Raw genomic sequence first — 72,089 nt, 5'->3', positions numbered from 1 at the left:
TGTGTTCTTCAAGCCCAATTTAACCAGGATCACAGTCAGCGATTGGACTGAAGCAAACACTCAAAAAAAACAGTTGACAAATTCTTTTTCTTTTTTTTTGTATTTATAAGCTAATCAGAAATAGTGTGATTGGTTTTAATGGTCAACACTGCAAAATAGAAAATAAATCTGATGAAACTTGAGCTTATCTCATGCTTCCATTGACACCTTTCACATTTTACTTTAAAACATCTTTAATTTAGTTTATTTGTGCAGGAGCATTTTTTGCCCTTTTATATTAAATGTGATTTTTTTCCCATGCCTATTTTTGCCCCAAGCCCCCATTAATTTCTGACCCTGACTTCAAGTGAAAAGTGCAAAGGTCACAAGTATTAGGACACGCCCCTGGAGCGGATTCACTGGAAAACATTCAACTTCTCATCTGGTTTAACATCACTGTTGTGTTTATTCACACATCACATTTCAAACATTGTTGTAACTTGTTAAAGGAAGAAAATTAAGGCTGACAACCCTCATGACACTGATTAAACACAACAGAATGTATGGCCATCAATTCAGCACCGAAATGTTGCCAAGACCGTGCACAGGCAGTTGTGAATTCATCACTGCTAATTATTCATAGCTACTGCTCGGAGAAGAAAGACAAAAGCTGTTCCTTGACCAGTGATCGGACACTTAACATTAGCAAAAGGGAAGAACTTTAATCTGAGCATCCAGTTGAATGGTCTAGAAACCTGAACCGATGATTAAATGTGCATGTTTTACCAAGAACTTATTGGACCTGAATGTTAAATACTCTGCATGTCCAACTGAGTGTAGACATTCCATTCAGATTAATAAGTTTAATTATTTCAGTCATATCTGTGAGGACAAATCTCAGTGCTTCACCATACAGTCTATAGAAACACGCGCTTCAGAGTTTGTAGAAGGTCGTTTTCTTGTTGTTGTTTTTTCATCATCACAGCTCTGCAACAGATCTCAACGTCTGACAAACATTTCTCAAGAATGTAACTGTATCATGAAGCACTGAGACTTGTCTTACTAAACATTAACAGAACAGATAAAACCCACATAATTTGGCAATATAAATGTATGTGACAGCCCAATTACAGCTGTATATCGCCTAAGCAAAAGACAAGAAGAAATCGCTCTTTCAGACTTACACAGTCATGACAAGAATGACAAAGACAGAACTGCACAGCTCTGTCTAAACTTTAAAAAGCTGCAGGTTACAGGTAACTGTGTGTGTGGGGAGGTACTGCAGTTGCTGAAGTCTAATGGGTTCCAGATGAAAACGTGGCTCTACCGGTCGGGTCTCTGCAGGCAGAACACTTTGGCTTTATGGTCTCCTCCAGCGGTGACGGCGACTGACGCGTCTCTGTGAACACAGACACAGGGAGTATAAAGCTGTTAATGTATCGAACATTAACCTACAGAACTCTCGGTTTAACAGACTAACCTGTTCAGCACAAAGTCGAGGATCTCAGCCGAGTGTCCGCGGTACTCTGACATCATGACTCCTGATCTGGCGTCCCACAGAGTGACCACACCAGCCAGATTACAGGTGGAGATGACCGCTGACGCCTCCTCCCACTGCAGGTGCACTACACCCACCTGAAACACACACACACACACACACGTCAAGCCCTTCAACAACACACAGATGATATGAGAGAAGACGTGGTGCTGTATTTATGGACTCTCAGTTTTTACCTCATGTTTACACCGATGTCTGAGGCTCTGTGAAATAACATCATAAATGGCCAGGGTGCCGTCCAAATATGCAACAGCAACTAGGGGTAACCTGAAAGTCAAATCACCTTGATTTATATAGCACTTTATACAATACGAATACATATATTTATATATTTAAATGTCTGAGCAGCATTGGCGGTGACTGTGTGTCATCAGTTAGGTTAGTGAAAGAAATCTGACCAGCAGCTTATCAAAATGCTCCTTACTAATGCCTTGATGAAAATTATTTGTTTTGATAGATTGTTTATATATATCTATATATATATATATATATATATATATATATATATATATCTATATATATATCTATATATATATATGAAACATTAATAGACTATTTACTTTACTTACACATTACAAAATCCCACAGATTCAACAGAGTTGGAATCCTGCTCCTGCATAGAGTCCTTTGCTTCATTGTTTTCATTGGAAAATGAGCATAACAACTAAAGAACAAAAAAATAAAAATCACATTTCAATCATCCCAAATGAAGCTTTATGGTGGTGTGTGAGTGATGATCTACATCAAATCACATTGACGTCCAGTGCTTAATTAACACTAAACTGTAACTGGACACTTGTCACAGTTCTGCTGGAAACATCCAGATCTCAATCATAATAAATAAAATATACACATCTGACAAGTCATCGTGTGAACATTTAACTCTTTAATTGCTAATGTGTTGGGTGGAAATGTAACAAAGCATTTCAAGTATAGCATAAAATGTATTAACTACATTAAGAAAAGTGGAGAACACTCATCCTAGTGTTTTTATTACACAGCGGTCAGAGAAACTTTCTGCTGAAACACTTCTGCGTCCAACAGTCTCACGCTTCCCTGATCTATTAAATAACACACAGAAATAGCATCACAGGTAAAAACACTGATAGTGGCACAGACATAACTCTCCTCACCTTTCCTGTGGATGTGTTGAAGAGTTTAGCCTGACCATCCACTGACCCGGTCAGAGCCAGCGATCCCTCTTTATTACACGCTATAGAGGTCAGCGCTCCCTGATGACCATCATGACCTGAGAAAACACAGACACAATCTCTTCTGTAGCACTGAACCTTTCTGATGACAACCCAAATAAGTTTTTTTTCTCTCCCTGTGTGATTGTGTCCATTATCTCACATACTGTGCTTTCATATAGAGGTCAAACACTCAACCCAACCAAACACAGCTTTGAGTAAAGAGCAGCACGAGCAGCTTTCTGCAAACCACAAAAACCTGCGAGTCCCACGTTAATATCATTGTCATTAGGACTGGACGATAAATCACATGGCATCACCGCGAAACGTTTCTCATTAGCCTCTGAATATGAATCGCCCACGAGCAAACGTCATGATTCAGTTCATCATAACGCACATTTCAATGCACTCCTAAACTTTGAATATTCAGTGTTGATTACTACCGAAGCTTCGAAGCTCAAATAATGGTATTCGGACCAGCCCCTACCGCATTAACTACACAGAGCCATCATTCACTGCAGAAACATCCGTAAAATACGATCGTGGTTTTGTGCAGCTTGACAGTGAACAACGGCTCTGTGTAGTAAATGCTGCTCTATGTGAAAGCACACACGTGATGGAGCTTTACCGCTGACTACAGATCCGGATTTACTGACAAAATGCACATTAAATATCGCATGCAGTTTATCATGCAGCCCTAGACTGGACAATATGTCAAAAATCATATGATTGACAATAATTTGCATCTCCACTTTTTGAGACTATAAAAAAACTAAAACATAATCAACTGCATTTACATGAACGCTAACCAAGAAGAGCATTTTGACCAACAGACTTTTTAAGAGATTTTAACCATTTTGCATTGTCATATCCTCATCAAAAACATACCTGGAGTTGTGTTTTATTTTGTGATAGTAATCCTTTGTCGAACTCTTCTGCAATCAAAACACTGACCCATACTCTAGCATATTTCAGAAGGAGATTTCAAATAATGTTTTCACCATGGCAGTCCTCAGGGTTTCTAAAGTAGTTTAACATCCCGAACAAAGCTTATTAAGGAATCTTTCAGAACCTATTTTCACTAAGAATAAGAATAAAACAGAATAAATTTGCAGTACATTGCATTTTTTTTCCTGTAAACACACAACTTATAACGTTACCTGGGAAACAGCTTTATAGCTTATGCTGTGAAATTATAAACAATCCTTCGAATAAAGTGCCAATGGCATGAAACCTGAATGGAACTCACATTTTAAAGTAAAATCCATCAGAAAAAAAGTATTGAAAAAATATAAAAAAAGAATTGGACACACAAAAAACACGCTGTGTGAAAAAGAGCAGTGAATACTTAAAAAAAAAAAAAAAAAAAAAAAAGTGTATTTTAAAATACATTTAAACATTTACATATCTCATTCAGTCATTATTAGGCTGTAAGACTGAATTATGAACTGGTAAAACGACAAAATGATCACAGAACATGTTTGTAAAGCTTTAAATGTTAACTGTTAAAAAGCAATGTTATCAGCTTTTACGATTAAACATCTAATCATTTGCAAACAACATCGTACTGGAGAATCTGAACATATAAAAGTCAGTTTAGTAGTGCAAAGTTTACAGGTTACTTTTTTTTTTTGAAGGCTCAAAGTACTCCCACATTTTAGATTACTTCATTCAATTAGTTTTATCTTCCGTTTTTTTCTTTTTCTTTCTCGAGCTTACTCCACTGCCGTCCGTCTCCATCCCGCTGAATACTGCAGAGAGCTGTTCGGGAAACACGTGACATAAAACGAGGCCAGCTATTGGCTACTCGCTACTTCTCCTGCTGTACTGGCTGAGTACAACCTCTGGTGGCTCATTACTGCCACACTTTTGTCATCGCAGAGTTAAAATATGCACGAAATGAGCCAATTACGGCAAATAAAAGTTATTTAGGAACTAATCTATGACTAAATTAGTTGACAACTATTTAAATAATCAATTTTAATTGATTAAATCGATGAGTTGTTTCAGCTCTACTTTATTTGAGTTCGCTTTAGTGTGTGCGATTAGACGGAGCACCAATCTGAGATCTTTTTCACTGTTTATTGTGCTTGAATGGAAAATTATTGCAAATGATAAACTTTTGTGATGGTACAGCATTACAACATCACGTGAGCGTAACCACAATAGAAATTATCTTTTAAAATTTTACCAGTCAACTAATTTCTACCAGTTAATCACATCTACTTGTATAATCAAGTTAATTTATATAGAGCTTTATACAATAGAGATTGTGTGAAAGCAGCTCCATTCATAACTGTGACTACTGTGGTCAAAACATCTCAAACAGCTGGACACCTTACTGACAGTAAGAGCCTATATAACACAAAAAGAGATTATTTTAAAGACTGCTTTTGTCCACAGGATAGAAAACTACATTGGACTCCAGTGTCTTAAAGCAAACACTAAGGGAGAAAACAACAAAACAACCTTAACCCTTTGTGCTGCACAGGTTTGAGACAACATTAATGTGAGTAAATAACGGCATAACTTTCATTTTCATGTGAACTACCCGCCTGTAACGGCACCAGTGACCCTCGGAGGACAGTGTGTGAAGGATGAATTACCTTTGATGACATAAACGGCATTGCCTTGTTTTAAGTCCCACAGACGTAAACTTCCGTCCTCGTAGCCCACAATTGCTCTCTTTCCTGTAAGACAGACAGACACTTAGAAGACAGAACAACAGTCAGTTAGTAACTCAGAGTCTTTGGACAGCCTCAGCTCTCACCGTCAGGAAGGATCTTCCCACTAGTCGCCTGGCAGTTGGGCCCTTGAAATGTCTTGCACTCTCCGCTCGGGATCTTCCACATCCAGACGTTCCCATCAGCTGTTCCGGCCAGCAGCACCGGAGCACAGGGATGCCACTCCAACCACTGCAGCGCAACACACACGCTTCAAATACTCTCCACAAACACCAGCAACGCAAGCAGAGCACCGGCGATGTGCTTCTAACTTACTTCCAGGTCTCCAACCTCAAAAGACCAGATCTCCTCCTTGTTCTCCACGTTCCAGACCTTAATGAGACCGCTCATATCACCAGACACCACCAGCTTGGAGTCGGAGCTGAACGCAGCACATGTGACCGAATCCTTGTGACCTGCCGTGAATCAGACAGAACCAGGTTTGTGCTGATGGACACAGAGCATATAAACGATGAAAGTCTTCTCCAGACCTGTGCATTCAAACAGCACGTCTCCATCAGACACGCTCCACACGAAGGCCCTGTCGTCCTCTCCGCCGGTGACAGCCAGACTGTTGCTCACGGGGTCCAAACTGACACAAAAGACAGAACCTGCGAATCAAAAACAGCATCCAGTAAGATCTCATGACGGAGGAGCGTTTCTCAGACGCTGAGGTGTGTGTGGAGAGTCACCCGTGTGTTTGGAGAAGGTCAGTTCACTGTCGTCCTGCTCAGACTCCATCTCATCCTCCGTCTCCCATCCGTCATCATCCACATTCCCAGCCTCCGCCAGATCTACATCCTCCAGCTCCTCCGCCAGATCCTCTGAACAAACACGTGCACGGCTTTACTATCTTTCTATTTTTATTGTCCATCTCATCCACCAAATGACCACATTTTTTTTTTTACATGTAAAATAGAATATTTATTATTTTTATTCTTCGTAAAGAAATGTAGTCTTAACAGTGTTTCTCTCTCGCTCACAAGCTACGCAATATCACGTTCATTATCCCAGATGAATCGCCTTTGATCATGAATGTGATACTGTGTAGCTTGTCAGTGATCTACGGCTCTGTCTATTAAATTCAAAATAAGCAAGTGATGGAGATTTAGTGGTAATCACTGAACCAGATTTACTGACTGGATGCGCATGATCATATCGTTAAATATATCGCCCAGCCCTACTCCATAATGATGTTCTATTTGAGGGCATTTGCAGTGTTTGTATAGGGCCCAAACATAAACTCAAGTTTCACTGAGGATGTTCCACCAACTCTGAGTTTAAACTTGAACTCTGACTTGACTTACCCTGAGATGGGAAACTCTGAGTTTTTGGTTACAGAACAGCTGAAATGAGTTGGTTTAATCAACTCTAAATTGACTGACTCCGAGTTAAGCGAGTGCACCACAACTATAAAAAGCCATTATCAATGGACTGCCGATATTACGATTCACCATGGCAACAGCTCCCGCCAAAAAGCCATCTGCATACTTCAGACTCAATACAAATGTAATTCTTCTCAGTGTTATAATATCACAGGTGAAAACTGGCAGAACGTTAGATCAATGAACTTATAGCTAATCATTTTATGGTATCTCATGGGCAAAAAATATATATAAAATAATAATATTAATAGTAATATTTTAAGTGCATTTTTCTTATTTTACAAATGATCTGCCAATAGAGTAAGAAAAATACGGCAGTGGCATTTACACTAAGTATAATTAACATACTTTCTTAGCGATATATCCTATTTACAGCTAAGTGAAAGTAGCTCTAGATGCTATTTAAAGAAAAAATGTGCAGTGAAAATCGTGATATATTCTATGTACCATGTAAAAGTAGGAGTTCTTTGCAGCAGGCTAAGTGTGAATAATAATTAGATGCTAGTTATACTTTATACTGGCAGAAACATTTGCACCTCAGTATTGTTACATTAATAGGATGCAATAATAACAGATTGTAAAAGATGATATTTATTACAATTATAAATAGTTGCATCCTTATTAAACACTCGTTAGGCACTTTACTTCCACTTTTAGAACATTTTGTTCATTTTTATTGAAAATAAATTCTAATGTGACATGTGATGGGAAAAGTGAGAAGAGCAAGCTCAGCAAAATCCAGACTCTAACAATCAATCGTGTTACAAGCTAGTTTTCCGAGCACTAAACATTACTGTCTACACCACTGAAGCTGTTACTCACATGTGTCATATCTAACCTGATGTGTCGATGGAGGGCGGAGCTACAGTAGATTTGCTCTTAGTAATAGACACTCAGAATAATCTTGTTTTTCATTTGCATTAAGATTATTTTTATGACCACACTGGCATATAATTTTACTTAAAGGGTTAATTCACCCAAAAATGAAAATTGTGTCATTAATAACTCACCCTTATGCTGTTCCAAACATGTAAGACCTCCTTTTATCTTCAGGACACAGTTTAAGATATTTTAGATTTAGTCCGAGAGCTCTCAGTCCCTCCATTGAAGCTGTGTGTACGGTCTACTGTCCATGTCCAGAAAGGTAAGAAAAACATCATCAAAGTAGTCCACGTGACATCAGAGGGTCAGATAGAATATTCTGAAGCATTGAAAATACATTTTGGTCCAAAAATAGTAAAAACGATGACTTTATTCAGCATTGTCTTCTCTTCCGTGTCTGTTGTGAGAGAGACTTCAAATCGAAGCAGCTGGAAGCAGTTCAGTCAGTGTACTGTTTGAGTAAATGAATTACTCCGGGATATTGGTTTGTTTGAACTCAGAGGGAGTGTCAGCCACATTAAACAAGTTAACAGCTTAATTCATTTGTGGATTAATGCGTATTAGAGATGCGAACCGTTTAAAACGATTCAGTTCGATTTGGTGAACTGAATGATTCGTTCGTGAACCGGATATCACAAACTGCTTTGATTTGAACTCTCTCTCACACAGACACGGAAGAGAAGACAATGCTGAATAAAGTTGTAGTTTTTGCTATTTTTGGACCAAAATGTATTTTCAATGCTTCAAAATATTCTAACGGACCCTCTGATGTCACATGGACTACTTTGATGATGTTTTTCTTACCTTTCTGGACATGGACAGTAGACCATACACACAGCTTCAATGGAGGGACTGAGAGCTCTCTGACTAAATCTAAAATATCTTAAACTGTGTCCTGAAGATAAAAGGAGGCCTTAGATGTTTGGAACAGCATAAGGGTGAGTTATTAATGACACAATTTTCATTTTTGGGCGAATTAACCCTTTAAGTAAAATGCACTTAATTTAGATCCCCCCAGGAAACAAGACTAAGTATCTTATATAATTTTCTTATATAGAAAATCAATATTTATTTTATATTTGTACTTGGGGAAAAAGATGATGATGAAAATAAAAACACTTAGTAAGAAGAGCATTTTTCAAGTGTGCATCAATGAAGTGTTTAAAAAGGGGGAGGAGACCGAAAGAAACTCTAGGTTTACCGAAGAAAAGCTGCTCCTGACCAGGTTAGGTTCAGAGAGTAAGTTACCATGGTAACTGACTCGGAGTATAAGTTAGCTCTCTTTCAGAAACGGGCTTGACTTACCCTGCTTTCTTGGGTTTGACAAACCTCCCATTCTGAAACAGAAAACCTAGAGTTTCCCTCATCTCAGGGTTAACATACTCAGAGTTTTCACTAAACCTCCTTTGTGAAACAGGCCCCGGGTGCCCCCGGCCCCCTAAATCCTGCCCTGTACAAACACACACACACACACACTCACTCACTCACTCACTCACTCACTCTATCTCTCTCTCTCTCTCTCTCTCTCTCTCACACACACACACACACACACACACACACACACACACACACACACACACACACACACCAAATCTGAGGCACCAGGTAAACATTCAGTGATAAACACACACCTGCGGTCTGTTCTGTGTCACTGAGATCAATAACCTCGATGATTTCTTCATCTTCGTGCAGGTTCAGTGAATCTTCTTCAGGATTATCCATCATCAATATATTTATGAAGTTTTACCACGAGCTCTTTCCGCTAGACCGCTGCTGAATGGCGCTTCTGGTCCTTTATTCGCGATACAGTTTTGAACGAAGTCACTGCTCTATGACAAAGTTTCGTCAGATTCACTGTTTGCTGGATAATAACGTTACTCTAACGCGCTTTAATATGTTCGTATATTTCACGTGCTCGCCCAGGCAGCGCGTGTTGACGTATGACGTGGAGAACACGTGACGGACAGCGCGTCAGCCAATCGCGCCCATTGCTTTTTCTCCACTGAAAACTGTTCAAAGGCGGGACTTCCGGCCACAACCTCTCTGTAATTTTACAGCACGTGGCAGTAGATGGCGGTATTTATGCAAACACAAATCACACATTCGACCTGAAATGCGAGTTTATTATATTTGCCTATACATGTTGGAAAATTATTGTGAATTTTTAAAATATAAGGTTAAATCGACTGTATTTACTATCATTATAAACACAAATTCTATTTTAAATTATCCTTTTTTTTCTTATATTCTTTTTTAAGATTTAAAAATAATTATATTTTGACCTGTGAAGTTTTTACAATGCGGTCAGCTCTCATATGCTACTCAGTTTTTGAGAATCAGTGTCCAGCATTCAGATGACTTCATTAGGTTTCAGTACATTTCACGGCACATAAAACATGCACATAATTCTGTTCGTTTGATCTGGAATTAAGGTAAGGTTAGCATAATTCATCTCTGAACAAAACAAATTCCTAACAGGTATATTTTATGTCAGTGGCTTTCTGGCCCTCCATTTAGAGCATAAACAGAGAAAGTCAGCAAAACTGTTTTATATTTAAAAATACATAACTCAGACATTTTGATCAGTTTTATGAAACATGAAATGTGAACAAAAGGTGTTAAATTAGACTTCTAGATGTGTTATATAACTTCTGCTCAAAGTCAAGTCAAGTCACCTTTATTTATATAGCGCTTTTAACAAAAAAGATTGTGGCAAAGCAACTGAACAGCATTAGATAGGAAAATAGTGTCACTAATCCAAAAAGGCAGTTCATCAATTAATTGAATGATGTCATCATTCATCTGAGTTCAGTTTAAATAGTACCTTTGCAATCATTTGCAATCAAGTCAATGATATTGCTGTAAATGAAGTGACCCCAACTAAGCAAGCCAGAGGCGACAGCGGCAAGGAACCGAAACTCCATCGGTGACAGAATGGAGAATAAAACTTTGAGAGAAACCAGGCTCAGTTGGGGTCAGTTCTCCTCTGACCAGATGAAACCACACCCGTATTGTGCCCAATTCTGACCCCCTGCCAAATTGGTAGGGTTTAGGAGTAGGTTTTGGGGGAGGGGTTAGGATTAGGGGTGGGGTTAGGATTAGGCAATCAGGTAGTGATATGAACGAGGGGGGTAATAATTTGGCAGGGGGTCAAAATTGGGCACAACAACGGTCCCTGGCATCCCTATTTAGCGTATCCCTGTAAATCCCACAACCTTTTCATGATTTTAACATATTTTTGCTTTCTCACAACACTGCTTCTTCTCGTTCGATTTGCTGTATGTTTACATTCGCGTGGCCATCAACATAGCCGCCACGTCCCAGAATGCAACGCGGCGCCCAAGCCCTATTAAGCACTGGAGGAGACAGAGCATATTACAGTGTCCGACATCATACTTGCAAGTTCACACACCTCTTAAATATTATTTTTAGTGATCTCCGACTGATGAAGTCAAACATCATTTGCGCCAGCATGAAAAACAATCTTACTGTATTAACATTTAGTATTAGACAGCACTTTTAAATTTGCCAAGATGTCAGGCGCTCTGGCTGACCACTCAGTGGTTCTCACAACTGAGTGGAGAGAACCTGTTTAATGTTTTGATCGGAACAGCAGAAGAGCAGTGTTTTGACCCACGGATATGCTGCCTCACTGTCACAGTTATATCCCTTCTTAGAGAAAAATGGTATTTGTGAGGATTTCCAGTCAGGATTTAGACCGTATCATAGTACTGAGACTGCTCTCCTTAGAGTTACAAATGATCTGCTCTTATCATCTGATCGTGGGTGTATCTCCCTATTAGTTTTATTGGAGCTTAGTGCTGCGTTTGACACAATTGACCACAGCATTCTTTTGCAATTGCACAGACTTGAACACTTTGTTGGCATTAATGGAAGTGCATTAGAATGGGTTAAATCATACTTATTTGACCGCCATCAGTTCGTAGCAGTGAATGAAGAGGTATCATAGCGATCACAAGTGCAGTATGGAGTACCTCAAGGCTCAGTACTAGGACCGCTACTCTTCACGGTTTATATGTTACCCTTGGGAGATATCATCAGGAAACATGGTGTTAGCTTTCACTGTTATGCTGATGATACGCAGCTCTATATTTCCTCGCAGCCCGGTGAAACACACCAATTTGAAAAACTAATGGAATGCATAGTCAATATAAAAAACTGGATGACGAGTCATTTCTTACTGCTAAATTCAGAAAAAACAGAGGTGTTAATTGTAGGACCTAAACACTCTGCGTGTAATAACCTAGAACACTGTCTAAGACTTGATGGCTGCTCTGTCAATTCTTCGTCATCAGTTAGGAACCTAGGTGTGCTACTTGATCGCAATCTTTCCTTAGAAAGCCACGTTTCTAGCATTTGTAAAACTGCATTTTTCCATCTCAAAAATATATCTAAATTACGGCCTATGCTCTCAATGTCAAATGCAGAAATGTTAATCCATGCATTTATGACCTCAAGGTTAGATTATTGTAATGCTTTATTGGGTGGTTGTTCTGCACGCTTAGTAAACAAACTACAGCTAGTCCAAAATGCAGCAGCAAGAGTTCTTACTAGAACCAGGAAGTATGACCATATTAGCCCGGTCCTGTCCACACTGCACTGGCTCCCTATCAAACATCGTATAGATTTTAAAATATTGCTTATTACTTATAAAGCCCTGAACGGTTTAGCACCTCAGTATTTGAATGAGCTCCTTTTACATTATACTCCTCTGCATCAGCTACGTTCTCAAAACTCAGGCAATTTGATAATACCTAGAATATCAAAATCAACTGCGGGCGGCAGATCCTTTTCTTAGTACCCTAATATTAGTATTTCTCTTATTCCGAGGTCTGTATCCAGTCCAGAGGGAGGATCAGCACCTAGAAAGGACCTCTGGCCCTACTGCCTTTAACTGTCATTTTGCATTATTGACTGTTTTCTTAATGAATGTTGTTCAGTTGCTTTGACGCAATGTATTTTGTTTAAAGCGCTATATAAAGGTGACTTGACTTGACTGTCACCCAGTTGCCCTGCTGCAGGGGCTCTGTTGCCAGAACCTTCTGAAATCTTCTCTGTCAGCCTAACTTTTCCCCTGCATTTATCACTTGAATCCCTTGTCACCGACAGAGAGAGATAAACTATACATGTGGCAACCGGTGCAAACAGCAATAGCAGGAGAAGAAACCATTACTTACCGTGATTAAAGAATGATTCTGACTTATCACGGTTGTTTGATGAACTCATGAAAAACGGTGAGAGTCGGATTCATAGATTTTACATCTGAAAAGAGACTCATACATGCATTTTCTGTACATACATGCATTTCATGAATCACCCATACGCATATTTAAGAGATGATCGTAAGATCAGTGTTAGGATGGTTTTTGTGCAACATTTTTAAATGAGGTCCCAGGTGAGAGAATGAGTCCTCGACACACTGGAGACCAGACAGGATGGTTTGGGAAGCGTGAGCTGATCTAGTGAGGAGGCCAGGGACAGCTCGAAGCAGTGTTTCACATCCCTGAAATGAGATGTAAAGTTTGTGATCCTAAATTCATTGGAATGGATGATTAGGCTGTGAGTCTAAATTTTCCAACATTCCTGGTGTGAGGTTCACCCAACTGGCCCAACCAAGATGTCCAATGGTGGCTGAAGGTTTCCTGCAAAGTAATTTGTTAAACTCTAATCTGACTCCATTTTATTATCTTGAATTTAGGTTAAAATGCCAATTATAGCTAATCATTTATAGGATAAATTCTCTAAACATTTGGTTATCCTCTTTAACTCTTCAGTTAAACAATCTCTACAGTAAGCAAATTATCTCTAAACTCTTAGGATCTGTTTTACCTTTCAGTTTACTTCTTGTAACATTGAGGCCATTATAGAGTTGCCCAGAGACAATTCAAATGATACTAAACTTGACTGTGAATATCACTTGCATTCATGTAGAACCCTAACCTAACTCTATATAATTCTATTGACCCTTCTGAGAGAAGGAAGATGGGTGAGAGGAAGGGGATGGAAAGGATTGGTGAGCAGGGACTCTTCTTACATCTCTCAGTGAGATGTTGAAACAAATGTCTTTATTTTAAAACACTGTTCATATCTCAGAATATTAAAGTATCTGTGGTTCTTCGAGTCTTACACTGTTGCCTGTCAAACCTTTATTTTAATGGCACAGGTTTAGTCTGTGAAATTACAGCCTCAACCAGACTAATGAGGTCATGCACAGAATAGATTGAGTAAATTGGGATACCGAAATTGTACCCGATCTTAGAATTCAGCCCTGGACGTCAGATCCCGTCACAAAATATCAGTTTGTTCAGTAACAGACCAACTACTGAGCACAGAGGTTTATAACCAAAACGAGTGTTTAACAGTCTTCTGTCAGTCAAGAAGTTGGCAGAGAAAATCCAGAGAAGAGCAGAAGCAGGAGAAGAAGTGATGAACATAAAAAGAGTTTATTGAACAATCTTATTTGCGTGTCTCAATGTTCAAACTTTGTCTGACCAGCACAAATTCAACACGTACTGTTATACCAAAACTGCTTCACAGTAACATCCCAAAACCTTGGGTTTCCATAAACATTCCCTCTTATCTGTCTCTATACAGAAACAACAGTTCATGAAACCCCACAAGAATGAGACTGAACAACAATGAAAATGCATAAGCTAGGGAAAATTATACAGAAATAATAAATGAATACACAATAAAAAAATATATATAATTATAATAATAAATGAAATCATATGAATGACTAATTATTATAAAAAGATTATGTGAATAAATTATTATAAATAAGAAAAAAAAACATACAAATAAAAAAAACAACACACAACTTGCACGTGAGGATCCTTCATTACCTCTTCTTAATCATATTTGACAAAATCAAGTGATTATTGCACAAACAAACTTTCATAAGTTTTATCAAAACACATCTTTAAAAAAGTTAGGATGGCCAGTCCCTGTTCCCTTCTACATGTTCTCAGAAGAACAGGATTTCTGTCCTGCACCGCACCAGTGTCGTCTGGGGAGTGTTTAAACACCGGTGTCTGATAAATCAACACTCGTATATCAACACAAACAAGAGCAAGGATCTAAGAATCCTTCAAAATGAAGAAACCTGAGCTCATGAATCAGACTGCATTTCAGTCAGTAAATCAAAGACCTCTAAATAAGCACAGTACAAAATAAATAAATGAAGTCAATAGACAAATAAATAATTATGTTATATTATAATTAAATATACATAAAATTACAAATCAATTTTATACAAAATCAGCTAAAGCAACCCAATTTGTGAACATTGTCCCAGCTGTTTTTCATTTGAATTTGTAAATGAAGGTTAACATCTGTTTGTGTTGCAGGTGATGAACCATGAATCCCTTTGTTTCTCAATCTACAACTTTATTCAAAACTGACAAAGTTTTAGTATTTAGTGAAGTGTGTGGATAAATTATCATGCGAACCATGCGTACTAAAGATCTGTTTGTTTGTTTGTTTTATGCACAGAGAAACATCTTGAAAATGCTTTAAAATGCTTTGGAGTAATGTTCATTTTTTTTTATTTTTATCACTGTCATAGACATACGGTTTCTCTCTAATATCAGCATGTAGCACGTTCTCCAAAAACATTTTATAAAACTGAACATCACTGAGCATCAATCAAGTGTGTTTAGCAGGTTAATTCCTGACAGAACTGATAGTTATATACTCCTAAACTGTCACAAAAAAATGAGGTTTCCTTTCATACACAAATCTAATATGAACAAAACATGGAAGTACACAATCAGTCATCATGATTGAATGGTTGAAAACCCAAGAACATCATCAAGCACTCGTTTAAAGTACAAGGTACCAAATGTAACGCAAATAATGGAACTCAAACCATTAGCACAGTTAATAATAGAAATAAGCAGCCAAGCGAAACGTGCAAATATCTGGAATTTCAGCTCAAGGAATGAAGTAAAACTGAACAAAACAGGAATGGACTAGTTAATTACTAAAACCTCAAAAATAATCAGGAACAACTAAAGTCTGAGCATTTTAACAGTTGTCAAGAGTTGCCAAGTAAGAAACTAACTCTTCTTTTAGAGGTGAAGCTGTTGTGTTGGGAGATGAGGCTCTAGGTTCGTTAGCGAAGGAAAATAAAATGAAGATTTCACATGCATATTGGTATTGATCTTATAGGTACTGATCCCACTTCATGCTTAGGGGTCTCCAACATTTGCAAGTTGTAACTTCCTTTTTACAAAGTTAGGCTTAAGAAGAACCCGAGCTGATTTGGTTCACTGTCGTCTCTTGTCTGGTTCTGTTCCCCACCCAAAGGCCAACCCGTTCACATCCGCCGTGGTCTTGTAATTAGTGTCAAACGCTGTGGTTAGAGGAAGGTACAACACAAGATGCAAACTCATGCTTTGGTCATACCTTCTGGTCTCTGGTTCAGTCCGGGTGTAGTTTTGTCCTGTAAAGCACATGCCAGTCAATAACCCACTCTGTATCCGAGTCCTGCCTTCAGCTGCTGTGATGTGGAGCCACTGTTACGCTTCACTGGAGCTGCAGACAGTTTCTGCAAAAAAACAATCCAAAGAAAAGTCAGTCAGCGCTAGACAATGTGCGTTTAGGACTAAAGCGCAGATGCTGTCCAAGTAAACTCTTCCTAATCGGTCGACCCACTGGAATTATGGGACATTCCTGAATTAAGGCAAATTCCTCAGAATTCATACATAGTTCAGATGGTCTTCAAGGCACTCCCTCTCTGAGAAACGTCTGTAAAGTGGCACTGGCGAGCCGAACGCTGCAGTGCTGAAGGTGTAAGTACTAAACAGGGCTCCTGGAGCCAATGGAGGATTTGCTTGACCCCGGCGTTCCATCCATCCCTCTGTCAGAACGACCTCCTGGCTGACGTCTGCAACGAGGTGTGTGCACATTGAGCCAATGGGAGAGAAATCTCCAAAAACAAACGTCTCAAGTGACTTCAGCTCGAGTGTGTTGCATTGGGGCCACAGTGCTAGCGGGCTACAGCGCTAACATGGTGAGTTAGCCTTCACCCTGACGTCTCTCTCTGCTCAGCGAGGATCTCCGTCAGACGAGACCAAGTCAAACAGATGCAGAGTCCCAGAAGAGCTCAGAGCTCTGGGAAAACTCTCGTCCCTACATCGGCGGCTCCTCTTCCATGGGCTCATCCTCCGTCCTGAGCAGAAACACAGCAAAGCCGGTCACACAACAGAACCAGAGGAAACATGAGCATAGAAAGAAGGGAAAGCAGATGCACCTTTTCTCCAATGCTGCGACAGATAAAGAGGCCATTGCGGTCACCGTCTCGCTCTCCTCAGAGTCGCCTCTCTGAGCTTCCAGCAGAGACAAACCTGCGCCGGACACGACCCGCTGGACACAGCGCCAGTACTGACCTGAACACAGAGAACCGGACACACAATCAGCTCCACAGGACCCTTCTAGCATCAGTTCAGCTCGACGACGTCGTCCTTCAGTTTGTGAAACAAGCTAAATTCAGAGAGTTCAGCATGGCGTCGATTCCCAGGGTTGAGAACATGTACAGAATCTCTCAACTGCAACACAAACCGTTCTGGATAAAGGGGTCTGTACATAAAATAAATATTCCCACAGAGAAGAGGTCAGTAAGTGATTAGGGTCACACTAGCACTAACAGACGAACTGTATTTTAATGTTCGTTTTGCCCAGTAGATGTCCACTGTGAGACTTAATGAACCTGGAAAAATATTTGACTGGAGCAAACGATTCTTAAGAAGTGAAGATCTTACTGTGATTTTCCAGGACTTTCTCTATCGAGCGCACAGCGTTTTCATTGGGTCTCTGCTTCAGGACGTCTGCAGAAAGTGGCTCTACCTGTTCAACACACACACAAACACATGCAATCAAAGTCACAAATCTATCTGTAACAAGTTGCCTTGTGTAAATGAAAACTTGCAACGCAAAGGATGATGGGAAGTCGTTTACCTCTATCCCCAGCAGCGCTGAGACGCAGGCCTCGGAGGCGTCACATATGGCCCTGAGGTCATGACCTCCCTCCAGCGCCAGCACCACTCGACCCCCCGCTAACCCCATCAGCTGCTTAGTCAGGTGACCCAAACCTGCCACAAAACCATCCAAATAACTAATACTGCCAGACACAAGTGAGTTGACAGTAAAGAGGTGGAGCTTACATCTGGAGGTGAGTTTGTATCCTCCCAACGGAGGAGGATGTCCTTCCACCGCATCAAACCCTGCAGACACCAGCACCAGATCTGGAGCAAACTCGCTCGCGATTGGCATCACCACCGTCCTGGGAGGTCAAGCGTACAGAGACACAAACCTTCACTTTAATGAACAAAACTAGACTGCAGGTTATTTACGTAACAGACAGGTAATGTGCAGTTCCTGTGAATCTTCAGCCGGACACAAAATATTAGTTATTAAACCGTTTCCGGCATACAATTTCTATGACTAATTTTCTCTAGACTTTACACACAGAACATGCTAAACTTTATGCATTTATTGCAAAAACTATTTTAATTATGTAATAATGGTGCTGTTGCGTAATCAAAACAGTTATTAAACTGAAAGGAATCAACACTGAACTAAACAATCAATCAATCAATCACCTTTATTCATATAGCGCTTTAAACAAAATACATTGCGTCAAAGCAACTGAACAACATTCATTTGGAAAACAGTGTGTCAATAATGCAGAATGATAGTTAAAGGCAGTTCATCATTGAATTCAGTGATGTCATCTCTGTTCAGTTGAAATAGTGTCTGTTTTTATTTGCAATCAAGTCAATGATATCACTGTAGATGAAGTGACCCCAACTAAGCAAGCCAGAGGCGACAGCGGCAAGGAACCGAAACTCCATCGGTGACAGAATGGAGAAAAAAACCTTGGGAGAAACCAGGCTCAGTTGGGGTCAGTTCTCCTCTGACCAGACGAAACCAGTACAACAACCAACCCAGACCAATTTAAAGCAGCTTCATGGTCATAAACAAGAAAACTGGTTCAATGATGCAAAAAATAAATTCTGCTGTCAGGTATCTAATTATTAAAGTCATTATTCAGATAAAATAATTTCATGAAAATCTACCAATAGATTCAGTTTAATCTATAAAGCAGCTACTCTTTTGATTTTCAAGCGATCAAATATATTTACTCTATAAAAAACAAACAACTACAAATTCTACAAACAACACAACTTGTTCGTGTACGCATGTGTGTGTGTGTGAGTGTACTTGTTTTTCTATTCTGGTGGGGACTTAAACCTGAATACACACAGACTCATGGGGACTCGTGTCATGGTGGGGACCTAAATTGAGGTCCCCACGGGTAAACAAGCGAATAAATTACACAGAATGAAGGTTCTTGAAAATCTAAAAATGCAGAAAGTTTCCTGTGAGGGTTAGGTTTAGGTGTAGGGTTGGTGTAGAGCGATAGAAAATACGGTCTGTACAGTATAAAAACCATTACACCTATGGAGAGTCCCCACAAGGATAGCTGACCAGACGTGTGTGTGTGTGTGTGTGTGTGAGAGAAAGAGTGATTGTGTGTGTGTTTGTGTTATGCTGATGATACTCTGCTCTTTGCAGCACTGCGAAACATAAGAAATTTGCAAAACTAATGAAATGCATAATTGATATAAAAAAAACAGGATTGGCTAGTAATTTATTTCTGTTAATAAAAAAAAAAAAAAAAAAAAAACAGGTGTTAATTATAGGAGCTAAAAACTCTGCTTGTAATAACCTAGAACACTGTCTAAGACTTGATGGCTGCTCTGTCAATTCTTCGTCATCAGTTAGGAACCTAGGTGTGCTACTTGATCGCAATCTTTCCTTAGAAAGCTATGTTTCCATCTCAAAAATATATCTAAATTACGGCCTATGCTCTCAATGTCAAATGCAGAAATGTTAATCCATGCATTTATGACCTCAAGGTTAGATTATTGTTATGCTTTATTGGGTGGTTGTTCTGCACGCTTAGTAAACAAACTACAGCTAGTCCAAAATGCAGCAGCAAGAGTTCTTACTAGAACCAGGAAGTATGACCATATTAGCCCGGTCCTGTCCACACTGCACTGGCTCCCTATCAAACATCGTATAGATTTTAAAATATTGCTTATTACTTAAAAAACTTTGAATGGCTTATTCATAATACAATTTTGCATTTCTATAATTCAAGGATTATTTGTCGTTAAAGGATTTTTAGGCTGCATTAATTATGACAGCTGGAATCAGGAACACTTCCCATAACACCCGATGTACTTGCTACATCATTAGGAGAATGGCATCTACACTAATATTAGTCAGTTTCTTTCTTATTCCGAGGTCTCTGCAGCCACCAGATCCAGTCTGTGTCCAGATCAGATGGTGGAGCAGCTAGAGATGACCTAGACTGCCCTGAAATGACCTGGACATCTAGATGAGCCCCAGAGACTGATCCCCTCCACGGCCACTGAGACAAGACCACGGGAACCAGATGGCTCTTCTGCACAATCTGACTCTTCTGCAGCCTAGATTTAAACTGGGTTTGCCTGGCCAGAGGGAAAATTTCCCAATTTAATACTGTAAAGTTGCTTCGACACAATTTGCATTGTAAGGCCGGCGACACACTGGATGCGTGGCGCAAGCGTCTCAGCTGCGTGGCGTGTCGGTTTTTAATTCGGCTCCCATGTTAACAGGTTAGAGCTTACAGACCGCCTGTGTGAGACGCGCGGCAAACGCTTGCTTGCTAGAAATAGAACCGACGCCTCTTTTTACCGCGACACGCGCGCGTGATGGAAGCTTTTCCAGGCAAAATATAATAGGAAAATGTGTTTAAATGTCATTTTGTACACAAATACATATGAATTCCTGATATTTTGATATTTGAAAGTCTATAGGTTGACAAAAATTCAGATATAAATGTAATTAAAAAATAATTATAATAATTATCGATTTTCAAATATTGCACCTGTCAAACATAATCTATTTCGCCGTCAATACTTTTGACGGTGTCCTTTATCAGTAGGCGTAGGTGTAGGTGTGTAAGTATATATTGTTGTAATGAAGACATGAGCCTGGTCTGTCAACGGTCTCCCTCTACAGCAGCAGCGCGCCAGCGCCGGGTCACGCACGCTTCTGGGACGCTTCAGACACGCGGCGCTCACGCCACGCAGCCAGTGTGTCACCGGCCTAAAAAGCGCAATATAAATAATGGTGACTTGACTTGTGTGTGATCATGTATTTAAACACTACACCAATTCCTGAAGTCTTACTGCATCCATCACACTCACAAACTGATGAAAAGATCTGATGAGCAAATGAACAGCGAGCAGAACGTGTTTGAGACTCTTTCACCTGAAGGCAGCGAGGTATTCTGCGTCTCCCATCGGTGGATCCAGTCCTCCAGTAAACGCCACGTTGACGTTGAAACCGACTCCCGGGCCACTGCCCACCTGTTCAGAGGAAGTGCTGCATGATTTAGGAAATAAAACAACTTTCCACAATCCACTCACTTGTGTTCTTGCATTACCTCTTCCGGAGCGCCGCTGCCTGGGAAGAAATTACCATCGTCGTATCGATGAAGTGAAATGTACAGAACTCTGGGATCGTCGTAGAACGCTTGTTGTGTTCCGTTCCCATGATGAACGTCCTGAATGTGGTTTAAGAACAACGATTAAATGCTAAACAGACAGAAAAAAAAATACAGAAGTGCCAAATAAGTCTTCAAAATAAACTCACCCAATCAACAATCAGAATTCTGCCGACATTGAGTCTCTGCTGTAGGAGTTTAGCTGCTATGGCAACAGAGTTAAAGTAACAGAAGCCCCTGTGATTGGACGAGAGCAGCAGTGTTACAGGAGTGAAGGAAGAAAGCACAGAAGGACAAACACAGAGACGCGTCTCACATGGGTGTGCTCTCCTCTGCGTGGTGTCCCGGCGGCCGGACCACTGCGAAACCGTTCTGCATTGAGAAGAGACACACCACTCTACATCAATCAAATAATACAGACAGACATAAAGAGAGGAAGATGATGTCAGACAGTGACCTTCAGCTCTCCTGATGCCACTTTGAAGACGAGTTCGACCACAGAACCGACGGCCAGACGCGCTGCGCTCGACGAGTGAACTTCATTCCAGACCGTGTCACTGTCCACCTTCACAGACAAAGTAGAAACCCGCTTTACCAGCTGCACAAATGATGAAGAGATGGGTGAGACAGACTTTGTCTCTACTCACCCCAATACCACCACACGGCAGCCTGACGAACATGGAGATGACAGAACCTGAGCCAGACAGAGAGAAGAACACTTATCAGACATACATTCACCCTACACCAGTCTGAGTAATGATGACGGGATCTTCGTTGTGGATTGTGAAACTCTTACTGTCCAGTTTCTGCCGTAGTGGGTTGGTTCCATACAACATGACATGAGCTTCAGAATGAACCGACTGCAGTTCCTCTAAAGTGGCTTTTCTCCCACGGATACACTGAAAATACAGGACAGAGAGATTCTGATCACAGTAGAAGTGCTAAGATAAATAAAACAGCAGCCTCCAAAACCCAACACTAACCAGTGAAATGTAGCTCTATTATCAGGAAGAGCTCTACACACCATTTGAATCAAACTTTAAGGTCGAAAATCTTCAACTGTACATGAATGATTCACACTAAACCCCTTGAGAGAAATATGGGACTCCTGTGTGTTTCTCAGTGGAAAATTGAGCATCAGACAATTTTTTTCATTAACTTTGTGGAATATTTCTTACAAATCAATCATTTTTGTGCCACATGCAGAGTTTAAGTGATAGAGATCGAATCAGTCAGTGCATCAAAAAACAAATAACTGCAGTATTCATGTCCCACCTCACACCGGCTGCGCAGACCCGTCTCCTGCAGCCGAGACCAGATGCTCTGGATGCGTCCGGCGTGTTCGGGGTGTGTGTTGGTGTTTCCACACATGCACTGGTGCTTCTGCATGAGAGAGTCGTACACCAGACCTAGAGAAAGAAACTTGAACTGGTGCGCTCATCCTTGTGAATTCTGTTTCGAGGTCACCGAGAGGAGAGGAGGTAAAGTACCTGTGGTAAAATGGGGTTTGGATGGCTGTTCCTGTGGACTGATGAAAGAGGCAGATGCAGGAGATGACTGGGCTCTGGACAGAGGGCGGTGCCCTGGGAAAATGACCGATCCACCAACCGCCTCCATGGACGCCTGGTAGTTTCTGAGCTGATGGATCCTCTGCTGCTCCAGTAGAAAGGCCTGCTGCTCACACACACAATAGGTTTAGTGCACTGACAACAACCACAAGAGGGCGTCACAACGCAGCATCTCTTTCACTGCTCTCCAGAGCTCTGGGTCTCTCACCTCTTCGAAGAGCAGCTCTTGTTCTTCTGGTCTCCGCTCCTCTGTGAGATCAGGCGGTTCTTGTTTAATGGAGAGGCTCATGGAAAACATTTCGGTCTGTGTGGCATCCTGCTGCTCTCGGAGCTCTTCCTCCGTCTCCTCTGGGTGGCTCTGGTGCTGGCGATCACAGGGTTTACTCAACATCTAAAAAGACACACAGAGAAAAGACTACACATTTGAATTTTATTTTCAGTGTACACTGTGTACACTAATTTGTACCATCTAACACTTCCTTTCTTGAAAGATATTCAGGTGTTTTCCTCATTTACACAGACAAAACAGCTGCTCTTCATTCAGGATTGCAGGGACTGTAGGAAAGCAAGTCTTTTCTCAAACTCTGACTGAATGGACTTGCTTTGGTTCAAGCTAGAGCTACACCTAAACTGGGACTGGTGTGAGAATGAATTTAATTTGATGCTTTTATTCAAAGTGACCTACAGTGCACTCAAGGTGCCAAAGTCGTGCTGAAGTACCAACATCACAGTTACGTCTGTAGTGAGACCCCAAACACCTGCTAGCCAAGCACCAGAGGAACATTACTGACATCAGTGACTCTTTGTTGCCTCATCTTTATCTTTTCTTCTAAACAAGCTTTCCTTTTTTTCCTTGAACATAAGGAACTCCACAGAGTGAGCAACTCTCAGCCAGAGACCAGCTGCTCAAAGACTGATGGGACTAACGTCTGCAGCAGCTAAGCCCCTGCTGTAGAGCCAAACTGAACAAGCCTGTCCTGCTGATATAACCTTAAATCACCTCATCTGGCCATGTCTTATGAGGATCACTGAAGTTGAGCAGAACTCAAAACTCGAGAGTGTGAACTCTGATTGCACAGATACTATTTAAACTGAACTGAGCTGGATGATGACATCACTGAATTTAATGATGAAATGCCTTTAACTAAAATTGAGTGGTTACTATTGTAATTTTTCATTATTGACACACTATTTTCCTATTTAATACTATAAGTTGTTTGACAATCTGTATTGGTAAAAGCCCTATATAAATAAAGATGACTTGACTCAGCCCAGACCCTCAAGTGTCATCATATCATCATGTGCCACTGAACGGTTTTCTTGCAGCATTCACCATGAAACACACGAAACGTAACAGCAGAGAGGAGAACAGACATTATTGCGGTCCACCTGAGAGTCGCTCTCTGCTACAGCTAGTTATTACAACTGTTTCATCTGTCATGGAAGGGTGAGAGGACTGAATTCTGACCTTGTTGATGTGGATCTGCTGGAAGTGCTGTTTGTGTTTCTCCAGGAACTGCTGGTGCTGTTGTTGAACCACGAGCTGCTGAAGAGCCTGTCCACTCTGGGGCAGAGGAGCCGACTGTGTGCGGCCCAGCGTCCGGTGCTGACCCAGCTTCTGCAGTGACCCCGCTCCCATCCCTGCAACACACACACTCCTCATGAACACTCCTGCAGCACACACACTCCTCATGAACACTCCTGCAACACACACACTCCTCATGAACACACTCCTCATGAACACTCCTGCAGCACACACACTCCTCATGAACACACTCCTGCAGCACACACTCCTCATGAACACTCCTGCAGCACACACACTCCTCATGAACACTCCTGCAGCACACACACTCCTCATGAACACTCCTGCAGCACACACACTCCTCATGAACACTCCTGCAGCACACACACTCCTCATGAACACTCCTGCAGCACACACACTCCTCATGAACACACTCCTGCAGCACACACACTCCTCATGAACACTCCTGCAACACACACACTCCTCATGAACACTCCTGCAGCACACACACTCCTCATGAACACTCCTGCAACACACACACTCCTCATGAACACACTCCTCATGAACACTCCTGCAGCACACACACTCCTCATGAACACTCCTGCAGCACACACACTCCTCATGAACACACTCCTGCAGCACACACACTCCTCATGAACACTCCTGCAGCACACACACTCCTCATGAACACACTCCTGCAGCACACACACTCCTCATGAACACTCCTGCAGCACACACACTCCTCATGAACACTCCTGCAGCACACACACTCCTCATGAACACTCCTGCAGCACACACACTCCTCATGAACACTCCTGCAACACACACACTCCTCATGAACACACTCCTCATGAACACTCCTGCAGCACACACACTCCTCATGAACACTCCTGCAGCACACACACTCCTCATGAACACTCCTGCAGCACACACACTCCTCATGAACACTCCTGCAGCACACACACTCCTCATGAACACACTCCTCATGAACACTCCTGCAGCACACACACACTCCTCATGAACACTCCTGCAGCACACACACTCCTCATGAACACTCCTGCAGCACACACACTCCTCATGAACACTCCTGCAGCACACACACTCCTCATGAACACTCCTGCAGCACACACACTCCTCACGAACACACTCCTGCAGTGCACACACTCTCCTCATGTACACTCCTATAGCACACACTCCTCATGAACACACTCCTCATGAACACTCCTGCAGCACACACACTCCTCATGAACACTCCTGCAGCACACACACTCCTCATGAACACTCCTGCAGCACACACACTCCTCATGAACACTCCTGCAGCACACACACTCCTCACGAACACTCCTGCAGCACACACACTCCTCACGAACACTCCTGCAGCACACACACTCCTCATGAACACTCCTGCAGCACACACACTCCTCATGAACACTCCTGCAGCACACACACTCCTCATGAACACACTCCTTCAGCACACACACTCCTCATGAACACACTCCTGCAGCACACACACTCCTCATGAACACTCCTGCAGCACACACACTCCTCATGAACTCCTGCAGCTCACACACTCCTCATGAACTCCTGCAACACAAAAACACCTGCAGCACACTCTCCTCATGAACACACTCCTGCAGCACACACACTCCTCACGAACACTCCTTCAGCACACACACTCCTCATGAACACTCCTGCAGCACACACACTCCTCACAAACACACTCCTGTAGTGCACACACTCTCCTCATGAACACTCCTGCAGCACACACTCCTCATGAACACTCCTGCAGCACACACACTCCTCACAAACACACTCCTGCAGCACACACACTCCTCACGAACACTCCTGCAGCACACACACTCCTCATGAACTCCTGCAGCTCACACACTCCTCATGAACTCCTGCAACACAAATACACCTGCAGCACACTCTCCTCATGAACACACTCCTGCAGCACACACACTCCTCACGAACACACTCCTGCAGCACACACACTCCTCATGAACTCCTGCAGCTCACACACTCCTCATGAACTCCTGCAACACAAACACACCTGCAGCACACTCTCCTCATGAACACACTCCTACAACACACACTCCTCACAAACACACTCCTGCATTGCACACACTCTCCTCACAAACACTCATGCAGCACACACACACTCCTCATGCACACACTCCTCACGAACACGCACACTCCTCACGAACACACTCCACATGAACACACACCGACTCCTCGTATACGCTCACAGTGGCTGGGAAGAGAAAATTTGTTAGCTGTCTGGGTTCAACTGAGGTTCCAAATCTGCTTAACACTGAAACACTCTGTAAAATACATTCATTTAGTGGGTGCTCTGCACAGATGTCACGACAGTCTATGGCTGCTCAACCCAAGTTCATCGTTTCACTTCCTGCTCCCATTCAGATCATTAGCGGCGTATTCTTTTGGGTCTGTGCTGGCATGTAGACGTCATTCTGCCTGGCACAGCATGTTCCTCTGACCCTCTTGCCTGCCAACGACTCTGATCTAATTAACCAGACGGACCCCTGACCCAGGCCACACCTCAGCGGACTCTTCACACATTCCAGGTTTATGTAACGCTTTGACAGCAGTCTTAGGAAACGCTCTGCAATCCAGGCCAGTAGCTTTTATACAAATAAAGAGGTTTGTAATGGCCTGCTTCATTGTTACTAAATCAGGACAGAAACTCAAAGAACTCCGAGCTCTACTCACCTGTGGCCAAAGGACTCGGTGGGGCTGATTGCTCCAGAAGGACCATGTGCTGCACCAGTGCACTGTGGGAGTTTGCAGCATCCGAGTTGCCAAGAAATGATGGCAGGTGAGCGACCAGAAATGGAGTGCTTACTGGTAAACGGGTCACAGACAAACATTCACTGTCCGACTGGGTAGACGTCACCTTGTTGAAGAAACAACAAAATAATTGTTTTTGCTTTTTTTTCCAAATTCATCACATGACGAAGCAAAATGAAGATGAGGACTGACCAAACACTCCTAACTGGGTGGACAAATACACGTTACAGGCTGATGATGACCATTTCTTACACACAGATCAGTACGGTATTAACTGTGAATAATATTTCTTCACTAAAGTTTGAGCTACTGTGTTGCACTCTAATTACGGTTTAAGTTCCGGTAAAAATATCTAAACCTCCTTTAAAAACAAATTTACTTGAAAGGCAAAACTTACTCAAATCAGACAAATACAGAGGATCTGTCCTGAGTTAAGTGAATGTTTCTGACCCATTGTGAAAACAGCACAAGCTCAGTTAGATCTGAACACTCACGTTGTTGGTGGCAGGGGCCGGCAGCCCCAGGGTGATGTTGGGTAGTGAAGGAGATGTGTAGAGTGACAGCTGACTGACCGACACGTCCTGACCAGCCGGCCTGTGAGATGACTGGAGCACATTCACATTTACAGATTAGCTTATATCTAGGGATGTCACGATTCACTCACTCAACAGTGCGATACAACAGATTATGTGGACTACTTACACATTTTCTCTCAGTTGCTCTGCAACTTCTGGCGCTGCGCCGAAAGCAGTTTTTAACTACCGTTTCACTGAGCACTATCAGCATGGCATTTTATACTCGCTGCTTGTCAAGCGAACTGTAAGATTAGTATTGGTCACTCCAAGTAAAAAGTTGAAGGGCTTCAAATTGTGTTTTCCGAGCTATATCGACAAATTTGAAGGTACACATTCTCAATCTAACATCAGCTAACTTCGCTTATGATAGTGCATACTCTTAAAATCTGTGTTCTGTTCACTTACGTTTTTAAAATCTTCTGTTTTTTTATAGATTCATGAATGTTATTATGTTAATACCATCTGTATGACCCTTTAAATCTATAAATGTCTTTTTTTCCGTTTCTGAAAAGGGTTAGGTGACAGGAGAGATCAGTGTGACTCGTTTCAGATGTATGAGGAAGACAGACATAGTCAGAGTAAGGAGACAAAACTAGAGAAATAAAGGATGGATTCTAAACCTTTTTTAAAATTCTCTATTTCTATTCATTTCCAAAGTAAATGTAGAAATCCAGGAACATGTCTATTCAGTAAATAAGTTAAGCACTTTAAGAGATTTTCAGTGACTCTGGGTGCATCGTTACTAGAGCTGCAGCAATGAATCGATGCAAATTTGATTCGGAGACCTTCCCAATGCAATGCGATTCTCTCTGGAATGGATTCTGAGCTTAGATTTTAACAGCAGATGGTGCTCTAATCTAGTTTTTATCTGCACACTCAAATGCTCATGAAGAAGAGTTGAAGATCGTTTGTGCATTCGGCTGAGTCTGTAATTTCACATCGGCTCAGAATGCTTTTATGATGCAAGATTAATATAAACAGCCCACTGTCAAAACCCTTGTGATCAACTTTAACCTTTTCAAACCTTATGAATGATTATTTTAGGTTCGAGTGTGTGTAAGGAGTTGGAAATGAGTTGAACACAAGTATGAAACAACTCTTCTTCTGTTCAGATCACACACACACAGAACAACGTTAAATACAGAACATCACATGCCCCACCAGAGACAGTAATATACTGGACCACTGCTACACTGTTTTAAAGGATGCATAGCACTCAGTCCATAGAGCAGCGCTGGGCTCTCTGATCACTGTTTAGTTCTTCTTCCAGCCTACAGACAGAAACTAAACCTGTGAAGCCTGTAGTAAAAACTGTAAAGAGATGGACTGCTGAAGCAGAGCAAGATTTACAGGCCTGATTTTAACTTATTTGGAGTGTTTTTGAGGTTGCAGCTACTGATCTAGATTACAGACACTGTGACATCCCACATCAGTTTCTGTGATGACATGTGGGTTCCCACTAAGACTTCTTTAACTTTTAACAACGATAAACCTTGGTTCAGTGCAAAACTCAAACAGCTTCGCCAGGCCAAAGAGGATTCCTACAGGAGTGGGGACAGAGACTTATACAAACAGGCCAAATACACACATGAATAGAGAGATATGAGTTGCAAAGTTAAACTACTCTGAAAAGCTAAAACAACAGCTTTCAAGTAATGACTCTACATCGGTGAGGAACGGCCTGAAAGCCATCACCAGCCACAAGACTCCAGCACTGAGGCCAATCAAAGGAAGCAGAAGATAAGCAAACGCTACAGATCTTTGGGCACTAGAACATCTAGACATAAAAACTGTTTTTCCCCATGCCATGCCCAGCTTAAACAGCTCACATATGAATCATTACCGGTGTTCATTTCAGTAAATCATTCTAAATCTTAAATTATTGCCTTTCTCAAGTATTTTGTAAATTAATATGCATATCTCTGTATTTATACAGTTCTAAATAGAATAAAATTGCACAAATCTGTACATAAATCAATCTACTGTTGCAGATTCATACACATTATCTATTGTTTTACTAATTTTTTTTTTTTTTCTGTTCTCATGTCAGATGTGTATGCATCCATGTGTGTTAAATTGATGTAGTAAACTAGCCTCACCTCAGTCACGCTGATGCCATTCTCGCACAGGTTTCCGTGTGAGCTGTTGTTTGGGGAACTGGGTCCTGAACCAGGAGCGCTGCTACACGCCGAATCTACAGATGTCAGAACAAGAGACAGAGTTTGTCTGTGTGAAAACAGTCACACAAGCACATGCGAGCGTGTCTCGAGCATCACCTGTCATGTCCAGAGAGCGTTTCTTGAGCGTGCTGATGGGACTGTCTTTGCGGCGCAGTAACGGGCTGCTCCTCCGCTCCGACACCTTCTGCTTCAGACGCGAACGCAGCTTCAGGTTCGGTTCAGACGCTGCAATCACAGACACAACGACAGCAAGCTCAAGAAGATACCAGCGACAAGCCATGTGTGTGTCCACAGACGTGACAGAATCAATCGAATATCACAGCCAATCAGAAGCGCGTGTGGGCAGAGCCTCTCTGGAAGAGAACTGAATTTGCAACGAAATGGGCAACATTTTTAAATCCAATTTATAATCTAATTCATAAACATCAAACCTTTTTAACATCATTACAAGTACATACAGCGTAATGATTCCATCTTTTGTTCTGGAATACACTCATATGTTTGCAGTGAGTTCAGTTTTAACGTACAAGTTTGTTTTAATTAATTTTCAAGATGTATGACTCAGTATGGCTATAAATGTCATGCAAAACTATATTCAAACTCACATAGACACGTTTAACTTGGAATATAGCACACAATAAGTATGTGAGATTATCACTGTCATATAGTTTGTATGTTGTTTCGTGGAAATGGAAACCATTTCTAAAACAGAAATTTGTACATGTCGCCGTCACAGCTAGTTAGGACAGAAACTGCTGCCTTTCACTACATGAGCTTCGGCAAGTTACTATGAGCACGTCCACAGAAGTTGTGCTGTCATTCAGATGCTTTGGACGAAAAGGCATTTGTCCAGTATGAGCAGCAGATGTGATGTGAAGTGAACTAGAAGAGCAACACCTCAACTGCTACTCATCAACTAACCCTTTTCTTCAGCACGTGCGTGACGTGCCATGTTCTCTCATTTGATTTTCATTTAAGAGGATGATTAGATGATGTAAGGAGTAAGTCTTAGCATTCTCCATCCTCAATCCGTTTATTTACCTTCGTTTGACATCTTAAATGAAGTCAGAATCTCAGCACTGGAAGAAAAGGTCTATTCATTCGGCCGTTACTGGAAATGATGCTCGTGGCTCTATGAAAAACAGGAGGCTCCTAACGAACAGATTTCCATTAACATAAGCAAAAGTGCAGAAAAGGAAGCAGGATATTGAGAAGAGCTGCTGCTCAGGGACGAGGCTTCCGATCGTTTCCAGCTACAGGACGGCTTCATCTTCATCACACACACACACACACACACACACACACACACACACACCCACACCCACACACACACCCACACACACACCCACACACACACACACACACACCCACACACACCCACACCCACACACACTCTCTCTCTCCCACACACACACACACACACAGGAATGTGCTGCTTCTGGCCAGAGTAAACTGTGGCTCATATCCAGCACCGGCCTCGAGTCAACAGCATCACACCAGTTTACCACTAAGTGAATAATTATATGGTACAAGTAGCGCCGGCTTCCTCTGAAGGGTTAGGATCCTTTCACGCCAAAAGCCACGCAACACAGAAACCTCACCCAAACAGCACTGTTGCAGCGTGAAGCACCTGTTTTGCGCAGTGGAAAGTCATCTTTGGAGTCGTAGACGCCCATTATAGGATGGTTATAGGAACTAACGCTGGTCTGAGGAGGGGAGCTCTGATCCAAAGAACTGTGCTGAGTTTTCCTGCACAGAAAAAGCAGACAGACCGTGAGAAAGAGTGATGGGAAAAAACATGATGACCAGATACCGATACAGTCTCCAGCTTTATCATCTGAATAAAGCTCAGCCACATGGTCATGGTCACGTACTGCAGGGTCAAACCCATTTCTCCTGCACTTTCCCCATCTTTATGAACTGCCTGACACATTAAAGCCAGAAAGACCATGTGTTATTTTAATACCACAAATATTGCTGATTCCAAAATCTAATTGTTTAGAAATTATGGATTGATCTGATCTCATCATCAAGTCTGCCGAACTGTTTGTCACTCGGATCAATGTTTTCATCTGCTTGTACTTGAATAACTAACCCTTGTGTCTTACCCGCTCCAGTAGCGTGGGCTGTTGGAGACGCAGTGGTTGAGACTGCGCTGAGCGAGGGCTTTCTTTTTATTCAGAACAAACTCCTGCAGACGCATCTTGACCTCAGTACTGGCCACTGCACCTGTTCACAGCAGACACAGGATTTACCAAAGAGAGACATTCAGCTGAAGTTCCTGATCACAGCTTTGTTAACATCTCTGGCATCAAAAGTATTCTTTCACTTAGAAGTGACACGGTGAAAAACTCATAGTGAACTCACTCTCCTGGCCACGTTCTTTGTTCTTGAGGAGCTGGAGCTTCTGCTCTCGCTGCTGTTTCTCCATCTCCTGCTCCATCTTCCTCTGCTGCTCCAGCAGCTCCTGCTGATGCTGGGGAGAGAACACACACACACACACACACACACACACACACACACACAGGTTAACAGATGGTTGGTGTGGGGAACAGGTTAAAGCTGATGGACAATATTTGTCAGGTTGCAGTTGCAAACCTGAAGCATTACCATTGAGCAGATCAGCTCCGGTTACTCCAGACTGAACCTGCGATCTGCAACAGGACTACAAATCCATATGACTAGGTCTTGATTTTAACCATCATCTGAACACGAGATGAACGGCTGATAACGGCTGGTGGAGATCGACTGGTACGTCCATATTGCACACAATACAATTATTTATTTAGAAGTTTATTGCATTGCTTCATTTTCTTCTGCAGAGTTCTGCTGTCTGTGTCTAGATGCCCCACAAAGGGTTAACCCTAACCAGAACCAGCAGAACCCACAGACGGGTCAGAACACTAATAAACACCAGTGTGTGCAGGCCGCCCAACCGCTTCCCAGCTCACCAAGTCAACAACACTGAGCATCCACCGTGTTCATTTATCTGGACATCGGCCATGTTTTCTCTTCTTTAAGGGCATTTTGTGCTCAGCGGCAGTGAACTCCTGCCAAATGACTGAATGCTTCATTTATGTTTACAGTAAAGCCCTTCACCTGTGCAAACCTGTGGAAATGAGCGACTATATCACACTACATATTTAAAAGATGAAGAGACCTCAGGATGTGATTGACACACACCCAGCATCACATGAAGAGCACTAAACACACACCACATGCAAGCATTATGTAGTCAGTGTGCTGTAGGGTGTGTGAGCATTTAAGTAAGGTTCAGACTGCACAATTTTGTTTTGTCGGTTACGACAGTCACTGTGCCAGATTATATGATTTTGACTCCTTAATGACAAAGAAAAATTAAAAAACATGCTAGATTGTGTTGACGTCGTGAAGCATCGCAGACTTGGCATCGGCTGTCCTCCGCTATGACACACTACACGAGATGAAACGACTGAATCTAGAACTATTGTCTAAACATTGGTATAAACATTTATAAATAGTGTATTCATATTCAAAATCTGTCAGGAGGTTAGTTGTGTGTAGGTACAGTGTGCGTAGCATTTGTATAGTTTGTTTTTTTAGTTTGTGTAGGTAAAAATTTATATATAGTATATTTATAGTCAAAGTAGGTTAGTTGTGTGTAGTTTTATACTGTTATACTTCATTGTTGTATGTCTGTATTTATGTAGCAACGTGTTCCTGTGAGGCACGACATTTTGTTCCACTGTATGTCCACATATGTAGGGGAATGACAACAAAGCACAACTTAACCCTTAACCCTAACCCTAACCCGAACTTGTAGCAGTCGATTCATAGAAGCTTTCATGAAAAGAAACTTTAACCAGCTTTAATCATTAAATCCCACCAGCGCTGGGTCCTGACCTTCATGTGCTCCTGTATCTGGGCCTCGTGTTGGCGCGAGAGCTGCTCGTGTTTCCGCTGGAACTCAGTGATGAGGATCTGCTGCTGCAGCTGCTGCTTGTGTTTGAGCGCCATCATCTCGTGCTGCTGCTGCTGCTGCTGGCGGCGGCTCGAGTCCAGCGTCTGCGTCTGCGTCTGCGTCTGCTCCACACGCAGCTCCATGGGGATGGCAGCAGGAGGAACCCTCACAGGCAGAGCAGAACTCAGCTCCACTGCAGAAACAAGACAAAAACACACTGACGAGACGAGGGCATAGACACAGACTCTAACAAGCCCAAAGCAGCACAGACACAAGACTGACATCAGATCAGACTCAGCCACAGAAAATACAACATCAGATCAGAGCCATGCAGCAGTTAACAACACACTGCTGCTGACAGGCATCATGTAAGCAAACACATAAGTCCAACAAGAGTGATTTGTATACACATACACACAATTGCATAATAAATGAAATGAAAATAGAATACAAAAATATTAGAAAGGTAGTTAGATTTTTTTAAAGAATAGAATTAGAATAGTGAGTGTTAAAGTTAGAGGGTCAAATAAAGATGGAAGAGATGTGTTTTAAGCCGATTCTTGAAGATGGCTAAGGACTCAGCTGCTCGGATTGAGTTGGGGAGGTCATTCCACCAGGAGGAACATTTAATTTAAAAGTCGGTAAAAGTGACTTTGTGCTTCTTTGGGATGAACAATTAAGTGACGTTCACTTGCAGAACACAAGCTTCTAGAGGCACATAAGTCTGAAGTAATGAATTTAGGTAAATGGGTGCAGAGCCAGTGGTAGTTTTGTAGGCAAACATCAATGCCTTGAATTTTATGCGAGCAGCTATTGGAAGCCAGTGCAAATTGATAAACAGAGGTGTGACGTGTTTCTTTTCGGCTCATTAAAAATTAATCTTGCTGCTGCATTCTAGATTAATTGTAAAGGTTTGATAGAATTGGCTGGAAGACCTGACAAGAGAGCATTGCAATAGTCCAGCCACAGAACAAGAGCTTGAACAAGGAGTTGTGCAGCATGTTCCCAAAGAAAGGGCTTGATCTTCTTGATGTTGAATAAAGCAAATCTGCAGGATCGGACAGTTTTAGCAATGTGGTCTGAGAAAGTCAGCTGATCATCAATCATAACTCCAAGGCTTCTAGCTGTTTTTGAAGGAGTTATGGTTGATGTGCCTAACTTGATGGTGAAATTGTGATGAAATGATGGGTTTGCTGGAAACACAAACAGTTCTGTCTTGGCAAGGTTGAGTTGAAGGTGATGGTCCATCATCCAGGAAGAAATGTCTGTTAGACAAGCTGAGATGCGAATAGCTACCGTCGGATCATCAGGATGGAATGAGAGTAGAGATGAGTGTCATCAGCATAGCAGTGGTATGAAAAGCCATGTTTCTGAATGACAGAACCTAATGATGCCATGTAGACAGAGAAGAGAAGTGGTCCAAGAACTGAGCCCTGAGGCACCCCAGTAGTTAGATGTTGTGACTTTGACACCTCACCTCTCCAAGGTACTTTGAAGGACCTATCTGATAGGTAAGACTCAAACCATTGAAGTGTGGTTCCTGAGATGCCTTTGCCAGTAGGGTTGATAGGAGAATTTGGTGGTTAACCGTGTCAAAAGCAGCGGACAGATCAAGCAGGATTAGTACTGAATATTTGGATTCTGCTCTTGCCAGTCTTAGAGCTGTGTGCCAGAACTGAGAGCAAGGCCGTCTCAGCTGAATGTCCACTTCTGAAGCCAGATTGGTTGCGGTCAAGGAGATTGTTGTGTGTGAGAAATGTAGAGACTTGGTTGAACACAGCTCTTTCAAGTGTTTTTGCAATAAAAGGAAGAAGGAAAACCAGTCTGTGGTTCTCTAAAAGAGATGGGTTGAGGTTGGGTTTCTTAAGAAGTGGAGTTATACGTGTCTGTCTAAATGATGAGGGAAAAACACCAGTGTGGAGGGAAGTGTTGATGATGTGAGTGAGAGCAGGTACAACTGCAGGAGAAATGACTTGAAGGAGATGAGATGGAATAGGATAAAGTATGTAATTTTAGCAGTGGAGACATAAGCAAAGAAGGAAGATTGGAGTGACTGATACATATTAAGGTCAGTAGTATTTTGGGATTTGCGCCACACCCTTTCAGCAGCTATAGCTAAGAACGGTGTTCGCGTAGAACATCAGATAACCAAGGGGCAGAAGGGGTGTTACGGGCTGGCTTGGAAGATAAGGGGGAAAAAAGTGTCTAAAGATGTAAGAGTGGAGCAGAAAGTATCAGTAGCACAGTTAGCATCAAAAGATCAAAAGATGCTAACAGTTTAGGGGAAGGAAGTGAAGATTAAATCATTGCAGATAGTCAGGCGGGTGAGAGTGAGCATAGGTTATGTCGAAAGATGACATATGGAGGGGTAAGTGATGTGTCAGGGACCATGTTGAGGTTAAGAGTGAGGAGGAAGTGATCCGACGTGTGCAGTGGAGTAACCAGAACATGATCAGTAGAGCAGTGTCACGTATATATAAGGTCCAGCTGGTTGCCTGATTTGTGAGTAGCAGAAGTTGACACTTGGTTGGGATCATCAGAGTGTGGAAATCAGCATACAGAGGTTTATATCTAGGTGGATGTTGAAATCTCCCAGCATAACTAGGGGAGTACCATCCTCAGAAAAGGTTGAGAGTAACACATCTAATTCATCCAAAAAATTACCAAGTTACCAATTCAAGACTATTTCACAGATTCTCAGAGATCAATGATTAATCAGCAGCAACAGCATCTAAAATATAACATAACTGATCTGAAATCAGGAAGACCATGACACTCAAACAGGACTTAATTTGGACACAAATAACTGGAATCAGTTAATCTTTTGGGGCTGTCTAGGATGTTGGTGGTCATGTTGCGTAACAGTCTGACTGTTTCCAACGCAGAACAATCCCTTGTGTTGACTAATGGGCTCCACCAGACATCTTGTCAAATTAATTGCTAAATGCTACATGCAGTCTTCCTCGTCTCGGTCTCTCCTGGTTATGAGCTCCATGTCATTTCATATTACTGGGCTATTTTAGGCCCACAATGCCACAGCATTTAATGTCTACCAACAGTTTTGATGCGTGTTCCTGATGGTTTGCTCTCTGCTCATTAGCACTAATGGCTGTTGGATGAGGCGAGGGTCGATCTCGTTTCTGCCAGGAGATCTGTAAAGACTAAGAATGAGGAAACTAAACAAGTGGCTAAACTGTTGAGCACGTCATTAACAAGCCATTAGAACAGCATAGAAAGTAAAATGTTAACTTCTGCAGGAAAGTGCAAAGACAGAGATCTGCAGATTGTGTTGTTTTTTTTCTGATGATGAGCTGTGAGACACGAGAGATTTCACCAAGACGTGAACCTCCTCAGCAGCGCGGCAGACAAACTTGAACTACTTTATTGTGTGCGGTGCTGCTTTTGTTGGCAACGAGGCCAAATTACATTAGTTCACTTTGAGCAGAATCAATATTTTAACATCTCTATTCCTGCGTTCCTTTGTATTACTACTGTTCTGAAACCGGTTTGGCAAGAAGAAATAATAGTTAATAACATTATTTTGTAAAAAAAAAAAAAAAAAAAATTATTGTAATAATAATAATAATAATAATAATAATAATAATAAGTACAGCATTTTCTTTACTCAAAAAGAAAAAAAAACAGGAAGAGATCTGTTAACATTAGCTTATAACCCACTGTGCTTAGTCACAGCCAATAAAGCATAATCTTTTCTAGATTTTTGCCAAATGTAGACTATTAAACAAAAGAAAAAATCTGTCAACACTAAAGAAATTAAAGTATTTTTAATTAATAATATTAATAATTTTTAATTAAAGTATATATTTTTTAATGTTTGCTGCATTGTTAAAAAAAAAACGCTTCTTGTAGTTGTGTATAGGCTCACATTGCATTTTATTAGCCCTAATACATTACAATACAATAATGTAGGCTAAAATGCCAGTAGGTAAAGCAAAATATTTACAAACATTATAAACACAGTTATTAGTTCCTCTCCACAACAATTCCTTTAAAAGTTAACACTATGTGTTTAGGCTATAAAAACATCAATCCAAAAACAAATACATTTAAGGTCAAACTGATGCCTAACTCTCTCATTCAGCAGGAATCCAAATGTTTACATATTCCCAACGTATTTGGATGCTAAAATATTACTTATTACAGGCTTTGTACTTTCATCAATGTAAAACATCATCCTTCACATCGGCTATATGAGTGAGGTGATGCTCACTAAACACACAACAAGTTTGGTACAAGAGAGCACTGTAACTTTGTATTTGTTGCTTTAAATGTATTTTAATTTAATAATGAACAAGTTGGGATGCCGCAAAAATATGTTGTGCCTGTGCACATGAGGTGCCAGCGCGATGGTCCAATGCTGGTTGGTTATATGGATTTAACCTACATTAAACACTTCTCTTACAGATAGCTACAGCCCTGTCTCTCTCCTCCCATTCATAGCAAAAACCATCAAAAGAGATCATTGTTTATATCCCTGAACAACAAACTGGAGGCTAACCAGTCAGGTTACAGGAGTGGTCATTCAACGGAGACTGGGCTACTGTCAATCACGGAAGCCCTGCGGATTGCATAAGCGGATTCCAAATCATCAGTTCTTATTACTCTGGATCTATCAGCTGCTTTTGATACGGTCAATCATAAGCGGGTGGTGTTGGCGCAGTGGATAAGACACATGCCTTTGGTGTGAGAGACCCGGGTTCGAATCCATTGTGAGACACCAATGTGTCCCTGAGCAAGACCCTTAATTCCTAGTTGCTCCGGAGGCGTGCAACCTCTGACATATATAGCAATTGTAAGTCGCTTTGGATAAAAACATCAGCTAAATGTAATCTTTGATATCGCACGTGTGTTCCTCTGCCTGCTGTTCATCAGATCCTTCTGTCTGTCCTCTCATCACAGGGATTCCACTTTTCTGGTTTAATTCCTATCTCACTGATAGGTCTATCAGGATGTCCTGAGGGGGGGGGGGTCTCCAAAGCACATCGACTTGTCACTGGGGTTCCTCAGGGATCAGTTCTGGGACCCCTCCTCTTCTCCATATACACTATCCAATATCCAACGGTAACTGCATGGATCTCAGGCTGCCTGGAGGACATCTCAGCATGGATGATAGAATATCACTTACAGCTCAACCTGGCAAAGACTGAGCTTCTTGTCTTCCCTGTCACTCCAACTCTGAAGCCGATTTCTCCATCCAGCTACGATATTCTACAATTACCCCATCAACCTCAGTCAGAAATCTTGGTGTAATCTTTGATGACCAATTGACCTTCAAGCCCACATTGCAAATATTGCTTGATCTTGCAGGTTTGCACTGCACAACATCAGAAAGATCAGGCCCTTTCTAACAGAGCATGCTGCACAACTCCTTGTCATTTTTAGGCTGGACTACTGCAATGCTCTTCTGGCTGGACTTCCATAAAGCACAATCAAACCTCTACAAAAGATTCAGAATGCAGCAGCACAAATGGTCTCAGACAAGCCCAAAAGAGCCCATGTCACACCTCTCTTTATCTCCTTGTTGTCTAAGTTAAGGTTGCAGCTGGGGTTTTATTTTCGGAATAGTGCATGTTTTTCACAGTCAGCCAGGAGAAAGCTGGTGGAATCTACCTTCTTACCTATCTTAGATTATGGAGATGTTTTTTACAGAAATACCACTAAAGCCCTCTTACAATCATTAGATTCTGTTTATCACTCTGCTCTAAGATTTATAACTTGCACAAAATATCACACTCATCATTGTGCACTGTATGAAATGGTAGGTTGGCCTTCACTTCATATAAGAAGGTACAAGCACTGGCTCATACTTGTGTATAAGGCATTAGTTGGCCAGCTTCCTCAATATATGAATAGTCTATTAACTTTTAATAGTCAAGGGTATAATCTACGTTCAAGTAGATATATTCTTTTAAATGTTCCTTTAATGAAGACAGAGTTTGGAAAAACTGCTTTCATTTATAGCGCATCAGCTGCTTGGAATGAGATCCAAAGATCATTGAAACTTGATGTACTTATTTCAATTAATGAGTTCAAGTTATATCTCAACCAAACATTCAAATCTGTCTGTACTTGCTCTTAACGTTTAATCTTGCTTTATTGCTGTATATGTGTGTGTTGTGTAACTTGTTTTATGTAGTTATGTATATTGTGTATATTGTGTGCTGCTACCTTGGCCAGGGCTCACTTGTAAATGAGATATTTATCTCAATGTGATTATTTCCCTGGTTAAATAAAGGTTTAATAAAAAAATAAAAAAATCTCCTTGCACTGGCTCCAGGTTGTTTTGATGAGCTCAGCTGAGTGGGCATTTCACTCGCTGGTTAGTAAGCCGTACTACTGGAATTCCTAATTGGATGGCAGCAAATTTCAAATATTAAATGGAACAATAAAATAACAGTTAAAAGGGGTAAAAAACATACTGAGTTTTTTACGCTGTTAAAGAGTTGGATTCCCATGCTAAACATGGACAAAGTTTCAAAAATTAAGTTGTACGTTTGAAGGAGTATTTTTGTTCCAAAAAAACCTCTTCCGGTTTGTCACAAGTTTGGGAAAGTGTTTTTCGAGTATGGCTCTGTGTGACGTTAGATGGAGCGGAATTTCCTTATATGGGTCCTGAGGCACTTCTGCCGGAAGAGCGCGCTCCCGTATAGCAGAGCACTGAGAGCACAACAGACTTCACTGATCAGAGCGAGAGCGGCGCCAAATGTCACTAAAGAAGTGTGTTTTTGGTTGCCAGGGCAAGACAACCCTGCACAGATTAAAAGAGAAACAGCATTAAGGGACCAGTGGATGGAGTTTATTTTTACAGAGCATCAACGGAGTTGTGCAAGTGTTTGTGTTTGTTCCCTGCATTTCGAAGATGCTTGTTTTACAAACAAGGACGAGTTTGACGCCGGGTTTGCACATCGTTTATTTCTTAAGGATAATGCAATCCCAACGAAAAAGGGTCACGATCGTGTGTTGGAACCGCAGGCGGTGAGTAAAACTGCTTCAAATATCTCTGTGTTGTTAACTTAGCTATCGGCGCGCAAGCACATCAAGTAAACAACATGCGATGTTGTCATCAAACTGCACTTTCCACATGTACATTTCAGCCTCTGGATCTGTGTCACAGCTTCCAGACGCTCTCAACTCAAAAGCCTACTCGCGCTCGTGGTTCTTCAGCTCCGCCCACACGTCACGCCTCTAGGCGCTCTTGTTTTTCCGGGAAAAATCGGTACAGACCATCTTTCTCTTATAAATATAATAAAAATAAAGACTTTTTGGAGTTATGAAGGATGCAGTACTACTCTATAGGTACTCAAGATTAACAGGAGATTGAGTGAAAACGAGCATTTCACCCCCCCTTTAATGACCATTTAATAGGGGTGCTCGGATCACGATCGGCCGATCGTTATGCGCATCTCGTCAGTAAAGCCGGTTCTCTAATCAGCGGTTAATTCCATCAGGTGCGTGATTTCTCATAGAGCAGCTGTTACTACACAGAGCCGTTGTTAATAGAGAAGATGCGCAAATCACGTTAATTTTCAGCGTTTATTGGCCCATCTTCTCTATTAACAACGGCTCTGTGTAGTAACAGCTGCTCTATGAGAAATCACGCACCTGATGGAATTAACCGCTGATTAGAAAACCGGCTTTACTGACGAGATGCGCATAACGATCGGCCGATCGTGATCGGAGCACCCTACCATTTAAAATGTTCAGTTCTGTTCTGTCCATGCAGCAAGCTCCCGCTCTCTCGTGTGAAGCCAACAATGAAGTGAGTTAAACTGTAATTCATCGACTGGCCACTAGAGGAAGTCTCCAAAATGAAATCAGTCCCATAGACTTCACCATGTTAAAATGCCCAACTTAACAGCAGAAAAAAAATGTTTACAGCTTGGTACAAACAATATAGCTATTTTTGCACTTCATGAAAACTGTGAGGGAGGTGAATTTTTTATAACTCATCTGTTTAAATTATATTAAGCCTTAACGTTCTGTATAATTAAGGGCATGGCTGCAACAGCTGCAAACACATCTCCCTACCCATTGTTTTTGTTTACACACACACACACAGAGAGAGAAACACACACACAAACAGAAACACAAAAATCACACACACCACTGAGGAGCATCCTCAAAACAATATGATCTTGTGCTTCATTTGTACATTGAGGAATCAATGTAAAGCTTGAACAAAGAGACAAAATAATTACAGTAATTTTCACACTGCTGTTTTGAAACAGTAATGCACCTCTGTCTCCATCTCTGTAAGCTATTTAAGACCTAATCTATAATTCAGTGCACTAAATCCAGGCGTTACACGGATGAAATTAATACACCATATATCATTCATGTGCAAGAATGCCATGCAGTTGGATTGGACTCACACAGCCTTTGACAATGAACAACTAGAAATTTAGGCTGTGTTTCCTTCAGTCAGAAAAGTTCATTTATATGGCTATTCTACCAATCCACTACATTTGTTACCATTTAATTTGTATTTAGCATGTTTTGTGTCCACCCTGCAGTGTTCCTGCTGGAGAATCCTCATGAAGATTAGACAGTTACCTGTGGGAATGTGCTCAAACGCCGACGGCTTCAAAAGCTCCACAGTCTGGTCCATCTGAGAGTCTGAGACAGAGACAGAACAGGACTCAATGGCAAACTATTCTCCAGAGTCATTCTGTGGAAATACATGTTTTGAAATCAACACACAAATCGTAAATATTTCATATTTTCTGTAAAGCGGTGAAGGAAAAACTGGATTTCTCCTGCTCTAACAGTGATGCCTGGCTATTTGTTAGTTACACTTTGGCATGTTAAACTGTTCCTTTCAACAATCATGCAGCTTTTAAAGTATCGAGACCTTTATTATGAGTCCAGGGTCAGCAGCTGAGCGGTAGTGCGGTAAATAACAGTGTAAGTGAGCAGTAAAGCACTGCCTCGTCTCTACTGCAGCAGACAGTAATTACAGACGGCACGAAAAGGCTTTTCACTTCTTTACAGCAGCCTAACACAGCTCGAAACGGATATAAATAACCCCAGAGACAGAGAGAGAGAGACACACAGAGAGAGAGAGAGAGAGAGAGAGAGAGAGAGAGAGAGACACAGAGACAGAGAGAGAGAACTTCAAATCATATTTACACACTCCACACACTCATAGACAAATATGTTCATCAAACAAAACAAGGAAAAATATTTGGCTGCTTCATTGATTTTAAAAAAGCCTTTGATTCAGTATGGCACAATGGACTTTTTCTAAAACTGATTCAAAGCGGAATAGGAGGAAAGACATATGACATCATAAAGGACATATACAACGGGAACAAATGCTGTGTCAAGATCAACGACAGACGGACTGATTATTTCAGTCAGAACAGAGGAGTGCGTCAAGGCTGTAGCCTCAGCCCGACTCTGTTTAATATCTATATTAATGAACTGGCATCAGCACTTGAGAAGTCCCCTTGTCCTGGTCTGACCCTCGAGGGCAGAGAAATCAAATGTCTCCTGTACGCTGACGATCTTCTGCTCTTGTCACCTCATGAAGAGGGGCTACACCAAAGCCTCTCGCTATTAGAAGATTACAGTAGAGACTGGGCCTTACCAATCAACATGGAGAAATCCAAAATTATCATCTTTCAGAAAAAGCCTCGCATTACTGACAAAAAATATAGTTTTGCAATCGGGGGAACACTTCTTAATCATGTGACGTGTTATAATTATTTGGGTCTCACTATCTCAGCTTCTGGTCAATTTGACCTGGCAATAAAACATCTGACTGATAAGGCACGCAGGGCTTATTACACTATTAGGAAATCTTTGTTCAAATTCAACCCACCTATTAAATTATGGCTAAAAATCTTCGACAGCATCATCAAACCAATTCTTCTATACGGTTGTGAGATCTGGGGCCCCAAATTTAAATTAAATTACACATCTTGGGATAAAAGACCCACTGAAATGTTCCACCTGGAGTTCTGCAAGAACATCCTGGGACTTGACAGAAACGCCCCTAGTCTCGGCTGCAGGGCAGAACTGGGCAGATTCCCTCTTCTAGCAGAAATCCAGAAGAGAACAGCCAAGTTCTGGTTCCATCTATCAGACACACGGACAGATGATTACCATCACTGCGCTCTTATGTACAGGACAGGACACCCAGAGAGTGACCCCATGCACCATTTAGTGGAAAAACACCAACTCCGCTCAACCATTCAATTAAGACACGCAAAAGTTAAAGAAATTGGAAAACTAACCCAGGAAGAATACATCCATGATTGGCAGATCAAAGTAGAACAAATTAACAAATTAAAATACTTCTATAGATTAAAGACTAGCTATCAATTGGCACCTTACTTGATCAAAATTAAGGACTATAGTAAGAGAAAGCTCCTGACGAAGTATCGTCTGAGTGATCACCGTCTGTGTGTGGAGACGGGCCGACACAAACACAGCTGGAGAGAGAGAGTGTGTGTGTGTGTGTGTGTGTGGAGACGGGCCGACACAAACACAGCTGGAGAGAGAGAGTGTGTGTGTGTGTGTGTGTGTGTGGAGACGGGCCGACACAAACACAGCTGGAGAGAGAGAGAGCTCCGACTGTGTCCTCACTGCACAGAGGGACTCGTAGAGGACGAGCTGCACTTCCTCACACACTGCAGTAAATATGAACACATTAGAGACCACTACTTTACCCTAATAGCTCAAATTGTGCCTGAATTCAGGCAAGCAAGCGACATAGACAAACTCAGTTATATTTTGGGAGAGAAAGAAAAGTGTGTCCAGCTCGCAGCGCAGTACGTGTCCTCCTGTCACATCATGAGGGACAAAAACTAAACTCCTGTTCTTCAGCAATGCTCTCTGTAAATATTTACCCTGTATCCACTAATTTTTTTTGTGATTATATATGTACAATATTGACATGAATATTTTTTTTTAATTTTTTTTTTTAATATAATTATTATTATTATTCTTTCTTTTTTTTTCTTTTTTTTTATCTACATATCTGTACATCTATATATCTGTATAACTTGTTCACTGTTTATTGCTTTGGCAACATTGTGCTGTTTCACAGTCATGCCAATAAAGCTCATTTGAATTTGAATTTGAATTTGAGAGAGAGACACACAGAGAGAGAGAGAGAGAGAGAGAGAGAGAGAGAGAGAGAGAGACACAGAGACAGAGAGAGAGAGAGAGAGAGAGAGAGAGAGAGAGAGAGAGACACAGAGACACAGAGACAGAGAGAGAGAGAGAGAGATGAAAGAAAAGGCTTGAACCAGAGCAGTGGGCATCATCAGTATGCAAGCAGACACTTCCACTGAGACGCTCAACACAATACACTCAATCTCAGTTCAATCTCTGGATATATTCATTAGTTTGCTATTTACCACACAGCTTGTAATGCAACAGCAGAACACTGACTCGGGTTTCCATCCAGAAAGGAAGAAAAACAGCAGGCAATATCCCCAGGGCATCAAATCCTCCACAAGCTTCTATTTTTGGGAAATTTCTAAGGACTAGACAACCCCAGGAAGCTGCTTTGATGTTGATCTAATGAGGACCGATCGCAGCGAGCATCAGGGAATTCTGTTTATATGTGTGTGTCTATTTTTAGCAGGACGCAGCCCATGTGCTCAGATCCGCTGCGGTTTACACGACAGATTGTGTTTGCTCTCGGACACGTTCTGAACAACAAGTCTGCTGATGAACCGAAGAGGTTAGGATGAGCACAAGATGTGTTAGTAAAATACAACGTAAAACTCCAAATCAGCACACTTCATCTACTGCAACAAACACATGCACAGCGTGAAAAAAGCATTTTATACAGCGGTCTGAGCAAATGAGTCACTCATGCGAAACACAAAGGCACTATTAATCGAAGGTTAAAAAAACCTTTACCACATTATTCCAGAATTGAGTGCATTTCTATTCATTAAGGTGAAGCCCCAGACCAAGAACATACAAAAGCTGCTTCTCTGTTCCTAGACCATACAGACATCGAAAACATTTGTGGATGTGTAATTTGCATGGGAAATGCAATGTTTAAACTTGAATGAGAAACACACATAGCCTGAAATTGATACGTGAAAATGACATGATGTGGTTTTTCTAAACCAAGATGACTAAATGGATCAGTTTGCATGCCAATGCGCTGTACATAAGAGAGCTGGGGTTAGGAAACACCCCGAAGAGCAACAGGCATCAAACCTGAGCTCGGTTTCATTGAGCTAAGCACCTTCAGAAAACCACAAGACAATAAAACTACATGTTAGCCTTGTTGTAGTCTAGAAACGGACAGCAGAACAGAGCAGAGCCATCTACTGAGAGCAGTAATCAATGATGTTAGCTGCTGGAGACAGTATTATGTGCTGATGCTGTGGTTAAACACAAACACACACACAACCTTGATGCTAACGTGTTTTAGTCTAAATGAGACACAGCTGACGACAGCATCCTCCACACCTTGTTCTCTGTTAAGAGTTTAAGTTTAACCCCTAGTTTTTCCTGACCAAAAAAAGGACTAGCTTATATACTAGAGACAATCTAGTCTACACAACTCTGGTTGTCTACAAGGTCTACAATAAAAAAGGCTAAATAACTCAACAGGCTAAAGCTAACCCAAACCCCACTGTTGGTCACCCTGTACACTCTCACATCTGCAATGACATCACATCTTCACGAGTGGCCATGTTCATGTGAAAAGTTAAATCTTTGAGTTATTTTATTCACACAAGTGCTTAAACTCAACCGGCGTCTGTTAGCAGGCTACAATGAGAGAGAAACCACGTCACCTCAGACAGGATCAAACTCTGGCGAAGGCTTCAGCTCTGACAGAAATGCAGAAAGCAGTGGCCAACACCCATTTACTTTCCAAAGATCCATTCAAAGGCATTCAAACATGCATTCTGAGATCAGATCTAGAACAGATCTAGAACAGCTCCACATTCTGTAATGAAGACACTAGTCACAACAAGAACAAGAAAACTATTATCATGTCACTTATAACACCACTCGCTAAATGCTAAATGTTTTGCTTTATTGACAAACGCTCACAAAGGAATACCAGATGCAGATTTCACTCTTGAAAATCATGAGATGTGAATAAACTGTTAGTGCTATATATGATGTTTTTATCACACAATGGCAGGATCAAAAAGATCCTGGAAAAACACATGGCAGTAACAGTAATGGTGATATATGAGAGCATGCTCACTGATCTGGGTCAGATCCAGGGTTAGCATCTGAGCGGTTCTCTTTCTGTCAAAGGGAGTAGTTTTCTGGTCTGCTAATAATAATCAGAGTTTCCTGCCCCAGGAACAGAACATCCAGCAGCTTTAAAACCATCCTGTGCTTCAGATTCAGCACTCAGTGTCTGTTCACACCACATTATACAGAGCCTCTATCCATCAACACCACAAAAAAATGCACAATATATTCAATAAATATTATGAACTATATTGACCCTGAGACCACTGTTTTTCTAAAGTAACACGTTGCTAGAGCACCGATACAATGGAAGAATATATTTCTGTGAATTGGCTGCGGTACTGTCACAATAATCTGCTTGATCAGTGTGTAAAGAAGATCTGTTGTTCATTCATTACCAGACAGCAATCATCATGTGTACAGCAACAGGATCTGATATCATTAGGATCTTTACATCAATGTTCAGAACGGACACAGAAAAATGCCTGAAATGCTAAAAGGTGGTTCTGTGTAGACTGTAATTGGACCGGTCAGATGTTGGCATAACATCCAGTATCTGTTCCTCTCTCTCGGCTGCTCATCCCGATGGATTGCTTCAGTCTTGTCCGGACCGACCGCAATTAAAATCAGCACGCTTCCATGCGTGATCTGCAAACGAGGCTCAGGCGCTGGGAAGCCTTCCTTTGTTCAGAGTCTTACAGAGGAGCAAACAGCTTCCGGACGGATCGGGGTTTGTCTTCTGGAGGGACAGACACTATCGGCACACTTGTTTGTGCGGCACACGTGCGGGATACACCTGGATCTATTAATCGCAGCAAGTTAATCTGCTGCAGCACGGAGCAGCCTTTCAGTCCTCCAATGAATATAAACATGAGAAACGGATCAGAAATAGGGATGGGACTAATTAAAACAGGACAGTCAGCGCCGCTTGGTCTGTCACAGTCTGTCCAGCCCTGATGGATGATGGGAGTCCACATGTTTGCTACAGATCATACAAATCATACAGGATCTTAAGCACCTGAAACGGCGAGAAGCAAAACTATTTCTGTTAAACAATAAAGAACATTCTTAGAAATAGGAAAATTCTAAACAAAGAGGACAAAAACAGAGAAAATACTGACATTAAATTCATAAACTATTCCTTAATTCATAAATTGTGTATTAAATCTTCACAAACTGAAAGGATGCTAATGCTAACCACAGGACATAGCCATGCTAAAACAAAGCTAAGGGACAAATCAAAACGAATAGGGATGCACCGGTTGACCGGCCATAAATCTTATGTCTAGTCTGAAGCACAGAGAGCAGGAAGTGAACAGCCGTTGATTTACTCACGCGCAAATAAAAGCCCCTTTTCTGCGCGCACTAAAGCTGCACGAACTAATACTGCATCAACTTCTCACGTGTTAGAACGGACTAAACTGTGACAAAACTGAAATGTTTTTTTGTTGTTTTTGTGTAAAGTATAACTTGCATACAGGTTTGAGAAGCAAGAAGTAAACGTCAGTTCTGTATAGGATGATTATTTTTATTTAACCTTAAAATTACATCGACTTAATTTGATTTAAAAATCACCTGCTGTAGCTAAGCCCACTGAAAAAAAGTGTTTCATTCATCCAATTAAAACATTTTAGGGTAATGATTCACATCTATATATTTTTTAACTATATAAAATATAGATGTTAATCATTACTCTAATTTTTTTTTTAATTGGATGAATGAAACTCATCTTTGTTTTATTCGCACCAACATTATTTGATTTTAACATTTTGGAATAATGTATTTATATAGCATACTTTTATTTAGTCTCACTGGCAAAAACCTTTTTTTTATTTAAAACCAAATCTAAAAACTAAAACAAATACTGAATGCTGATCAAGAAACCTCTTATTGAATGTGTGTTGATTGTGTTGTGTGGATTGTAGAACTGTGCAGTTATTGCCTTTAATTTCACATGTTACAGTTAATCTTTTCATTTAAAGCTGCGGTAGGGAACTTTTGACGCTCTAGCGGTTAATAAACAGAACAGCTTGCGTCTTGCGGAAGAACATTGTAGCCGGAACTACTTCTCTCTGTTTATGTCTATGAAGAATCACAAAGGTACTGGGTTACTCCGCCGCGGTATCCCCGAAGCAATCTAAAATAGTCCGAATATAAACACTTATTATAGATGTACCCTAGTGATTCAGGACAAGCTAAAAACACGGTTTGGAAAATGGATTCATGGTGTACTCGCTTATTATATACATTTTTCTACATGTTGAACACAAACAAAGTTACGGGCTGCAGCTCTGATTGGTTGTTTTTTACCGGGAGCGATGGAGTTTCTGCAAATGGCAATAGGACACTGGGAGGAGCCAGAGGAGCTTGATTTTATCACAGATTATCTGTCTCATATTCTACTGTCAGGACATAATGACAGGTTTAATAAATATGTAAAAAAATATTTTTTTTTACAAAAGTTCCCTACTGCAGCTTTAAGGCCAGTTCTCTGTAGTTTCAACACAATTCAGAAACAGAAGCTAAATGCTGATGTCTGTATCATCTGTGTTTGTATTGAATGTAGGATACTTACTGTGTAGATACTGCTGTTAATTTCAGATAGTTACTGTTATTGTTTTCATTAACATACTCGAACGTCCTTAATTACCACTTTAGAACTACAGCAGGGTTTCTGATGCGTGCTTGAGATCGCTGTGCTGATCTGTGCTGAAAACCCATTACATCATTAAATGAACCCAGGATTACCAGCGCTCAGGCCAGAAGATGAGACTCTTACACTAACATCAGCGAAGAGGCTGAGACCACTTTTGCTCCTTTTCTAACACAAAGAGCCTGAAGTCTCTTCATCCGCTCACAGATCTCATTACACACTGTGTCCAGCAGAAGAACCAAACACATCACAGCTAGAACAAGCAGATGATCACAATCACACAACGCACGGAGACATGTACCTGAATGACTCGGAGACGTCATGATGTTTGCAGCGGCTGATGCGTTCTCAAAACTTCAGATTTAGTTCCAGCACAGCAGCGGTTTCTGCTCCTCGTCTCGACAAATCCAGCCAGCAGCTGTTAGAAAACACAGAGATCCATGAACTACAGCTCTTATTGACAGACTGAACTCACAAACACAAACCATCAGTGAGAGAGAGCAACTTCACCTGCATCACGTCTGCCATCGTTTCATGAAGAATGAGATTAGCATCAGACACTGCTGTCAAAGTCCTTCAATACATTAAGATGAAGCTCTGCATCTCTAATCGAATTTATGAATGGTTTCACATATTCAGAAGAGACCTTTCTCATGGACACATTCTTGAGCAGCTGTAGAACAACCGCATTTGCCAGTGGAAAAGAAAACCGCAGGCTTACTTCCTCAGTTCAAAGGGCAATGCAACCACACACACGCGCACACACACACAAACAAAAGTCAGTTTCTGTTCATATAAAAGGATCTGATTTATTATAAGCCTAATTTCATATGGACGACGACACTGAATGTGTTTGCTAAACAATATATGTTTTTTTTTTTTTTTACAGAAGACCAGGTCAATCAAAAAAGAGCATCCAGCGGGACACATCTACCTTTATAAATACTGAATAACTTTATAAGATTGAAAAACATTTCATTTACCAAGTACGTTATATTCCTATCTGTCTATATTTGAGTCTAGTTTGTGTGTGTGTATATGTTGTGAATCTGTATGTATAGTGTTATTAATGCTTTGGCATATTTCCCCGTGCCAATAAAACCATCTGAATCTGCAGTGATCTCAGGGTCTTCTGGACCATCATCAGGTCTTGTGTGTTTCTGTCTCCTCCAGAAGTGACCCGTGTGTCTGCTCTCTCCAGACGGACGCCGGGGGGGTCAGTCATCAAGCGCTTGTCTGCTGATCTCCTGACAGTCTGAGGAGGGCATTATGTTCACTCCAGGGCTTCTTCCATTGTCCCTCAAGCGAGACAGAGAAGCCTAAATAGATAATAAAGCACCATATGCCATCTCCTGAATCGACATCTAAACAAACAGGACACATCTAACAGAAGATTCCTTACAGCAGCATATGACCCACGCACTAAACATTAGCTAGAGCTTTGATCTTCCATCTATGCTCCTTCTGTCAGGCATCTGATCCTAAAACAACCGCCACCGCATCTCAACATCTCGTGTGTGTGTGTGTGTGTGTGTGTGTGTGTGTGTGTGTGTGTGTGTGTGTGTGTGTGTGTCTGTGTGTGACGGAAATCCTCCCTCAACCTCATTCACAAAACCGGGCTGCTGCTGTGTAACCCGCCCATCACTGACCACAACAATCACACGATACCAGTCCAAACTGCTTCCCTCCTAACCGCTGATCTCGACAGATGAGGTTTTCTAAATCTTTCCGGTCGTCGTTAACGGAGGCTGCTGTAGATCATCAGCGACATATTATCAGCAGCAGCAGCTCGTGATGCTGTTGGTGTCCGGTGTTCGCTCACCTGATTAACGGCAGCCATCTGAGTTCCTCCGCCGTCCGTAACACCGTCTGACAGACTCCGCCATACTGGATCTTTAACTGGGAATCACGTGTGGCGAGACTGTCTGAGAGGCGGGAACATCGGACCGCCCGCGCGGTGACGTCACGCTGATCGTGGCGATCAATAATACTATTGATATTTTATTTTATTTTATTTTATATATATATCTTCAGCGCGTCCTGTATTTAGTAATGGGTGCGAATAGAGATTAACGGCGGAGTGACGGATGATTCTACTCCCTTTGAGTCTGACACTTCAGCCCAGGCCCGGCGCCACGAGGGGGCAAAAGGGGGCAATGCCCCCTCAGATCTGACTTGTGCCCCCTCTGTTTCATTTTTGTATTCGTGGTTAAAAATAAATGGTAAACCTTTTGAGTTAAATAATAATTTAACCTTATCCCCATGGGATTTAGAATGTTCAGTGTGACTCGTGACATTACTGCCAGATTCAAATACCTTTCGCGTTGGTTGGCGCTGAGCCAGATACGGACGAGCTCAACGCTGTCATATATCACAACTATGTAGTGTTTTCAACCTCTTAATGTTTATTTTAGATTTCAGACATTTAAATACACATAAGCACTGGTAAAATAACAGCCTACATTTGGAGTTTGTAAAATACACACTGATGTCTGTGGAAGCAAGTGCTAGTGTCGCGTTGGTTGGCGCTGAGCCAGAGACGGACGAGCTCAGCTCTGTCATATCACAACTATGCAGTGTTTTCAACCTCATAATGTTTATTCTAGATTTCATACATTTAAATAGGCTACACGTAAGCACTGGTAAAACAATAGGCTACATTTGGAGTCTGTGAAAGCAGCAAAAACAATCTATTCAAATGTAATTTGCCGACGTGTGTTTTTAAAATCAGATAAACACAGTGGAAGTAGGCTATCTATAAAGTTTACTCTATTGTTATAAAGATTTTAAAACGACCAAACACACTCACTTACACATATTTGAGAATCGGCATATAGGATAGTTGATGACATGGTAAGTAAGTTTGTGAATATTTCGAATAAAAAATGAAAAACGAAATGAAGGATAGCCTACATCTGTTATACAGTTATTGTGGCTGCTGTGTTTCACGTGACAAATATGACGCGTTGCCATGGAAACATTAAGGGGGAACGTTCTAAAATAACTGTCGACTTGTAAAATCTTGAAAAAATCTAATCAGTTAGAATATTTTAAACTTTAGTGTGAAAGGGTTAATTATTCATAATAAATGACGCTGGCTTGGCTGTGTGATTTCCTGATGTGGGTATTAAAGGTGCTGTAGGGAACTTTAGTAAAAAAATTTTTTACATATTTATTAAACCTGTCATTATGTCCTGACAGTAGAATATAAGACAGCTAATCTGAAAAAAATCAAGCTCCTCTGGCTCCTCCCAGTGTCCTATTGCCATTTGCAGAAACTCCTTCGCTCCCGGTAAAAAATAACCAATCAGAGCTGCGGTCCGTAACTTTGTTTTCAAAATGTAGAAAAATGAACATAATAAGCGAGTACACCATGAATCCATTTTCCAAACCGTGTTTTTAGCTTGTCCTGAATCACTAGGGTGCACCTATAATAAGTGTTTATATTGGGACTATTTTAGATTGCTTCGGGGGTACCGCGGCGGAGTAACCCAGTACCTTTGTGATTCTTCATAGACATAAACAGAGAGAAGTAGCTCCGGCTACGATGTTCTTCAGCAAGACGCAAGCAGTTCTGTTTATTAACCGCTAGAGCATCAAAAGTTCCCCACCGCAGCTTTAAATCACATGGAAAATACAGTTGTTTAAATTTAAAGCAAGGGGCGTGGTTTTATCCAACCCCGCGCCATTCGGTGTCCATCGAGCAAATATCTGAACATGTGATATTATCAGCAATTCAGTTTCAGCTAAAATGTGAATTATCATTAATATCATTAAAAATGGACATAAGAAAGTATATGCAGCGTATTTCAGACCACAAAAAGAACACTGTAAGTGTGATTGAAAGTACAGCTGATGAACATGACAGCCATCAAAGCATTTTGATGGTGTAATAAAGTTAAGCCCCCTTAACAATTTCACATGCCCCCTCAGTCATTTCATCCTGCAGCCGGGCCTGCTTCAGCCTGTGCAACTCCACAGATCTTCTGTATGCACCAAGAGCTTAAATAAAGATCACTGGAGGCCTTTGCAGATGGTCACTTATGGTAAATGCTGAACCCTCCTTCAGATGGTAATATCTGTGTGATCTCAAGCTCTTGTTCCAGTTCAGACTTATAAGAACCAAATACAAATTTGACCTCATGATTTTTGTAATACATCTATTCTGTATTGATCTTTTCTGCATGCAACAACACTCATCAAGAAATTTCTTCAGCACATCATGCAGATGCCGGCCGGATGTTCAGCTCAGGGTCATTTCCACTCATCAACACATTCCAGTTTTTATGGCATTTAAATTAAATAATACCGCATTTTCATTTCTTTGATTTGATTCCAGATCGGCACCCACATTAAGAATAAACATGGATTTGTACAGTTACAATTCAGCTTCAACCAAAATACTCAAATAATGGTATAACAACTATAGAGATGTCAATAAAGAGACTGTCCACGTTCTGTCTGTATTATAATAACTGCGAGATGTATAAGCCATTTGTAATGCAGCCAGTCATGACTTTGTGAACTCACTGTTTAATCAGGACGGTTAGGAAAAACTCTGCTGCCCTCGTCTGGAAAAAATGAACAAACGCACGTTCAAGTCAAATAAACAGAAACTTCAGGACTCTGACAGTACAGTATCTGCACCATCTGTAAGCCTCTGAACTCCATGTAAAAGACTCAATGGTTCTATAGACCAACATTATGAAACACTGGAGCTTGAACCTAACACCTGTGAGTTGCAATGATTGACAGATCATTTACAGTTCATTTGGAACAGCTTTGAAACAAACCTAAAATCAACTAAACAGAATATGCATGTATTTAACTTACAGACCATACTGTCTGTGTTGGTGTACCTTAGCTTGACATGCAGCCAGCGGCGTTAGACAAATAAAATTCACACTGAAAATGTAAATAATGCAAGTGACACAATAATACACACACACACCTTTAGTCTATGGTTAGTCTTTCATTGGAGATGAAACGCTACAAATGAGCACATAATACAATGACTGCAGACCGAAAAATAACACTAAAAGAAACTTTCCACATTCAATTCATATTTATTCATCATACATTTAATTTCACTTCATATTCATCATATATTTGTCCTGTTTTTATGAAGCTGTTGCATCTCAAATAGACCATTAAGGACATCAACGATGATTCACCAATGACTCATCATCATCTTCAAGATCTTCCTCAGAACTCAATATCAGCTAAAGTTTCCGAAAAGGTGAAGAAAGAGCCACTCAGGCCTCAGAGCTCACTGCTGAAATTAGATGACAAACAACAAATAATGAACAATCAGTCAAATTACTCAGATCAGCTCAACTGAGGATGTTTTTTTCTGTCCAATTAGTCTAAACGAACAATCTAGATGTGTGTCAGAGCGCATTACAACCCAACTCAACACCGAGCGCCAGCGCGACCCACCTAACACACAATTAACCACCCACACTCAGTTCACACTGATAATTAATGACATACACACACACCTATCTGAATTAAGACACACCACAGGCAAACACAAACACTAACAAAACTGCATTTTTAATGTTACAACTGAAGACGTGCACAAATGTCCCTGGAGGGGGTTAGGTCAGATTTAACTGGAAACATGTATCTACCTAAAGTACAGCTAGCACACACGGACACACACGGACACACACACACACACACACACACACACACACGGACACACACACACACACACACACACACACGGACACACACACACACACACACACACACACAGGACCTGGTTATGGATGGGTTGGTGAAGAACTCTTCAAGCTCTCTCTGCTTAAGCGCTCCATTTGTTGCCGTGGCAACAGCACTGTTCATGGCAAAAGTTCTTGTTCAAACCACTCTCAGTCTCCATTCGTTTAACATACACAACTAAAAACACAGCAGTCCCAAGGTGCAACAGCTGACCCTTCACGAGGTCACTCTATTGGCAGTAAAAATAAACACAAATCAGTTTAGCGAGGCATGTCAGTGTATATACAAGTGTTTATCGATTCCTATCGCAGCAGAAGCCTGAGGCACATCGAGAGCAAGTGATGAGCATTCAGATCCTTGTTTTTATAATGATTGGACTATGAAATGATCTAGTGTTCACTGTAAGCTCTTTACATCTATCATTCACTGCTCCAGGACGGCCGCTGGTCTCAGTCGGTCCTGAGGGTGGTTTAAGGCTCAGACACCGTGTTACTCAGTCCAGTAGTGGTTTATTACCTGTAAACTCCAGCAGACACAACAGATGGATTGTGCTTTACGCCAACAAATCAAGGCTATCAGTAAATTGGGTTTGTGCATCTTGTGATGTGGGTTAAAGCTTAAAACATTCTGAAGAAGTGAATAAAAAACAAATGCACAATGCTTTGACAATAAAAGAATAGTGAGAGAAACGGCACTGAATGTGAACTCGGTCAACAGGACAGATGCTGGAGTGTGTTTTTATTACAAACACATCATCCTTCTGAAGTGTTCAGTATGCAGAGGCAGCGACTCATGACTATTCATCAGCATCGGATCTCGCCGGAATATATAAATGACACGCTGATATTCTCAACCCTTTTCAGCTCAACAATTTCACCGTGCTCATGGATGCTTCTGAGTGAGTGAGAGATGCAGAATTGCGGTGTGAAGAGAATGTTGTGCAGTGTGAGGAGGTGTGTGAAAGTGAAAAAGTGAAAGTCGTGACATTTGCTAAGTATGGTAAGCCATACTCAGAATTGGTGCTCTGCATTTATCCCATCCAAGTGCACACACACAGCAGTGAGAAGTGAACACACACCCGGAGTAGTGGGAAGCTATAGATCCAGCACCCAGGGAGCAACTGGGGGTTTAGTGCCTTGCTCAAGGGAACTTCAGTCATGAGTACTGAGGGTGGAAGAGAGCGCTCTTAGTTCACTCCCCCCCACCTACAACTCCTGCCAGCACCGAGACTTGAACCGGTGACCTTCAGGTTACAAGTCCAACTTCCTAACCATTAGGCCACAGCTGCCTCCAAGGAGGAGGAGGTGCATGGTGTGAGGTGGAGTGTGGTGTGAGGAGGAGTGTGGTGTGAGGTGGTGCACAGCGTGAGGAGGAGTGTGGTGTGAGGAGGAGTGTGGTGTGAGGAGGTGTGTGGTGTGAGGAGGAGTGTGGTGTGAGGTGGTGCACAGCGTGAGGAGGAGTGTGGTGTGAGGTGGTGCACAGCGTGAGGTGGAGTGTGGTGTGAGGAGGAGTGTGGTGTGAGGTGGAGTGTGGTGTGAGGTGGTGCACAGCGTGAGGAGGAGTGTGGTGTGAGGAGGAGTGTGGTGTGAGGTGGTGCACAGCATGAGGAGGTGTGTGGTGTGAGGAGGAGTGTGGTGTGAGGTGGTGCACAGCGTGAGGAGGAGTGTGGTGTGAGGAGGAGTGTGGTGTGAGGAGGAGTGTGGTGTGAGGTGGTGCACAGCGTGAGGAGGAGTGTGGTGTGAGGAGGAGTGTGGTGTGAGGTGGTGCACAGCGTGAGGAGGAGTGTGGTGTGAGGAGGAGTGTGGTGTGAGGTGGTGCACAGCGTGAGGAGGAGTGTGGTGTGAGGAGGAGTGTGGTGTGAGGTGGAGTGTGGTGTGAGGTGGTGCACAGCGTGAGGAGGAGTGTGGTGTGAGGAGGAGTGTGGTGTGAGGTGGTGCACAGCGTGAGGAGGAGTGTGGTGTGAGGAGGAGTGTGGTGTGAGGAGGTGTGTGGTGTGAGGAGGAGTGTGGTGTGAGGAGGAGTGTGGTGTGAGGTGGTGCACAGCGTGAGGAGGAGTGTGGTGTGAGGTGGTGCACAGCATGAGGAGGTGTGTGGTGTGAGGAGGAGTGTGGTGTGAGGTGGTGCACAGCGTGAGGAGGAGTGTGGTGTGAGGAGGAGTGTGGTGTGAGGTGGTGCACAGCGTGAGGAGGAGTGTGGTGTGAGGAGGAGTGTGGTGTGAGGAGGAGTGTGGTGTGAGGTGGTGCACAGCGTGAGGTGGAGTGTGGTGTGAGGAGGAGTGTGGTGTGAGGAGGTGTGTGGTGTGAGGAGGAGTGTGGTGTGAGGAGGAGTGTGGTGTGAGGTGGTGCACAGCGTGAGGTGGAGTGTGGTGTGAGGAGGAGTGTGGTGTGAGGAGGTGTGTGGTGTGAGGAGGAGTGTGGTGTGAGGAGGAGTGTGGTGTGAGGAGGAGTGTGGTGTGAGGAGGTGTGTGGTGTGAGGAGGTGCACAGCGTGAGGTGGAGTGTGGTGTGAGGAGGAGTGTGGTGTGAGGAGGAGTGTGGTGTGAGGTGGTGCACAGCGTGAGGTGGAGTGTGGTGTGAGGTGGTGCACAGCGTGAGGAGGAGTGTGGTGTGAGGAGGAGTGTGGTGTGAGGAGGAGTGTGGTGTGAGGTGGTGCACAGCGTGAGGTGGAGTGTGGTGTGAGGAGGAGTGTGGTGTGAGGAGGAGTGTGGTGTGAGGTGGTGCACAGCGTGAGGAGGAGTGTGGTGTGAGGAGGAGTGTGGTGTGAGGAGGTGCACAGCGTGAGGAGGAGTGCGGCAAGGAGACTGGCAGAAGAGAAAGGAGATAACGGCTCATGTGTGAGTCAGAAGAAGAGATGCAGCTGCTGCAGTGCAGGCGAAGCTCACAAACACTGTGACTAAGGAAAGAATGCTGAAAGCAAAGGAATGGTGTCAAGGCCTCCGTTATGGTCAGAGTCTCCTCACAGCCCACACACTCCTGCCCTGGAGAGATGCTCGCTGCTGCACTCAATCCAGTAACTTTGAAGCGAAAGCACACCAGAAAATATATTTTACAATCAGCAATAAGTGAGCTGTACAGACACTAAATTGCTCGAGAGCAGTTACAGCTAACGTCAGCATCTGATCAGTGTCATGCTGAATTTGGGCCACCACCAGATATGACATTGAGAAACATAACGACGGGGAATCTTCGTAAAAACGTCTGTATCAGTAAGCAGTTCATATTGAATGGTGCTTGTTTGCAGGGATCTGCCACGCAGATGACCATAACGCTGATCTGTTGTCTGGTGACAAAGAGACCGAGCATTTCCAAACTGACTTGTAGTTCTGAGTGAAAGGGAAAGTTCCTGAGCTGCTCTTTTCTGACCCGATTCATTCAAACTGCATACGCTTCTAACACAGACAGTCATGAACTCTAGAGCTTTCTTTTAGGATCTGTGATGGCGATGGATGCAGCTGCTCTGAAGGAAGCCCAGCACTGGATCTGGACCAGCATTTGTCCTCCTGAGCTGAGCCTCATCATTTACTCTACTCGGGTTGCCATGGTTTCTGCAGGAATCTTTTAGATCCTGAAGTTTCCTGCCAATCAAGGTCACGGCGGGACAAAGGCACGAGACGACAAACCTCCCACTCAGCACAGCAGCACCTTTGAGCTGTGAATTCAGTCAAAACGTCTCTGAGCCTCACACACCACATCAGCAGAGGGACAGATTCGGTCTCCGGCCGATGTGAACCGGCGGCTCGTGTCAGTGAGGTGAATTCTGAACATTGTTTCTCCTATCCTCTGTGTGTCAGTAGTTTTGTTTTGGATGAATAAAGCGTGAGCATCTCCAGCTCTCATTCTGTATAGCGAGGCAGCGATGGGCTTCCATCCAGCGAACGCCCACACAATCCTGTATAATTCCTCTCTCAAACACACTCGAATTCACCCAAAACATGCCGCCGTCAGACCCTGCAAAAAACAAAAAAATGTAAAAAAACATGGAAACAAAAAGTCATTAATATCAATACGAATCAGTCACTAAAAAAATTATTTAATTTGATTAAAATATGAGTAATGTTATATTGCTAACACATCTAGCACTTTTTTCTTAGTGTAACGGGGGTATTAAGCCCGTTGTGTAGGGGAAATGGATTATGGCTGCCCTGGAAGTTTGGACAACGAAAGGATCTTGGTCCCCGTTCCCCAACCTTTTAGTCTCGTTACACACTAATGTGGGTATGTGGTTTCTTACTCTATTGTGTTAGAACACTACTGATTGACAAGGGTAGGCTTCAGTTATAGTAGTGATACACGGTGGCTTCCTGAAGTGAAATTGCATATATGACAGTGCAGTGTTATATGCTCCTCCCTCCCCAGATCTAATAAAGTAAGTGAGACTTCCCCACTCCCTGACAGCTCCCAAGAGAAGAGTACACGTTCCAAGTTTAGAAATTAAACTATTTATTCTAGATTTCTTCTTCCTATGATTTTTATTTTTTTGTCTGATTAAGAAAGCAATTAAATGAAAATATAAAGAATTTACAGTATTTGTGCCGTTGTTACAAATTTACATAATCACCTTCAACATATCAGTTGAAAGAAAAACTTTCACTTGTCAACTTTCACTTGTGATTTAACAAATACCTAATGAAACTTCAAAATGAAATCACATACAATTTTCAATTGGTAGACCCACAAATTCTCACCCTTCTCAAATGATCACTTTTAAACAATCACATTTGAAGAAAACAATACACAATTAAATCTTACTTTAGAATGAGCACTTATAAGAAATGTCCTTTGAAAGGTTTACTCACAGTATCTTCTGTTCTGTAGTGCACTTGAATTATCACAGTTCACTGTTTATCAGTTCAGTCACTGAATAAAATGGAAAAAAATGAGAAAAATACCAGTTCGTAGAACGATGAATTAGAGTGCGTTGTCTGGACGTAGGGTGCGTTGAAATAAACTGAACATCACAGTTTAATTTAAAAAAAAAAATCACTCAGTCTTGTAAAAAAAATAATAAATGAAAAAAAATATCCCACAGATAAACTGCCTCAAAAGGGTTCAAACTGCGATGAATCAACTGGAGATGTCCCTTGGATGGCAGGGTAACAACTCAATCTTCAAACTCTGATCGGAGGAAAAGTTAATTGCATTTCACAGCGGTCTCGGTCTCACGTGCGCTAATACGTGTGGGAAGCTTAATTACACGTGAACAGTCTCGTTGACATGTTAGATCTCGCCGATGCGTTTCAATCAAAACACGAGTGCAAAATGCAGCAAAAACACATAAAAGATATTTAAAAAAAAAAAATACAAGCAAACAGGGTTTTCACTCTAAGCTTACTCACAATCTCAGTGGCCTTCACGTTACGTAACTGCGTCACTCTAACAGCCAACACACATCACGAGAAAAAAAATCTATTTACTTCTATGAGCCGCGGGTCACTTTCCACACCTTCACTTAGTGCAGTTGTATTTTACTCGACGTAAGCCTCGATAATCTTCCGTTGAATCAACTTTATCGAACGAGCTTCTCGATCACAACGCTGCACTCACTTCTGTGTGCGACACACCCATACATCACGCTCTTCTTCGTCTACACCTGCTGCAATTACAGCATGCGCAAAAAGCGGACCACTCGCCAAAATAAAAGTATCCCAAAAATAAACTTCTTTCAAAATAATATATCCGTTACATTCCCCCCTGCTAGACCCTGCCACTCCATTGACATCTCCGGCAGATTCATCTCTGAAACACAAAACAACATGTTAAGAAACATGGCATTATAGATTAATAACTTATTATTACCCAAAGTTTCAGAAGACTCTGAACTCTTATTTCACAATATAGTCACTTCTGTACTTCACAGGTAAGATACCCTTGTTTTGCCTCTGAGAACGTCTAGGCTCAGAAATACTTTCCCTTTCAGTTTCGGAAACATCAGCATCATCTGAGTCACCTTGTACCCTCAACTCTGATTCTGCTATTACATTATGATTCTCGTAGTTGTCACACTGTCGTATTTCCTCTGACTCCCCTTGACCCACCCTTGTGTGTGCATGGTAAGTGGAGTGTTGCGGAGCTTCAGGATAGCAGACAAAGTCCGATATGTCTGTGACTGTCTCTGTTTTATCTCTCACACGATGCCGGCATGTACGCGGTGTTGTAGGTGATGGGAACGAACAGTGCCGAAGCTGATCTCGGTGTACTACTTTTGTAGGACCCCCCTTTTCTGGTTTGATGGTAAACACAGGTATGTCTGAGTGGTTTTGCTTTATCACTAAATAAGGTGTGTCTTCCCATTTGTCCTGAATTTTATTTCTACCCCTGTGTTTGTGATTGCGCAGTAGCACCCGATCTCCAGGCCTCACAAGAGCTCCAAATGTCTTGCGATCATAAATCCTCTTTCTCCTTCTGGAAGCCTCTTGAGATGCTGCGTTTGCAACTTCCACAGCCGTCTTCAGTCTTGCATGATGAGCTTTCACCCAGTCATCTAGGTTATCCACCTCATCCTCTTTTAGATCCTTTTCTCCAAGGACATCCATTGGTAAACGTGCATCCCTTCCGAACATTAAATAGAACGGAGAATAACCAGTAGATGAATGGACATTACTGTTGTAGGCCATTACCAGCTCTGGCAGATGAGTCTTCCAATCTCTCTTCTTCTCTGGAGGCAAAGTTCTTAACAAGTCGTGCATGGTACGATTAAATCTCTCACACTGAGAGTTTCCCTGTGGATGGTATGGGCTCGTACGACTTTTACCTATACCATAGATCTTGCAAAGCTCTTTGATCACATTGGCCTCGAAACATCTGCCCTGGTCAGAATGCAAACGAGCCGGACAGCCATAATAAACAAACCAGTGCTTGAGCAGGGCCTTTGCAGTTGTATTTGCAGTCTGATTCCTGGTAGCAACAGCGACTGTGAATCTGGTAAACATATCAGTGAGAACGAGCACATTTTCATACCCTCCAGAAGATTGTTCAAGCTGTGTATAATCCATGGCTAGGACCTCTAATGGAGCTGAAACATTACTGCATGTCATAGGAGCTCGAAGCCTGGGGAAAACATCTTTGGCCAGTGTACATCTCTTGCACTGCCTTATCCAGCATGGAACATCTGCAGACATGGTAGGCCAGTAATAACTGCGTCTCATTCGAGTTAATGTACTTCTTTCACCGAAATGACCTCCGTGTTCATGTTGTCCCTCATACACTTCATGCTGTAGAGGCTCAGGAACGACCATCTGCCAGATCTCTTCCCCATCCCTAGGATCCAGGATGCGTCTGAACAGCACTCCCTGACGCAACTTAAGACGGTCAAACTCCTTGGCAAGCTTTTTCATTTTAGACTCCATACAATTGAGATTCATTCTACTTGGTCTCTTGTTCTCAGATACTGCTTTATAAATGGGGCCGATCAAAGGATCGTTCTTCTGTTGCTTTCCTATCTCGCTCCAGCTATACCCATTTATTTCTCCTCTTATTGATGCTTGAACCGCAGCTTTACCTTCAAGTTCCTCTCGGTCAATTCTCCTGCCTGGCCACAAGCATGCTCTCACCTCGTCAGCTCCTAGTCTGATGAAATCCTTTCCATCATCGTCCTCCTCTGGTTCCTCCCTTGAGGGGATCCTTGACAAGGCGTCTGCATTTGTGTTGTGTCGGCCAGGTTTATAACATACCTCAAAGTCATACTCTGCCAGCTGTGCTACCCAGCGCTGCTCAACTGCACCAAGATTAGCGGAGTAAAGGTACCGTAGTGGGTTATGGTCAGTAATCACCGTGAATTTTGAATACATGAGGTATTCTCTAAATTTTTCTGTGATCGCCCACTTTAATGCAAGCAGCTCCAACTTGAATGCACTATAGTTTTTATCATTCTTCTCTGAACCTCTTAGTCCTCTGCTTGCATATGCCACCACACGCTCAATCCCCTCCTGCTTCTGGCTAAGGACTGCTCCCAGTCCGTGATGACTTCCATCCGTGGTAAGTGTAAAGGGCTCACTGAAGTCAGGGTATGCCAGAATTGGTGGAGACATTAAACACCCTTTCAAATCATCCAATGCGGTCTGGCAGTCTTGAGTCCAAGTGAATGTTACTGGCGTCTTGCTTCTCTTTCCTCCACTTACCAGCGCATGTAGTGGTTTGGCCATTTGAGCAAACCTTGGGACGAATCTTCGGTAATAACTCATAAAACCGAGCACTTGCCTGACTTCTCTCACATTTCTGGGAACTGGCCAGGTGTCCAAAGCTTTAACTTTCTCGTTATCTACTTTTATGCCTTCTGAGCAAATCTGGTGCCCTAAAAACTTTACTTCAGGCCTTAGAAAGAAGCACTTGCTTGGCTTTAACTTCAGACCATGTTTTCTTAGCCGGTTAAAGACAAGTTCTAACCTCTCACAGTGACTTTCAAAATCTCTGGAGAAGATAATGACATCATCCAGATAGACCAGAAGAACATCAAAGGCCAAGTCACCTAGCACCACACCCATCAGACGCTGAAAGGTGGCCGGAGCATTGCACAACCCGAACGGCATCCTGGTCCACTCAAACAGCCCAAATGGGGTGGTGACGGCTGTCTTCTCCCTATCTTTCTCACTCACAGCCACCTGGAAATACCCAGCAGTCAAATCCAGTGTAGAGAACAGTTTAGCGTTGCCCAATGCATCCAAGGACTCGTCCACCCGTGGAAGCGGATAAGCATCCTTATACGTCACTTGGTTCAGCTTTCGATAATCGCAGCAAAAACGCACACTGCCATCTTTCTTCATTACGATAACTGCCGGTGATGCCCAGGGGCTACTGCTTTCTTTGAGGATTCCCTGAGACACCAGATTTTGGACATGCCTCTTGACTTCTTGAAATATCTGTGGTGGTACTCTACGATGACGCTGTTTTATCGGTGGTGCTTCGCCAGTAGGGATATCATGCACCACAGCTGTGGTGTAACCATAATCTCGGTCATCTCTGGAGAAGACATCTCTGTTTTTTGATAACAACTCAACGAGCCTTTCACATTGTGTTGGTGTGAGACCCTCATAATTTACTTCAACCGGAACTGGCGGCTGCAGAAGTAAGTTATTATCAGCATGAACATTATCTTCCTTTAATCCTTTGACATGAAGTACACCGTCATCTTCCTCCAGTTCAAGAACATCCTTTGTGACCACCTCTTTTGGCTTAAAAATAGAAGCCACTCTAGATCGGGGTGCAATTCTAACAGTCTTTCCACTCAAGTTCAGCATACGCACAGGAACCTTTCCACAGTTTGTTTTAGCAAGAACATGAGCCACTAAGAGTCCTTTTGGCAAACTAGTGCCATCTGCAGGTTCTACCAGCACATTACATTTCACCCTAGGTGACACTCCACAGAGGCCCTCAAGTACCTTCTCACAGCGGGGAGGAATAGTGACAGCTTGTCTTCCAGCAATCTTAACATACCCAATCCTTCCGCCAGGCCCTAGATGTCCTGCTTCCTTCTCAACTCTTGCAAGTACCCTCCGGACTTGAGCTTCATCTCGCTGACTATACTTGTCTACCTTTTCCATCCCCTCTGCTGAGATGAACAAAGACTGCACTTCATTGAGTATATTCATACCGATGATCCCAGACACTCCTTTCATTTCCTTGACATCAGGACTTGTGTCAGTCAAAACGAATATGCACTTCCTAGGAAACACTTTTCCCATACATTCGACATCAGCCTGTAAGCAACCTAAGACAGGAATGTCTAGTCCATTGGCCGCTGTCAGTTTAACCCAACATGCAGAGGACAACTTTAGCTTTTGCTCCCCAAAATGCTGTCTGAAGTGGGATTCGGAGATGGTGGACACCTCTGACCCTGTATCTAAGAGGCACTTGGTCCTGACACCGGCTATCTTCACATCAACTGCAAGACAATCCCCAAAAGCACTATCCTTCAGTTTATCAGCAGCCTCATCCGCCAGCCATTCTGCAGTGTGACATCTAATCAATGAGGGCCCTGGGCTTTTCTGTACTGCACCTCCTGAGTCTTTCTCTGTAACTTCAGCAGACTCCACTATACACTGTGGTGGGGCTGGTCCCCTCCCAGACTTGCCTCCTTGTGGACAATAGCGGCTGGTGTGTCCAGGTTCACCACATGAATAACAAATATAACGTCCTTCACTGTCTTTTAACGGTTGTTTCTTTGGATGGTTCTGCTGTGGTCTATCCCTTTCTTTTGCATGAACGATTTGATATAATTCCTCTTGACGAGCAGCTATTTTCTGAATTGCTTCATGCAACTTCTCTAAAGACAGAGTGGAGGGAGCATCCTGTGCTGCAGCAGCATTTACTACCCCTCTAGCACGGATACTGGGCCTGAGATTACTAGAAGACTGTGCTTCTTCCTCCTCTGACCAGGTAATTGCCGCTTGCATCAACTCCACAAAACTCAAATCTGGCTCAGCCTTAATTCTGCGTTTCATCTCTCGGCGCAAGAAGTCATCTTTTAGGCCTAGCACCAGTTGCTCTTTCAAAACCTTTTCAGCATCTGCTACTCTAGCTGGCTCTCGGCGCTGAACACAATTAAGTCTTTCCCGAAGGTCATATGCATAGGAACGTATTGTTTCTCCTGTATTCTGAGCACGATCATAGAAGTCCTTCAGCCTTGTACCAATGGGCACTTTATCTCCATAGGTGTCAAGGAGAACAGTGAAGATGTTGTCAACAGACTCCTCTTTTCCATCCATCATGAACTTCACTGTGGCTCTGGCCTCATCTTTTAGGTGCTGTTTCACCAGCTCAACCCGATCCTCAGTGGGCACCCTCATGACTTGAAATGCAGACTTCATTGATGCCACCCATTCTTCAATACTCAGGTCACCTGGTTTTGAAACGCAACCAGTGAAATCAGGGAGCTTCCGGTCCCTAGGGATATAAATGGCAGCTGGGGTCGCTTGGGCAGAGGCCTGGCTCTCAATCACGACCTTTGCTAAGGATAGGGCTTCTCTCTGCTCTGTCCTGGCTTGGTCAAGTGCCCCCGCCTGCTCAGCAAACCTCCTCTGCATCTCTGCCATCTCTCTCTTTAGTTCCTCCAGCTCAGACATTTTCTTACTTGACAAAAATTTGTGGGCCTGGAGACGTGTGACTATCTAAATGTGCCTAATTCGATCCTGTTCGTGACGCCACTTTTGTAACGGGGGTATTAAGCCCGTTGTGTAGGGGAAATGGATTATGGCTGCCCTGGAAGTTTGGACAACGAAAGGATCTTGGTCCCCGTTCCCCAACCTTTTAGTCTCGTTACACACTAATGTGGGTATGTGGTTTCTTACTCTATTGTGTTAGAACACTACTGATTGACAAGGGTAGGCTTCAGTTATAGTAGTGATACACGGTGGCTTCCTGAAGTGAAATTGCATATATGACAGTGCAGTGTTATATGCTCCTCCCTCCCCAGATCTAATAAAGTAAGTGAGACTTCCCCACTCCCTGACAGCTCCCAAGAGAAGAGTACACGTTCCAAGTTTAGAAATTAAACTATTTATTCTAGATTTCTTCTTCCTATGATTTTTATTTTTTTGTCTGATTAAGAAAGCAATTAAATGAAAATATAAAGAATTTACAGTATTTGTGCCGTTGTTACAAATTTACATAATCACCTTCAACATATCAGTTGAAAGAAAAACTTTCACTTGTCAACTTTCACTTGTGATTTAACAAATACCTAATGAAACTTCAAAATGAAATCACATACAATTTTCAATTGGTAGACCCACAAATTCTCACCCTTCTCAAATGATCACTTTTAAACAATCACATTTGAAGAAAACAATACACAATTAAATCTTACTTTAGAATGAGCACTTATAAGAAATGTCCTTTGAAAGGTTTACTCACAGTATCTTCTGTTCTGTAGTGCACTTGAATTATCACAGTTCACTGTTTATCAGTTCAGTCACTGAATAAAATGGAAAAAAATGAGAAAAATACCAGTTCGTAGAACGATGAATTAGAGTGCGTTGTCTGGACGTAGGGTGCGTTGAAATAAACTGAACATCACAGTTTAATTTAAAAAAAAAAATCACTCAGTCTTGTAAAAAAAATAATAAATGAAAAAAAATATCCCACAGATAAACTGCCTCAAAAGGGTTCAAACTGCGATGAATCAACTGGAGATGTCCCTTGGATGGCAGGGTAACAACTCAATCTTCAAACTCTGATCGGAGGAAAAGTTAATTGCATTTCACAGCGGTCTCGGTCTCACGTGCGCTAATACGTGTGGGAAGCTTAATTACACGTGAACAGTCTCGTTGACATGTTAGATCTCGCCGATGCGTTTCAATCAAAACACGAGTGCAAAATGCAGCAAAAACACATAAAAGATATTTAAAAAAAAAAAATACAAGCAAACAGGGTTTTCACTCTAAGCTTACTCACAATCTCAGTGGCCTTCACGTTACGTAACTGCGTCACTCTAACAGCCAACACACATCACGAGAAAAAAAATCTATTTACTTCTATGAGCCGCGGGTCACTTTCCACACCTTCACTTAGTGCAGTTGTATTTTACTCGACGTAAGCCTCGATAATCTTCCGTTGAATCAACTTTATCGAACGAGCTTCTCGATCACAACGCTGCACTCACTTCTGTGTGCGACACACCCATACATCACGCTCTTCTTCGTCTACACCTGCTGCAATTACAGCATGCGCAAAAAGCGGACCACTCGCCAAAATAAAAGTATCCCAAAAATAAACTTCTTTCAAAATAATATATCCGTTACATTAGGAATGTTAATTTAGGTCTTAACTTGAAAACAGTCAATGCAAAAACGTATGTAAAATGATGTATTTGTCGTTTTTGTGGCTAGCATCGTTATTGTAATTGTGTAACTCAAAGAGCAAATTTGTTGAGTGGTTTTTCGGATCCAATCAGAGCGATGCTTCAGCGATTGTGTGTTTATTGTGTTGTTTTGCCTCTACAGCAGACTTAACCGTGAGTCAGGTTCACATGACGCCTACACAGTCGCCCACACAGTCACCCACGGGCCGTAAGCACGCAAACACACACACTCACCCCCCCCCCCCACACACACACACACAGACGACACCCTTCAGCCGTGTGAGGAGCCCTGTGTCCATCACAGCAGCAAAACCTCCAGCAGAACCAGAATCACAGAGGAACAATCTATAGAAATCACACACAGAGCAGTCTGTGCTTGTGTATGTGAAGATGGAGAGAGGACAGATTCCATCCCACTTTCTGATCTTGTATTGTCCGTCTTCAAGTCTGAAAGCTCTGTCTGTATTGTCCGAGTCACTCTCCCATTATCAGGGTTGCTGGTAATAATTGAAAAGCTAGTCTAGGTTGACTAGTTCTCCTCCCCTTGAGTCTGAAGTGTGGAGCGACACACATTCCTTCTTCATCTCCCACTCACATTTTAATCTGTTAACCAGCACCAGAATGCTAATGAGCGTTGCCTTTGGTGTGTCGCACTAAACGGATGTCAGCAATGCATTTGAGACTAATTTCTCATTAAGGATCGAACCGGTTTGACATACGATCTGAGTCAGTTTGGTTTAACGGCTGGAATGAGTCAATGACCCAAAGATCTGCATTCAGTAAATCTCATATAGAACTGGAAAGAGGATCTGTTCTTTACTGTGACTGCTTTATTTAGTCCTGTGGTGTGACACCGCTGGCAGGTTGGAGGCAGTGGCGCTCTTCATGCCTCTTTGGTGAAACAGAAGCACTTAATTTATTCTAATTTGATTTGACCTACATGATCTCGACACTTCTTAACGCTTGGTCTGAAGGAGGAGCAGACGCCAAGTCTGATATCAACGGGCTACACACAAAGTCAGCGATTAGACACAAGCAGGTGTTATGTTCACACAAACACAGTTAAGCCTGTGTAAGATAATGCCTGTATTAATTAATGGAGGGTGAAACATAATTAGCTTGGGCCGTCCTCCGGCGCGGCTCCATTAGACGGGCGATGCAGGGATGGAAGTGCTCTCGTGGGCGGCTGTCGGTGTAAATGTGCTGTATATGAATGCTGAGTGTGAGTGTGTGTGAATCAGGCTATTTGTGAGTGTGTTGGGAGCTGAGAGCCCTTGAGAGAGTGTGTAGGCAGAGAACCACACACACACACACACACACACACACACGGGGGTGGAGAGGTATATGGAGTTAAGCCTGTTCAACGCCTGCCGATTGATCACTTGTGTGAATAAGAGAGAAAGAAACACATAGTGTGTGTGTGTGTGTGTGTGTGTATGAGAGAGAGAGAGAGAGAGAGAGAGAGAGAGATGCTTAATAGAACAAGTGATTTTATATCACAGTGAGAAATCCTCTGCTTGTAGAATGCAGCTCACTTCAGATCATGCCACTAAAGGACAAGTATAGGAAACAATAAAAAAGAGGACAGTGAAAGAAAGAAGAATTTGGAAAATAAATGGGATCATAAATGCTAGTGCTGACATCTCAGGTAAGAGCCTTCATCTGTGTGTGAGATGTATTTACTAATGTAATTCAATAACCTCAATCTGAGAGTTTGTGAAGTCTGTGCTTCCAGAGTCAGGAGCTGGAAACACTGCAGGAGACAGAACACACAGATTGATGTGTGGCTTTATGAAGATGGACTGATGGAGATCAGAAACAGAACAGATGATCACTGCAGTTCAAATCACTGACAGATATATCGATATATGAATCATATGAATATGTAATCAGTTTAAACTCGTGTGTTTTCTAGTTTCAGCAGCAAACAGGCGCGTTCACGTGAATGAAGGTAAATCTTTCTTTCTTTCTGCTCGTCGTTCAGATCCGTGTGTCTTCTGTACTTGATTACTGTTTATTATTAAAGCAGTGACGGGCTCGAGCTGCACCGAATAGCGCGGGTTAATGAAGACGATGGCGGTTCTGTAGAATCGTTCGGTTAAACTCGCCGGTAACGGAACTCTAGTTGGTCGAGTTCGCTTGTGTTTGTTGAGCTCATGATGGTTAGTTAACACGAGGATGTCTAGTCTAGTACACTAACTAGCTTTGACATCTAAACATCGCTTCGGCGAGTGAGAAACAGACTTTAAATGCTGTCAGGAAACATTTCACAGTTAAAATGCTGGTTTTACAGCCGTGTGCCTAATTCTTTACAACAGTTATTTATATTCATTTATTAAACCAAAAACAATCACAGTCTGTCTTCAAGCTGAAGGTTTAATTGAATTTCATTTAAAGTAATTGGGTAAAACTCTTTCACAGCTCATAACAACATCAAAATGACCAGTTCTTTTTATGATAATTCAGCAGATGAAACAGTTTAAAATCATTCTGGGTCACACTTTATTTGAAGATGTCCTTGTTACAGTGTGATTATACATGCACTGAGTGATTTTAATTATCTACATGTACTTACTATATGGTTAGGATTAGGGTTTGGTTTAGGATTACTTGCATGTAATTAAGTATAATTATAATAGCATGTACATATAACCTGTAACAAGGACACCTTCAAATAAAGGGTTACCAAATTCTGTTTCCTAAATGCATTCATAATAGCAGTTAATGCTAGATCTGCTAACATTTATGCTGATTTATCTTGAAATCTGACCCTGCTGATTCTCTGAACATTTCTCCTAAATCAATCTTTAGTAAGCTGAAGAAACCCATCAGGATAAAAAGACAAGAATATATATATATATATATATATATATATATATATATATATATATATATATATATATATATATATATATATATATTTGAAACATGGTTAGTATAAACCGGCTGCACTTTTGATAGACTGACGCAAGTGAAGCAGTTCTGAAGACAAAAATCAAACGTCATCATAAGTGACTAACTATTGTTTACGACTAATCTGAAACAACAATACAAGCTTTTTTTCCACCGTCTGAAACAATGACCACAAAAGGCCACTTGAGACATTAGTCCACACTATGCATTTGAGCACATCTCTGTAAATATATTCTGCAAAAACACACACAGACGCTGTCGCCCACACAATCACAGGAATCACTCATGCTGTAATCAAGAGTCCATTAACACGAGAACACAGGAGACGTTTTGTAGAAGTTACAATCATTTGCAAAAAACATTTAAAAGATATTAAATCATTTAACTAGTACTACAGCCACTCATTCTGGATCTGAACTTGCAAAAAAAGGCTTGTTTCTAGTCAAAATAAATACAAATTCTTAAAGGTGTCCTATTATGCTCTTTTATAAAGTCTTGATTTAGTTTGGGGGGTGTACTAGAACAGGCTCTCAGGTTGTTTGAAAAACTAATTATTTTTCACATATTTTTAATTATTACAACAACTCTCTCCCCAGTCTGGCATGAACAGCTCGAATAGTCCATGTATCAAATTAATGTGCTGTGATTGGTTAGCTGGGCCAGTCTGTGCTGTGATTGGTTAGCTGGGCCAGTCTGTGCTGTGATTGGTTAGCTGGGCCAGTCTGTGCTGTGATTGGTTAGCTGGGCCAGTCTGTGCTGTGATTGGTTAGCTGGGCCAGTCTGTGCTGTGATTGGTTAGCTGGGCCAGTCTGTGCTGTGATTGGTTAGCTGGGTCAGTCTGTGCTGTGATTGGCAGTACTCAACACCTGGTCTGTTAATGTCCTGCCTCTTACCGTAGACACCT

At 42.0% G+C, this 72,089-nt stretch overlaps 2 protein-coding genes across 10 annotated transcripts; both read right to left on the bottom strand.

The window, feature by feature from the left end:
• Window positions 1–425: 425 nt before the first annotated feature.
• Window positions 426–9,680, bottom strand: LOC127959192 (angio-associated migratory cell protein). The gene is made up of 11 exons (XM_052558218.1): window positions 9,349–9,680; window positions 6,143–6,274; window positions 5,942–6,061; window positions 5,727–5,866; window positions 5,498–5,642; window positions 5,334–5,417; window positions 2,671–2,786; window positions 2,107–2,201; window positions 1,714–1,804; window positions 1,460–1,614; window positions 426–1,378 (listed from the first exon to the last, which is right to left on the bottom strand). The coding sequence occupies exons 1-11, from the start codon at window positions 9,440–9,442 to the stop codon at window positions 1,303–1,305; spliced, it is 1,248 nt and encodes a 415-aa protein (XP_052414178.1). The 5' UTR covers window positions 9,443–9,680; the 3' UTR covers window positions 426–1,302.
• A 4,482-nt stretch (window positions 9,681–14,162) lies between these two features.
• LOC127959182 (histone deacetylase 4) lies at window positions 14,163–51,657 on the bottom strand. Of its 9 annotated transcripts, none has more exons than XM_052558192.1 (28): window positions 51,577–51,648; window positions 50,265–51,073; window positions 50,056–50,172; window positions 42,470–42,532; window positions 33,838–34,088; window positions 32,323–32,431; window positions 32,064–32,184; window positions 31,586–31,704; window positions 30,052–30,180; window positions 29,875–29,969; window positions 27,695–27,805; window positions 27,123–27,306; window positions 24,336–24,508; window positions 23,076–23,258; window positions 22,790–22,973; window positions 22,575–22,708; window positions 22,096–22,198; window positions 21,947–21,993; window positions 21,757–21,864; window positions 21,616–21,671; window positions 21,449–21,536; window positions 21,240–21,359; window positions 21,065–21,162; window positions 17,905–18,023; window positions 17,699–17,832; window positions 17,503–17,587; window positions 16,995–17,130; window positions 14,163–16,913 (listed from the first exon to the last, which is right to left on the bottom strand). In XM_052558192.1, the coding sequence occupies exons 3-28, from the start codon at window positions 50,075–50,077 to the stop codon at window positions 16,874–16,876; spliced, it is 3,012 nt and encodes a 1,003-aa protein (XP_052414152.1). In that variant the 5' UTR covers window positions 50,078–50,172; window positions 50,265–51,073; window positions 51,577–51,648; the 3' UTR covers window positions 14,163–16,873. The 9 variants fall into 9 exon arrangements, with proteins under 9 accessions (XP_052414152.1, XP_052414150.1, XP_052414149.1 ...); XM_052558190.1 differs by having other exon boundaries at window positions 50,056–50,151; XM_052558189.1 differs by lacking the exon at window positions 50,265–51,073 and having other exon boundaries at window positions 50,056–50,151; window positions 51,577–51,657.
• Window positions 51,658–72,089: the final 20,432 nt, after the last annotated feature.

This window comes from Carassius gibelio, chromosome B6 (assembly GCF_023724105.1).
Source record: "Carassius gibelio isolate Cgi1373 ecotype wild population from Czech Republic chromosome B6, carGib1.2-hapl.c, whole genome shotgun sequence".
NCBI lineage: Eukaryota > Metazoa > Chordata > Actinopteri > Cypriniformes > Cyprinidae > Carassius > Carassius gibelio.
This window is presented reverse-complemented; position numbering and strand designations above follow the sequence as displayed.

Bases quoted from the DNA above. Each gene is read 5' to 3' on its own strand.
- LOC127959192 (XM_052558218.1), bottom strand. From the start codon at position 9,442: ATGATGGATAATCCTGAAGAAGATTCACTGAACCTGCACGAAGATGAA. The intron at 6,062-6,142 runs GTGACTCTCCAC...TTTGATTCGCAG, and splicing joins GACCTTCTCCAAACACACGG to GTTCTGTCTTTTGTGTCAGT. The intron at 2,787-5,333 runs GTAATTCATCCT...GTGTTTTCTCAG, and splicing joins TGCCGTTTATGTCATCAAAG to GTCATGATGGTCATCAGGGA.
- LOC127959182 (XM_052558189.1), bottom strand. From the start codon at position 50,077: ATGACGTCTCCGAGTCATTCAG. The intron at 32,185-32,322 runs GTGAGTTCACTA...TGCTGTGAACAG, and splicing joins CAAAGAACGTGGCCAGGAGA to GTGCAGTGGCCAGTACTGAG. The intron at 23,259-24,335 runs GTCAGAATTCAG...GTGTCTTTTTAG, and splicing joins AGCAGATCCACATCAACAAG to ATGTTGAGTAAACCCTGTGA.